General features: G+C 37.4%; 1 long non-coding RNA gene and 1 other non-coding gene across 3 annotated transcripts; one reads left to right on the plus strand and one right to left on the minus strand.

Moving 5' to 3' along the window:
* Nucleotides 1–6,715: 6,715 nt before the first annotated feature.
* LOC122196445 (uncharacterized) lies at nucleotides 6,716–30,247 on the minus strand. 2 transcript variants are annotated; one of them, XR_008227167.1, is made up of 3 exons: nucleotides 29,364–30,247; nucleotides 28,827–28,926; nucleotides 6,716–6,898 (listed from the first exon to the last, which is right to left on the minus strand). It is a non-coding gene; the product is annotated as an uncharacterized LOC122196445 (long non-coding RNA). The 2 variants fall into 2 exon arrangements; XR_006187904.2 differs by lacking the exon at nucleotides 6,716–6,898 and adding an exon at nucleotides 25,831–27,531.
* Nucleotides 24,578–24,684, plus strand: LOC111905521 (small nucleolar RNA R71). Its single transcript, XR_002854923.1, has one exon. It is a non-coding gene; the product is annotated as a small nucleolar RNA R71 (small nucleolar RNA).
* Nucleotides 30,248–72,089: the final 41,842 nt, after the last annotated feature.

The following is a 72,089-nucleotide window of genomic DNA, read 5'->3' on the forward strand; positions in this document are numbered from 1 at the left end:
GTACCGGGTCGTAAGACAGTCAGGTGCAAATAGATCTTCAAGAAGAAGACCGACATGGATGGGAAAGTACAAACACATAAGGCGCGACTAGTTGTGAAGGCTTTACTCAAACTCCGGGAGTTTACTATGATGAGACCTTCTTGCCAGTAGCAAAGATTATGTCTATTAGGGTTATGCTAGCCATTGCTGCGTTTCATGATTATGAAATATGGCAAATAGATGTCAAAACCACTTTCCTTAATGGAAAGTTGGCTGAGGATGTTTACATTAGTCAGCCAAAGCGTTTTGTCGATGTAAAGTAACCTAATAGAGTGTGTAAGCTTGAGAAATCCATTTATGGGTTGAAACAAGCATCTCGCAGACGAAATCTTTGTTTTAATGAGAAAGTCAAAGAGTTTGGCTTTTCGAGAAGCGATGATGAGTCCTGTGTATATGTCAAGGCTAGTGGGAGCATAGTTATCTTTCTGGTGTTGTATGTGGATGATATACTACTCATAGGAAATGACATCCCAACCTTGCAAGAGGTTAAGTCCTAGCTTGGGAAGTGTTTCGTTATGAAGGACCTCAAAGAAGCTGCCTATATTCTTGGGATAAGGATATTGAGAGATAGGAGTAAGAGACTAACTGGCCTTAGTCAAAGTACCTACTTGGATAAGGTGTTGAAATGATTCAACATGCAGTATTCCAAGAAAGGTTACTGATGTGTATATAATGTGTTAATATTTTTATTCAAGTTTTAAATTTATAAAAGCTATTTCCTACACTAGACTATTAAACACACTAGGCAGTGTACCTAATCGTGCAATAGTATAGCTATGGTAAGAACGAGTGTCGATCACAGGGAATGGTGTTTGAACTAACTTTATTCTACTATTAACTAATTACTAATTAAATTAGAAAAAGGGTTTGTTTTCCTTGTTTTGCAAGACTAGATACTTCAATTATCACTTAATTATGCTAACACTAAGTAAAGCAAATTAACAAGTATGAATTAACCAAGGTGAGTAAGATACTTTCCTTTAGCTTCGGATTTATTTGTTATTATGGTTGATTTATGGAAGTGCAATGGATTTAGTTTCTTTAGTTACCGATTCCTAAGATGACCAAATTAGTATTCACTAAATTAATCTTTTAGCAAACTAGTTTATTTATTCGATGATCAGGTGGACAAACTTACAAGTTCACTAGTGTTTGGTTCGAATTGATTAGACTTATAATTGATTAAACAATTAGTTTATTGATTCAATTCAATATATGATTTGTCGTCATATATTAGCTCTTATACCTTTTTACCCACTTTTCTACTTAACCCTAGGTTTTGTTCAAAACCCTAGTCCTACAAATTTGCAAACCACAAGATCATAAGATTCAAATTTAACTAAGATAGATGGTCATACTAGCCTGATCAAATTCAGCAATAAGTAGAGAAAATAGTTATCAAAAGTACTTGAGGTTCTTTAATAAGCTAAATAAACAAATAACCAAATATCCAAATCCAAACCATAAATCAACCACAAAAATTTAATTCAACCTAGGCTAAATGAAAGTCATGAATATTTAGCTCATGATTGCAGTAAACAAAAACACAAAAACGAAATTCAAAGTATTTGAAATGGGAAATTCTAGTGAAAACCGGAATGTAGAATTTAGTTTCCTTAATGCTCCTCCTTCCAAGGTTGAGAATGAAACTCTTGCTTACAAGCCTTAAAACCAGTGTTTTAGCCTTCAAAAGTGTCGAATTATCCAGAGCCAAAAGTTCCAATTTGGGGTTTATGGTGATCTATTTATACTTTTCCCAAAATCAGACCACCACGTCCTGGTAAGTCCACCACGCCGTGGTAATCGTGTTTATCCCGTGTTCTACAAGTCTTTGAAGCTGATCGAGATTCTTCAAGTTGCCATGCCGTGGGGAATTCACCACGACATGTTGGGGTATTTTTTTTTCATTTGAAAGCTTTGTTTCAAACTCCCAACTTCCAACATCCAGCTTCCAGCTTCCTTTTTGCTCCAAGCATGTCTTTTGGTCCCTACAACGCAATTCTTAGCAAATTAAGTATCTTTTGTTCTAATAAGGGCATAAATATAATTAAAACATTAAGATATGTTTTATAATTATGTGTATAGATATGCACATATCAAAATACCCCACACTTATTCTTTGCTTGCCCTCAGGCAAATTGATTTTTTAATTTCACCATCAAATACAAAACAATCTATTTCCAACCTAGCCATTATCCCAAGACATCAATGCATGTATTTTTGTCTATAATTCCATAGAACTCCCCATTCCTGAATACTCACAATCCCTATGAACCTTTACCCCTTAGCTTATACGACACTCATTTCTACAACCCTCCAAATCAATCCTCGGCAATCTTTCTTGACCTCAAGGTCTTTTTGGCTAAACAACCAAACATACATAAATTCTAGAAATTACAACTTTGATACCACAATGGAGCTCTTTGAATTCTTCATTTTTTTGTATATTTGATCTTTGATTAGTTTGAACTCACCACCTTCTCTGTTTGATTTATGGTATCTTCAACTTTTGGATTTCTTCATAATTTCTGATCTTTTGATCTTCATACTTTGATAACTCCAAAATTCTTTTACTTTTTGGTACTTTCTCTCTCTTTTTTACATGTATTCTCACTTTTTTCCGTTTTCACTCAAATCCTACATGCTTAAGCAATGAGCTTAGCTTCAACCTTTATTGGTTAAGGTATTAGTCTAACTACAATGACTACCTAAGCTTTCCTGGATGGATTTCAAGTTTAGGCTGTAAAATGTGTTATGTCATAGAAGCTACCAGATTACCTTTCATACTTCATGACTTTTCAATAGGAACTGGGAAGCCACAAATACACTATAACATGTGGTGGCTCAAGAAAACATTTGGGTTCTCTTTGGATCATGCCATACTTTATTGGGAAAAAAATTAATTAGCTAAGTTTCCTAATTTAAAAATAAAATGCTTTTTCTTATGCAATATATCCCCTACCCCACAATTATTTCATGCAATGCCCTCATTGCATGGTAAACAAAACATAAAGTTAAAAGGAGGGAGAAAAAGGAACAGACTCTCCTGGGATAGAAGATGCATCTCGAAACATGGGAAAGACTTCTAGCTTGCTTGAACATGTGGAAATGAAAGTAGAAATTAGAATAGCAACCTCCTTATGCTTTGAAAAACTCCCCCACAACCTAGGAAAGTGTCAACCATGTCGTAGCAGCCGGGATAATTCTTCATTATGGCGTGAAATTCTATGGTGTGGGAATAGCTCATCCACACCATGAGAATGAATATAAGATAGGAAACACTACTGTTGATCATGTAGAATACTGAAAGTGCTAGAGCAGACTCAGAAAATGGACTAAAAAATCGACACGTTGTGGTGGATATCACCACGTCATGGTAACCCAAACAGAACATCTTTTGATATTATAACTGCAACAACACGACATAGTGTGTAGTACCACGTCGTGGTGGCCTTGAAAATGCAAAATCTGGTGCCCTTAGGTACTTAATTTGGAACTATATGTTTCACCAATTCATGTATAAAGTTATTGGAACTCGCTGTCGTGGAGTATCATCGGGAATGCTAAAACCACCCATTCTAAGATCAACAATAATATTCGCCCACCTATACAAAAGGACATAAAAGGGTTTCTGAGGTTCCACAGTTAACATGACAGCTTCACGTTTTTCAAGAACTCCAAATGAAAGTGCGAGCCGTGTAATCAACACTCCACCATATAATGGGGACCCGCGCCTATCTTTGGCTACCCGAGCTGCAAGGAATTCAGCCAAGTGAAAAGGTAAATCAACATATATATCGGTTGAAGTAATGGCCCATGAGAAGAAGACATCAACAGGACATTTATCCCCCTCCTGACGCTCGTTGATAGTGTTAGTGATGAGACAGTGCAACATGCGGTGAATGGGCGACCGAATGTCGCTTTCTTGGGCAGTTACCTTATTGTACATCCCATTGGTAATTGCATTCCAATGCTCCTCAACTTTAAACATGTCCATATTTCTTATAGAAGCTGCAATACTCTAAATGAACCTCAGACGGAAGGTAAATTTCCGTCCTAAGTGCAAAGTCGGCAAGGCTAAGAGAGCGTATTTCACCACCAAGGCAAAATTTTATATTATCATCAGCATATATCCCAACTTTTCGTGCAAAGGAAATTGTTGCTAGAAACTCATGAACCAATTCCTTATACACGACCTCTTGAATTTCGAAAATCCAGCGCCACCCCAAGCACGTAAACTGGCCATGAACTCCTTTAAAAACGTTGTTAAGATGAGGTTCAATGGCTTCCATTAACCCTATTTGTCCCATCCAATGCCAATCCACAAACACGGGAACATCCACTTTTCGTTTCTTCACCAATTCAAGTTTAGCATTCCAACGAGTGTGAACCTCGAGTGCAACATCCCTTGGGAAAGAATACCACGGAAACATGGGGTGACCTGTGGGTTGGTTGCGTCTTAAACGATTAGCCATGCCTAGAAAAATAACCACAAAGGACACCCAAAGAACCATATATACTATTTACAACCAAAATGCAACATAATAAACTAGAAAAGACCCCACTACGACGATTCGTCGTGGTCGACGCACTGTCGGGACTCCTGGTTAAATCGGGCCATTTTTCACTCCAATTCAACTCAATACAAGTTCAGGGTTTGTTCAAGGCATATTATGGAGTAGAATGATAGCAAAATCAATGTGTAAAACAACTAAAATTGGGTCCGATTTTTGCAAAAATCGAAACCCTAGGTTCCTAAAATCGCCCCTAAATGTGTTCTAATCAGTAAATATATGCCCTTTACTAACATAATAAATGATTAAGAGAAACTAAATCACTAGAAAATAATACCTTTTGGTGAAGAAATGCAAGAATCAAAGGAAGAAAGATGGAGTTCTTCGTGGGGCGGCATGCACGATGAGAGAGAAAGAGTGGAGTAAAAGTGAAATGTTTTTGATTGAAGTTGAAAAAAACACTAATTTGACTGCAGTTATTTTGGCACCATGACGTGGTAGATTCACCACGTTGTGGTGAATCATGTATGCCCAATTTTTCGTGTTCAATCCAATTACTACCTCGTGGCGGGTTAAAAATCATTCTTATTTATTAAACTCTTAAAAATATCCACCCCACACTCGTGTTATGCCATACCCCATGTCGAATTCATAGACAAATCAGAAGAATGAGAGAATAAAACCTAAATAAAACTAATAAAAGAAAGGGAAAGAAAATGCAAACTCAAAATCACAGGTTGCCTCCTGCAAGCGCTTCTTTTTAGGGAGTCATAAGTCTAACTCCTTCCCGCTTCACGTTGTCTCAACTCATGTGAATTTGACGATTTCCCCCTCTCTTTCTTCAATTGGCATTCCTTCTTCATAATGTTTCACCCTATTCCCATTAACCTTGAAATGGATTCTGTCTCTCGATATAAGCTCAATAGCTCCATGTGAGAAAACTTGTTTGACAACAAAAGGCTCATCCCACCTAGTTTGTAATTTGCCTAGGAAAAGCTTCAACCTTGAATTGAAAAGTAGCACCTTTTGTCCTTCATGAAAATCCTTATTACCTTTTAGTCTCATGTCATGTCATTTCTTAGTCTTGTCTTTATATATCAAGGAACTAGTGTATGCTTCGTTTGTAAGCTCTTCAAGGGCATTCATTTACATTAACCAGTTGGTGCGAAGCTCAGCAAGCTCAAAATTACACATCTTCAAAGCCCAAAGTTCTTTATGCTCTATCTCAACTGGCAAGTGGCAATTCTTTCCATAAACCAACCTATACGTTGTAGTACCAATAGGTGTTTTAAACGCCATTCGAAATGCCAAAAGTGCATCATCAAGCTTATCCGACCACTCCTTTCTATTACTTCCAACCGATCTCTCTAATATCCTTTTTAATGCTCGGTTTGTAAGTTCAGTTTGCCCACTCGTTTGGGGATGATAGGATGTTGAGAATCTATGGTGGACACCGTATTTTTGCAACACCATAGCCATTTGATCACTTGCGAAGTGGGTGCACCAATCACTAATAAGAGCCTTAGGAACTCTAAACCCTGAAAATAACTTTTTAAGGAAACGTAACACCACTCGAGCATCATTAGAAGGTAATGCTTGTGCTTCCGCCCATTTAAATACGTAGTCGACTGCCGCCAAGATATATTTATTTCCTTTTGACATTTGGAATGGTCCCATAAAGTCAATCCCCCAAATATCAAATATCTCACAAACTTGAATGCTATTTTGGGGCATCTCGTTTCTTAATGAAACGTTTCCCATCCGTTGGCATGAATCGCATTCCTTAACAAACTCAGTAGCATCTTTAAAAATTGTAGGCCAATAAAAACTGATATGAAAAATATTTTTAGCCATATATTACGCTCCATTATGTCCTCCGGTGGGCCCGTTACGACAATGTTTCAAGATTTCTCGACTCTTTTTCCTGAACGCACATCTTCTTATCATTCCGTCTGCACAACTTCTAAAAAGGTATGGCTCATCCCAAAAAGTAGTACTTGATTTCTAAAAAGAATTTCGTCTTTTGTTGTCGGGTCAATTCGTTTGGAATGTATTCACTTGCTAGGTAATTAGCTATATCTGCAAACCATGGTACCTCTCCTGCTATAACCATAAGATATTCTTCAGGGAAATCATCGCCTATCTTGTTGTAACACCATAAATTTTCAAATAAAAATTTCATTTAAAATTACATAATTCTCATAACACATTTCATGAAATCTCATTTATTTAATTTACAATCGCAGCTCCATAATTGTTTGATTAAAATCCAGGATACTCAAAACATAACTCTTTTGTTGGTGTGTACAATCAAGTCGGTGCCTTCCCGTGATCCTGAGAAAAACCTGAAATACATAACACATAACACGGTAAGCATGAAGCTTAGTGAGTTCCCTAAAATACCATGCATAGCACATTAGCCACTCTAGGCTATAACCCAATAAGACCCTCCGGTCAATATGTCTCAGTGGGACCCTCCGGTCCCAGCTCAATAAGCTCATAATAATAATACTCAACATAAATCATAAAGACATAATGTGGTATATTAGGGTACACAGTTAAGCACATAAAACATCTCAGTCACACAAAGATACCACTCATGGTAAATATAGTGAGAAGACTCACCTCAACAGTAATTAATTATCCTCGTACTCGAATCTCGAACTAGCCATTGCCTAACACATAGGGTAATTATCTCAATAAATACTCGATTCTCGACTCTAAGTAAACCAAAGTTTATTCTTCCTCTTTCTAAATCTTGAAGTGGGTAAAAGACCATTTTACCCCACCATGGTCTCCACTACTCATGTTTGACCAAACTCTAAAGTCAACAGAAGTCAACTCGAGTCAACAGTCTATGTTTGACCCGACTCGCGAGCACATCTATATGACTCATCGAGTCCACTCGCTTCCTCAGAAGTCTCATGAAGGTCCAGCTTAGCTCGTCGAGTTGAATCCCAACTCGCCGAGTTATCGTATGATCAAGCTCATCGGGACAAACCCTAACCGACTCGTCGAGTCGGCTCATCGACTCGGCGAGTCCACTCAAACTAATTTCTCATTCAGATGATTCCAATGCAGAAAACCTTCCCAAACATTAGATCTATGTTCTCAGGGCTCGATTATCACATAAAGTCACGAGTTTTACGTCCATGCATGGCACTTAGGGCTTGAAATGCCAAGAACATGCTCTATTAAGGGGTTTTTGTAACGCCCGCAGATCCGGGCTAGTCAAATTAGAGGCAATAAGTGTCGAAAACGACTTTTCGACAGAAGCTTATAAATAATTTGAACCAAGTTGTAGTATATGTCACTAGGTTTCCGTACATATAAAGAGCGCCGAAATCTGAGTTATAACGAAGAAGTTATGACCCGTCGAGGTTTAGCGACGGAACCGACACGACACCGCGAAAACGTAAATAGCGAATTTATGATACAGCAACTTTTAGCCTTAGTAATCTAAATGAAATTCATAGAATATGTTAACCTGAGAACGTCCATAAAAAGAACGCCCAAATCTGACTTCGTATGAGGAAGTTATGATTTTTCGAAGTTTCGGCTTAGCGGTGTACAGCACGAAGTTCGAGTTTTAGATCGAGCGGTTTTTAGCCGACACAACCTAAACGAGAATCGAAGATCTCATTATTAGTAGCGTAACGATAAAAAGACAGACGAAAATGGACATCGGATAAAGAAGTTATGAGATTTTAACGGACCAATCCTGTCCCGGCCTGTTAAAAATATAACTTTAAAAATAAAGTCAAAATTAGCCGACGGAGTCTAAACGAAAGTTGTAGAGTACGTCTCCACCTACGCGTGGATATAAATAACGTCAAAAACGGAGTTCGTATGAACGAGTTACAAATTAGTTGTTTATATAACTATAAGGTCATTAAGTAATTATGGAGGGTAGTTTTTGTAAATTCAATTACTATAAATAAGAGGCTTGGGCTCTCATATTTCTTGCACCATTCTCTTGATTTAAGAGTCTTTCTCTCCTTATCCCTCGAGCATTTCGGTCCCTTGTGATTCGACTTCTCTTTCTGTAGTTTTAGTATAGTAAGGTGAGCGCTGAAGCGCTGCACAAATCTTTCTTAGAAAGATTCAGCGACGAAGTACTGCCCCTGCAGAGCCCGACTCTTAGCTAAAATCCCCTTGTAAGTAAGTTATGCTTACCCTATTTTAAATATCGTTTATATTTAAAATTAGTATTGTTATTATAAATTTATAATAAATATTTGAGCTATTATTATGACTTATATAAGTGTCGTTATAATATCTTTTTAACTACTCACGGTACGGGGAATCTGGTTTAAAAGGCCACATAGGGTTGTTGGATTTAAGAAGTCCTATACACCAAAATAGTCCTGCCCTCCGGTGTTTTATGTCTGGCCCCTGTCTGTACATAGTGGTTGGAAAGTATTGTTTAAACACTTATATAATAATAATAATAATAATAATAATAATAATAATAATAATAATAATAATAATAATAATAATAATAATAATAATAATAAGACTAATAATTAGTCACGGTAATATTAGACTAAAATCTAGTGGTGATAATACTAGGGTTCGTCAAAGGAAATTATTTTAAAGTAAACGAAGCGCTGTCCGAGTACCGAGTCACCACCTTCTCAAGTGAGTGCATAGTTACTTTTAGCTTACACATAGATATGAAGTATTTTATATAAATTACTTGCTATGTGTGCATATTATTTGAATACTTGCTATCTATGTTGGATGAACGTTTTATACATGTTTTCAATGATTTAAACTGTATATGTATTTTATATCTACAAAATGTGTTGGGTAAAACATGGGTAGATGTAATAGTTGGTGTGTGACAAAATAAAATAATGAGAGGCCTCGTTATAGATGTTAATGATGATCCAGTCATCTAGCGGAGTATAGATGACGACCACGGACTATTCTAGACAGTCCAGTGGAACACTAGCAGGCTCGCAACCTGTAGGTGTTTATTCGAACTGTGTGTTTATTTGAACTGTGTGCTCACCAGATGTACTCCATCCCCCACATGGTTTCCTTAAGGACATTTATTGCTGAGGAATCTCCTTAGCAGTAGTGTCCGTCCCGATGATAATCCTTAGGGTAGGTCCCTTATGATAGATGCTTAGGGACGTAATGTAAGGATAACGGGAACGAGTAATCGGGTTGTTTAATTTAATAAAGTTAATAAACTTATTTATTGTGGGTTGAAAACCCTATGTGCTCACCAGGCTCCCAAGCCTGACCCACTCAGTTTCTTGTATTACGGGTAGTGGCGCATGAGCATAGATGTGATGTCTTGGGATGAGAGATTAATGGATTTTAGGCCTGTAAATACGGAATAATGTAGTAAGGCCTATGTTGTATTGTTTATACTTATGTACTGTATCGAACATGACATCCCGAGTCTTTTTAATGAAATACATTTCTACGGAAATGCTTTTGATAAATCTTTATCATAATATTGTTTTGGGACAAATTCCGCAACTCTTTTATTAAAAGATTACTCTGATTTTGAAATAAAGTATAAACAAAACCGGTCTTTTCTGGCCGTGATTTTTGGGATGTCACAGTTGGTATCAGAGCATTAGTTTAAGAGAACTAGGAATTTGTAGGAAATTTCTACACTTAAACTTAGAATGCTAAGCGATGATTGTGAGATGAGGGTCTGCTATAATTTAGACAAGAGCACTAGTTTATTTTAGGAAAGATGCCTAAAATGTTTTATGTGCTAAATGATTTATGTTATAGCTATAAAAATGCCTTATATGCTGTTATTTGTTCGGATCTATGGTCTGTTGCCAACCGGATCTGGAAACCTTATGTGTTCAGGATTCTAAGCGTACGATTACGATATTAGAACTAGCATGTAACGTTTCAGAGTAATAAGGAGATTTATACGTCTATCGTAAAGAAAATCTTTCCTATCTTAAATTCTCGTCTTGGTACACCGAACGTCTGCTTGGGTGTACAAAACAAGAGGAAGATGACAACCTGAGCCTAAGAATGTGATGGGCCATGCATCGGTCGTTGCGCCTACACCTGAACCTATCACAACGGCAGAAGTTCAGGAAGTAATGCGAACCATGATAGACTGATAAAATAGAGGAAATGAAATGGATTACGATAGTGAATAATACCTATCGGAAGATATCATAAGAGAGGAATCCTGCCTTTAGAATACGTCTGATAAAATAGTAGTACGTCTAGAGAAGTACGGTACATCTGAATGTACACATTTGATTAGTGGGATGATAGAACGATTGGTGTAATTCCTAAAGTTTTCCTATCATCTGGAATTTCCATCACCAACTGAGTTGAAGCAGAATTAATGATTGAAGATACACATGGAAGAAGTCCTAGTAGAGTCTAGGGAAATTTTTATGATTATTTGGACACACTCGTATGTATTAAATTGTTTTGTGATTTTAGGACTTGGGGACTGCGAGACAGTACTTGGGACGAGTATGAGTAGGTGTGAAAGGTAGTAGATGCATATACTACCGGAAGCACAGGACTCACGCTTGGATAAGGGAAAGTCACAAAGTTACCAAGAAGTTAGCTAGTAACTGATTTCGTTTTATTCAAGTATGTCATTACCATCGTTTCGGTAATGACTAAAAAGATGATTGATATTCCGACCCTAGTGGTCATATCAAATTGAGTCCGACTACGATGAGTATGTTACGTGGTTCAGAGAACCAAGTTCGATGTAGCACCAACTCAAGCCAGAAGAATTAATCAAAGCAACCAATAGAGGTATCACGAAAAGTTGCTTGTAGCTAGAAATGCTACATTTTAAAAAAAATGTGATTATATCACATTAGAACATGAAGGAAGGTATAGCCTATTTTGGAATTTAACTCTAAGAGACCTGAGTCTAACGAGCATCACATGACGATAGATCATGATTTGGAGTCTAAACTGAGATAGAAAGCAGGTGCACAATCAAGTACTGCTTACAGTCAATAAGTCTAAGAGATAGACTTGAAGGAATATAGAAGTTATAATTATTACCTAGGATGAATAGATGACGTATGGAGTCATTATACGATCCCTGTTTCATTGATGATTCTGGGACGTAATCATCCTAAGGGGTAGATAATTGTAACGCCCGCAGATCCGGGCTAGTCAAATTAGAGGCAATAAGTGTCGAAAACGACTTTTCGACAGAAGCTTATAAATAATTTGAACCAAGTTGTAGTATATGTCACTAGGTTTCCGTACATATAAAGAGCGCCGAAATCTGAGTTATAACGAAGAAGTTATGACCCGTCGAGGTTTAGCGACGGAACCGGCACGACACCGCGAAGACGTACATAGCGAATTTATGATAGAGCGACTTTTAGCCTTAGTAATCTAAATGAAAGTCATAGAATATGTTAACCTGAGAACGTCCATAAAAAGAACGCCCAAATCTGACTTCGTATGAGGAAGTTATGATTTTTCGAAGTTTCGGCATAGCGGTGTACAATCCGAAGTTCGAGTTTTAGATCGAGCGGTTTTTAGCCGACACAACCTAAACGAGAATCAAAGATCTCGTTATTAGTAGCGTAACGATAAAAAGACAGACGAAAATGGACATCGGATAAAGAAGTTATGAGATTTTAACGGACCAATCCTGTCCCGGCCTGTTAAAAATACAACTTTAAAAATAAAGTCAAAATTAGCCGACGGAGTCTAAACGAAAGTTGTAGAGTACGTCTCCACCTATGCGTGGATATAAATAACGTCAAAAACGGAGTTCGTATGAACGAGTTACAAATTATAATAGCATATTTACGTATTAAAATAAAGTATAAATCATATATACATACACACACATATATATATATATATATATATATATATATATATATATATATATATATATATACATATGTATATATCATTAGAAAGGTATCGACGATGCGGTCATTATAAGACTAATGTTGAGTTCTTTCGACATTAGTTTAGTACAAATATCATTAAATCCATTTAAAATAGTATTATAAAGGGGCGTTTAGTTGTTTATATAACTATAAGGTCATTAAGTAATTATGGAGGGTAGTTTTTGTAAATTCAATTACTATAAATAAGAGGCTTGGGCTCTCATATTTCTTGCACCATTCTCTTGATTCAAGAGTCTTTCTCTCCTTATCCCCCAAGCGTTTCGGTCCCTCGTGATTCGACTTCTCTTTCTGTAGTTTTAGTATAGTAAGGTGAGCACTGAAGCGCTGCACGAATCTTTCTTAGAAAGATTCAGCGACGAAGTTCTGCCCCTGCAGAGCCCGACTCCTAGCTAAAATCCCCTTGTAAGTAAGTTATGCTTACCCTATTTTAAATATAGTTTATATTTAAAATTAGTATTGTTATTATAAATTTGTAATAAATATTTGAGCTATTATTATGACTTATATAAGTGTCGTTATAATATCTTTTTAACTACTCACGGTACGGGGAATCTGGTTTAAAAGGCCGCATAGGGTTGTTGGATTTAAGAAGTGATATACGCCAAAATGGTCTTGCCCTCCGGTGTTTTATGTCTGGCCCCTGTCTATACATAGTGGTTGGAAAGTATTGTTTAAACACTTATATAATAATAATAATAATAATAATAATAATAATAATAATAATAAGACTAATAATTAGTCACGGTAATATTAGACTAAAATCTAGTGGTGATAATACTAGGTTTCGTCAAAGGAAATTATTTTAAAGTAAACGAAGCACTGTCCGAGTACCGAGTCACCACTTTCTCAAGTGAGTGCATAGTTACTTTTAGCTTACACTTAGATATGAAGTATTTTATATAAATTACTTGCTATGTGTGCATATTATCTCAATACTTGCTATCTATGCTGGATGAACGTTTTATACATGTTTTCAATGATTTAAACTGTATATGTATTTTATATCTACAAAATGTGTTGGGTAAAACATGGGTAGATGTAATAGTTGCTGTGTGACAAAATAAAATAATGAGAGGCCTCGTTATAGATGTTAATGATGATCCAGTCATCTAGCGGAGTATAGATGACGACCACAGACTATTCTAGACAGTCCAGTGGAACACTAGCAGGCTCGCAACCTGTAGGTGTTTATTTGAACTGTGTGTTTATTTGAACTGTGTGCTCACCAGATGTACTCCATCCCCCACATGGTTTCCTTAAGGACATTTATTGCTGAGGAATCCCCTTAGCAGTAGTGTCTGTCCCGATGATAATCCTTAGGGTAGGTCCCTTATGATAGATGCTTAGGGACGTAATGTGAGGATAAAGGGAACGGGTAATCGGGTTGTTTAATTTAATAAAGTTAATAAACTTATTTATTGTGGGTTGAAAACCCTATGTGCTCGCCAGGCTCCCAAGCCTGACCCACTCAGTTTCTTGTATTACAGGTAGTGGCGCATGAGCATAGATGTGATGTCTTGGGGTGAGAGATTAATGGATTTTAGTAGAGGTGGCAAAAATTGACACGGCACGAAACCTGACACGAACCCGACACGAAATAAATGGGTTTGGGTAAGATATTTCAACCCGTTTAAATAAACGGGTTGACACGACACGACATGAAAATTAAATGGGTAAGGTTAGGGTTGAGAATTTCAACTCGAATATGACCCGTTTATTTATATGCAAGTTTTTTTGAATTATTTAAATAAACTAGAAAGATACAAAACCAAAACCATAAGTAAAAGAAAACCTTCGAATTGAATTGTTTTGTAATGTTGAAATGATTTAGCCGTCTAGATCAAGACTTCATTTTAGTTTTTCCATTCTCTTCCAAACTACCCAGTCTCTTTCATCACTCTCACATCCTAGTGACCTTGTCATCCGCATCCCAAACTTTCAATCTTTTAATTTTGTCATCTAAACTTGCTATGACTTCATCTATTATGCCTCCAAACTATTAGTTTTACCTTTTCGCCTACCCAACTCCTACTCTTTCAACATGCTCAATCTTTTAACCTTACATGACACGATATATTTCAAGGTATAGCCGTAACCCGAAACCCGACACGAACTCGACACGAAAATAAACGGGTTGACACGACACGACACGTTAATTAAATGGGTCGGGTTAGGGTCAAGCACTTTCAACTCGTTTAGTGTTTCGACACGACACTAACCCGACACGACACGACACGATTGCCACCTCTAGATTTTAGGCCTGTAAATACGGAATAATGTAGTAAGGCCTATGTTGTATTGTTTATACTTATGTACTGTATCGAACATGACATCCCGAGTCTTTTTAATGAAATACATTTCTACGGAAATGCTTTTGATAAATCTTTATCATAATATTGTTTTGGGACAAATTCCGCAACTCTTTTATTAAAAGATTACTCTGATTTTGAAATAAAGTATAAACAAAACCGGTCTTTTCTGGCCGTGATTTTTGGGATGTCACAGTTTTCACTTAAATGATCTATTGTGGCTGAATCAAGCAGAGACCTTTGGACTCTAGGGACCTTACATAGTCCACATCTAATGTCCAATCTCAATATGGACTCAATACTCTCAAAGTCCCAATATTATATGGAAAAACCCCTAAACTCCAATGATATGAGGTCTACCCAACAAAATGAGAAAGGTAAGACCTTTTTACCTTTCACAGAAGCTCTTGGAAGAAACAGAAGCGGATCTAACAGCCTCCTATTAGTCCTTGATTGAGTCCCTCTCTTCTCCTCCAAAGATGCACCAAAACACGTAAGATTCGCTCAACACTCTATCTCTTAGCTCAAAGACCGATTAGGGTTTCTCTCAGTGAAGGGAGGTAGCAAATGAGGCTATAAGTGTCCTTAAATAGGCCTCAAACCCGGGGATTTAGGGTTTCATTACTCAACGTCTACTCAGCGAGTTTACTCTCTGATTTGTCGAGTAGGTTACTAATTCCACGTGGCCAAATACGATTCTACTCGACGAGTTGGACTCACAACTTGTCAAGTCACTCCATGGATCTCAAAATAAACACATAATTACTTGGGAATCTGGATGTTACAGTTCTCCCCAACTTGAATTAGATTTTGCCCTCAAAATCGCTCCGCAACAATACAAAGATCGAACCCAAAGATCTGAGAAGCACCATCAAAAGAATCTCATATCTCGCAACAATTTCCTTCCAAGGACACATGAACACAACAGGAACTCCCAACTCCTGAAAATGAAAGACCCCCTGTCGTACCCCTTCTGACTCTTTAGAATTTGAAAACTCTAGCGGCCTGTCTCACTGTCCGACCGCCATCACAAGATATCATCATGCTCATCGCTCCTCGAATAACAGACCCCGATAACACATTGCCACTCTGATTCTCTTGTTGTGACTGATAGAAACAAGTCAATGCCCAAATACTGGCTACCGATCACTCATACTAGACATATTAAACAATCCAGATCATACTCTAAGGAATGAAAGGATCATATCACACCAATGACCCATCCATTGTACTGCAATCAAAACCCATCTGAATAATGAACTCTCAACACCTTGTCCTCAGACACAAGAAAAAGATCATGCTTTCTCAGAAGTATCCTCTGGCATCTAACAATCATAAAGCTCATCTCCTTTCTCAAATATCCCTTTCAACACCGGTCACCAGGTCATCTCCTGACCAGAAAGTTGAAGCTCCAAAGGTTACCCATTGCATACCCCAAAACGTCTCACTGACTTCCTTCTCACACTAACTATCTCGGCCCAGTGTGACACAAAAGTTATGAAGTTCGCTTTACTCCAAGCGAATACTACCACCTCAACTAAAATCGTCTCACACTCGACCCCTGTCGTCTACTACTCATTATATCCATACGTCTCGCGGTTCTTTTCATACAAAGGAACTGACCCACACAGGTCTAAGGCATCAGATGACACACAATACCTCTCAAAATGGAACCCACCTCTAAGTTTGGAATCTCATTTCGCCTTCTCCAAACACTACTAGAGCCAACTCAAACTCGAGAGTCTGGCCCGACGTAGAATTGGAACCACTCATTTCCAATCTAATACCCGACCCATACCCACGATTTGCGAATTTATGCCCACACCATCTCTCCAATTCCTTCCGCTTACGATAATCCCTCCTTAACCCGGGATACAACAATCCTCGACCAAAACAGAGACCCCAATCTCGCCCATGGTCTGGCAACCAGGTTCCAGAAGACTCAAGTGATAAGGCTACCCAAGCCTAGGAACTCCTCTGCGTCCTATTCTGACTAGCGAATACTACAGCTCCCTGTAGATTCACAACGCTTCTTTCTTTCTCACTGGATGGTGAAAGTTACGGTTCCCCCGCAGTTCCACAATACTCTCTCATTGACCAATGAAAACTACGACTCCCCGTAGTTTCACAATGCTCTCCCTCTGGCCGGTGAAAGCTAAGGCTCCCCGCAGTTTCACAATCCTCGCTCATTGTTTGGTAAATACTATAGCTCCCCGCAGTATCACCACACCCTCTCGCTGACTGGTGAATTCTACGGCTTCCTGCAGTATCGCTACACTCTCTCGCACTAACCCATGGATGCTACAGCTCCCCGAAGTCTTACAACACTTTCTCTTACCACCCCACGATCTCATCCTCAAGTCAACACCAAACTACGTTCACTAACTCATGCTTCACGTCCCAGCATATATAGGTACACACACCCATCCAAAATAAGCATCACTACTCCCGACGGCAACTGCCATGACAAAAATCCTTTCTCGCTACAATTCACATTTTTAGATAATCTCGATCGATGTCAAATAGCCGAAGGGCTCCCACATGGATACTTGATACACCACTTTCCATCTCAAACTCAAGACTAAAAATACTCTGAAATTTAGGACATCATACTCGGATACCTTGTTACACCATCACAGAACCTCACGATGTCTTGCCTTATCCACTGATCTCATACTTAGATATCGCAATGTACCCTCTCAGAATCTCACAACCGATCTTCTTCTTGCACAACTTGTAACTTTGAAACATACCCATCTCACAAGTTGAAACACAGAGGAATCATCAATAACGGAAAACACGTTGACGAAAATCCAAAGCTCCACCCTCTACTGATCACCAGCCATACAAACTACTCACACCGACTCTGAGATTGGTTGACAAATCAACTGTTATCCTTTCTTGAGTATAAATCACAATCTATACTTATACCCGCAAACCTCAGCTATTGCACCCTGAACTCGGCGACCCAACTGCCTCGAACTCAACAATTGTAATCCCGAAAAATCCCTAGCCATAACAAATTTATGGCCAACGACCACATGCTGTGGGTTCTCTCCTCCTTCCTTGAGCACATACCCATACATCACCATGCCTTGCACCTCGCCTCACCCACCAATAACCTAGGTCTCAAGTGTCCACTACGAATCTCCATAACCAGTTCTCTAACCGCACTTTGAACGGACCGCTGATCCTCTCAATAGAATACTTAGTTCTCCCCCACTCAAGGTTCGAACCATCACCAATTGGCATACCAACAATCTACTCCATAGACTATTTCACTAGGTATATCAGACTTGAATCTTGGAACGTGTCATATAATCACTTCAATGATCGTCCCGATGGAATCAAACAACTCCAAATATTCCATAACTTAGACAAGAATCCTAGAATCCTCCCAACGTGACTGCCTCTAGTCATCTCAAAGCCTCAGACCGACACATCGTCGGGTACCCGAATTGTTCCAAATTAGCCCGGACCCTTGGTCCGGGAATAATTAACGATCGCCTCTGATCCCTCGACCAAAATTTCACCACTAGAATCATTATAAAAGCAAGAGAGCTCACACGATGTAGAAAACAAGGGCTACTGACCCGATATACTCCTCTTGATCACCTGGAACTGCTGCTAAAAGTATGCCTCCCTCAATAAGGCACCTCCTCGTTCTCTTCCTTCTTAGACTCAAAAATGACTCTCTCATGGTATAAGAAATACCTCGCAGCAACATACTGCCCAAAATACCCTGGTGAAAATGTTGCAACCCTACGCTACCCCACGGGGTTACCTCCAAACTCTGAAACCGAAAGCTCGCTATTTCTTTGCTTTTCCCAGGAAACGGAGACAGCGCAACTCTTGCCACAGAAGATGACACCGCATCTTTCAGTCAATTGCTCAACTTAGACCGCAATTCTCCAATAACATCATCTCCACTCATCCCTGAGTCTTGCGACTCTAACTGGCATCTCACCAAAAATCTATCGGAAACTAACTCGATTTCCCTCTCAAGGTATGCTCCAATGAAACTCGTTTGATATGGCCCTTTGGACCCACACTCTATCACGTCTGATCTCAATATAATCAATTAAAACGGGACAACTGGTAAGACCAGAAGCACTAACTGCCACGAATCATGGTACTCGAACCATGTTGTCACCTCTCGATCTGCTACATATCATGGTACCCGAACCATGTTATCTTATCTCATTCTACTACTTAGAACCTTTGGAATTCACCCTGTTTTGAGTATGGGTCCTCTTCTTTCAGTAGTATGGGCCCATACTACCTACCATATCTACTCATACTTTCCACACGGATCGTCCCAGATTTCCTAAGTACCTGCTCAACCTTCTCGATCACCAATCCCATTAAACTGGTCACCCCTAGCGAATACTCTCCTTTATCAGCGTACTCATCTGACTAAGTTCGTTCCCTAAGCTCTTCCTAGGTTCTTACACTTCTCTGCCATCAACTGCTGAAGAACTACTTATGACGCCAACCATCTACCTCCTGAATATCATCATATTTACTTAGTAGCTGTCTCCCATCATCAAGAGTTCCACAAAGCATGAAGCAAGCAGCTGTCGGGCATCGAATAATCTCTACCAACACGTGAAACCACTCTAGGTTACAACTCCACTTGCTCAACTCACAATCAAAAAGTATCACCGAACTCAAGCAACTCCACCCCTTGCGGGTATCTAAATACTCTCTCGGTTGTCCCCTCCAATGCTCGTCTAGGTATCTCTCCTAGATTACTCCTCTACTCAAAGCTCTCTCTCTCTGAAAGTTTCCTGTTGGATACTCTTACTCCGCACATACTCAAGCACATCACATATAACAACATTCCTAGGCTAAGGCATCACAAATCAGGCAACTATAGTCCTAAAATATGAAACACCTATCCTATCTTCTAGCAGGTATCAGTAATAACTCATAACATAAATAAGTAAGGGTATTTTGGGAAATCACCATTCGGGCTCTAGCTGATTGTACACACTGCTCCTTCTCAGTTTTCTCTTAGAAGCTCTTTGCTCGTTTTACAAAAATTATTTCTTTTGAAATTTTTTCTCAAATCCCTAGTTTGAGTCCAGACATACCCGAAGGTGCATCTAAATCCCTCAAACCAAGGCTCTTATACCAACTTGTAACACTGTAAATTTTCAAATAAAAATTTCATTTAAAATTACATAATTCTCATAACACATTTCACAAAATCTCATTTATTAAATTTACAATCGCAACTCCATAATTGTTTGATTAAAATCCAGGTTCCTCAAAACATAACTCGTTTGCTGGTGTGTACAATCAAGCTGGTGCCTTCCCGTGATCCTAAGAAAAACCCGAAGCACATAACATATAACACGGTAAGCATGGAGCTTAGTGAGTTCCCCAAAATACCATACATAGCACATTAGCCACTCTAGGCTATAACTCAATAAGACCCTCCGGTCAATATGTATCAGTAGGACCCTCCGGTCCCAGCTCAATAAGCTCATAATAATAATACTCATCATAAATCACAAAGTCATAATGCAGAATATTAGGGTACACAGGTAAGCACATAAAACATCTCAGTCACACAAAGATACCACTCATGGTAAGTATAGTGAGAAGACTCACCTCGACAGCAAGCAATTATCCTCGTACACGAATCTCGAACTAGCCACTGCCTAACACATAGGGTAATTATCTCAATAAATACTTGATTCTCGACTCTAAGTAAACCAAAAGCTATTCTTCCACTTTCTAAATCTTGAAGTGGGTAAAAGACCATTTTACCCCACCATAGTCTCCATTACTCATGTTTGACCAAACCCTAAAGTCAATAGAAGTCAACTCGAGTCAACAGTCCATGTTTGACCCGACTCGCCAAGCGCACCTATGTGACTCATCGAGTCCACTCGTTTCCTCAGAAGTCTTGTGAAGGTCTATCTTAGCTCGTCGAGTTGACTCCCAACTCGCCGAGTTATCGCATGATCAAGCTTATAGGGACAAACCCTAACCGACTCGTCGAGTCTGCTCATCGACTCGGTGAGTCCATTCAGACTCATTTCTCATTTAGACGATTTCAAGGCAGAAAACCTTCCAAAACTTTAGATCTATGCTCTCAGGGCTCGTTTATCACATAAAGTCACGAGCTTTACGTCCATGCATGGAACTTAGGGCTTGAAATGCCAAGAACATGCTCTATTAAGGGTTTTTCACTCAAAAGCTCTATTGTGGCTGAATCAAGTAGAGACCTTTGGACTCTAGGGACCTCACATAGTCCAGATCTGATGTCCAATCTCAATATGGACTCAATACTCTCAAAGTCCCAATATTATATGGAAAAAGCCCTAAACTCCAATGATATGAGGTCTACCCAAACACTTAATATTAGCTCTCTTCTCCTCCAAAGATGCACCAAAACATTCAATATTAGCTCAACACTCTATCTGTTATCTCAAAGGCTGATTAGGGTTTCTCTCAGTGAAGGTAGGCAGCAAATGAGGCTATGAGTGTCCTTAAATAGGCCCCCAAACCCGGGGATTTAGGGTTTCATTACTCAACGTCTACTCAGCGAGTTGACTCTTAGACTCGTCGAGTATGTTACTAATCCCACATGGCCAAACACGATTCTACTTGACGAGTTGGTCTCTCAACTCGTCGAGTCGCTCCATGGATCTCAAAATAAACACATATTTAATATACCTGGGAATCCAGATGTTACACTTGTTTTCTTCCATTTCCTCTAAATGCGGGTTCTCTAATCTTAATAAATGATCGGTAGCCACATTCTCCATTCCCTTCTTATCCCTTATTTCAATATCAAATGCTTGTAGAAGCAAGACCCAACGTATCAATCTTGGTTTAAAATATTGTTTAGCAAATAGATACTTAAGGGCAGAATGGTCAGTAAAAACTATTGTCTTCGACAAAACCAAATATGGACGGAATTTATTGAACGCATACACCACCGCTAGTAGCTCCTTCTCGGTAGTAGTGTAGTTTTCTTGAGTTGGGTTCAAAGTTTTGCTTGCATAATAGATAGGTTGAAAATGTTTATCAACCCTTTGACCTAAAACAGCTCCCACCGCATAGTCACTAGCATCACACATTAGCTCAAAAGGAAGGCTCCAATTTGGAGCTATCATAATAGGGGTACTAGTTAACTTTTCCTTCAACAATTGAAACACTTCATGATGCTCTTTAGAAAAGTCAAATGGGGCATCCTTCAAAAGAAGTTGAGTTAATGGCCTTGTGATCTCTGAAAAGTCTTTAAAGAAGCGGCGGTAAAATCCTACATGGCCTAGAAAGCTCCTTACCCCCTTTACGTTTGTTGGAGGTGGCAATTTTTCTATAGTATCAACTTTTTCTCTATCCACCTCTATTCCCTTCCTTGAGACTTTATGTCCTAACACAATTCCTTTTTTTACCATGAATTAGCACTTCTCCTAATTAAGGACAAGTTTAGTCTTCTAACATCTAGCTAGCATTAAATCCAAATTGGACAAACAATCTTCAAAAGATGACCTAAAAACCGAGAAGTCATCCATAAAGACCTCCATAAATTTCTCGATCATGTCGTGAATGATAGCCATTATGCACCTTTGGAAAGTAGCTGGTGCATTGCATAACCCAAAAGGCATGCGTCTATATGCGAATATTCCACTTGGGCATGTAAAAGTGGTATTCTCTTGGTCTTTTGGGTCAATTGGAATTTCAAAGTACCTCTAGAAACCATCAAGGAAACAATAGTAGAGATGACCGGATGGCCTTTCGAGCATTTGATCGATAAATGGTAGTGGAAAGTGATCCTTGCATGTAGCATCATTAAGTTTTCGATAGTCGATACAAACGCGCCGCCCGGTTACTGTTCTTCCTGGGATTATCATTTTCTTCATTAGTGACTACTGTCATTCCTCCTTTCTTAGGTACAAAGTGTACCGGACTCACCCATGGGCTATTGGAGATTGAATAAATGATACCAGCATCTAAAAGTTTAATAACCTCCTTTTTAACCACTTCTTGCATATTTGGGTTAAGTCTTCTTTGGCGTTGTACAATGGGCTTTTCTCCTTCTTCTAAGTTGATCTTATGAGAACAGTAGGCTGGACTAATCCCCTTGATGTCAGTGATCTTCTATGCTATAGCACCTTGTCTTTTCTTTATTACCTTTATGAGGCATTTTTTTTCATGTGTTTCAAGATCGAAAGCTATGATTACTGGTTTTTGTTGTCCTTCTTCCAAGAATGCATACCCCAGGTGTTCAGGGAGGGCTTTCAGCTCGATTTTCTGCCTTTCTTCAGTTACCACGACGTAGGCATCTTGCCACATTGTGGTGTCGCAACTTTTAATTCCTGTTCGTGAAAAAAACTTTGCCATGACGTGTTCCCATCACCACGTCATGTTGCCTCTTCTGCCTCTTTTATGGCTTCATCATAATCACTTTCTTCTAATAGCTTCTCCAACTCTTGTATATCCAATTCGGGATCAAAATTCTCTTCCTTAAGCACCATAAATCCCTCGGTCTCTTTTTCTTTCCACCCTTCTAGCTCTTTTCAAGTAATTTATCTAGCACATCAACATAAAATGTCGTATCATCACTTATCCTTGAATGTTGAATTGTCCGATTGACTTCAAATGTAACCGCTTCTTATCCTACTCTTAGAATGAGTTTGGACTCTCTTATATCAACTAAAGCTCGGGCAGTACTCAAGAATGGACTTCGAAGGGTGATAAGGACTTGCTCGTCTTCCTCCATATCCAACATAATGAAATCCGCGGGAAAAACGAACTTGTCAACTTTAACTAATAGGTCTTCAAAAATACCCCTTGGAAAGGTCATAGTTTTATTAGATAGATGGATAACCATGCGGACCGGTCTTGGTTTGGGAAGATAAGGATTTTTTAAGAATGATTATGGCATCAAGTTGACACTTGCTCCAGAGTCGGTAGAGCAAGATTGGTTGCTAGATTCCCGATTTGGCATGGTAAAGTTATGCTTCCTGGATCCCCCATCCTCTTCAGTAGCATGTTTAGCATTGTAGCAGAGCAAGTTTCATTCAGTACTACTTTTGATGATCCTCTCATCTTCGGTAGCATGTTTAGCATTGCAGCAGAGCAAGTCAAATGAGTAATAATTTTTCCAATCCTAGTGGTGATGGCTTGGATGTGATCTCCTCTCGGGTTTTGTTTGGTATTTCCCAGAAGTCCTCTCGGTGATCTTTCATTGAACTGCATAGCTAGTTGCCCAAGTTGTTTTTCTATATTGAGGATCAAAGCTTGTTGATTTCTAAACAATGCTTGCTGGTTTTTCATCATCTCATATTTTTCCTTGATCATAGCTTGTTGCTCTTTCATCATTATTTGGTGTTCCTTAAGTGTTGCTTCAGTTCCCTCATGCCTCTTTTCAGAAACGGCTGGAAATCGTGTGAACATTGATTCAAAGTCGGATTTCTTTTTAGCCTGTGGTTCCTCTTTTTGGTAAAAGCCTTTTCCTTTTTGTTCACAATCTCTAGTCAAATGTGGCCTGTTACAGTTTTCACACCCAACCCGAATAGCATGGATTGTTTGATCCATATTAGTCATCCTCTTATCCATGTTGTGCAACATTGCCATAACCGCCAACATATCTTCCGAAGCTACATTAACTGATCCCCTCGTTACATCATTCATCGGATTATGGTATTCTCTAGAGTGCTTAGAGAAATTTTCAATTGGTTCCTTAACTTCTGTCGGATTTTTATTTGTTAAGGGGCCTTGAGAGTCAAGGAGTTGTCTAGTAGTGACGTTCACTTCATCATAAAAGATCGACACTTCTTGTTATACATTTAGGTCATTTTGTGGGAAATTCCTAATTAAACCTTTGTAGCGTTCCCATGCTTCATACAGCGACTCCCCCATTTGATGTTCAAAATTGGAGATGGCCTTTTTGAGCTTAGCCACCTTGGATGGTGGCCAAAACTGTTCCAAAAACAATTCACGCATCCTTGCCCATTTTGTTACCGCACCTGGTGGAAGTGCCTTTAGCCAATCCTTTGCAGCTCCCTTGGAAGTGACAGGGAGCATCCTCAACAACACTATTTCTCTTGGTACATTTGGAATGTTAAAGTAGTTGGCAATGTCGTTGACTTCATCTAGATACTTATAGGCGTCTTAATGATCCTTTCCGATGAAAGGAGTCTCCTTTAATGCTGTAAGGATGTGCCCCTTAAGTTAAAATATGGCAGTGGCGGGTATGGTAGGTTGCACAAGCCCCGTACCGGTGTTGTCTCGAGTTCTCTTTTTGTACGCCTCCATTGATAGGTCGGCAATGTTCGCCATGGTGTTATCAAGATCCTTGTTTAGCTCGCTTTCTCGAATTCTCTTTTTGTATGTCTCCATTTATAGTTCGGCAATGTTCGCCATGGTGTAATCGGGTTCCTTGTTTAGCTCGCTTTCTGTTTCAAATTCTGTTTCGCTTTCTTCCCCTTCTATTTCGTACTCCGTATCTTCCTTCGTTGGATTTCTTGTTGTGTCTTCTTCCTTTCTTGATTTTCTTGTTTCCCCTACTTTTCCATTCTGATGCTCACATCAAAAATTCCAATGGTCATGGGTATTATGCCGATGTGAAAGACATGGTTATTTAGGATGAGAAGGAAATTGGTAAGTATATCTAAGGTGCATTCTTCTTGGCCGATTATAATTCCTAGCGTGTAAGTTTTATTAAGTGTGTAGAATTTACGTTTTATCATGTTTCTAAACCTACGATCATTAAAGTTTCTATCAGTATTAAGGTTTACTACTACTAAAAACATAAATATTATTGGTAGTAAACACACCGGTAATCTCAGTTGGGTCATGGTGAGCATCTCCTGTCCCAGTCATAAGTGCTCTTCCTTTGCAACTCTGATTCTTCAGTTTCGGGTAGTCCTTCTTAAAATGCCTTGATTGGTTGCATCCATAGCGATTTCGATTTCCTCCTACTGTAGTGGTTGAGGTTTTTCTATAGTACCTCGAGATGTGACCTTTCTTATTACAATTTTTGTAGATTACATCCCTACAATTCCCATCATGATGGAAGTTGCATTTAGTGCATTGGGGAAGTGTTCCATTGTGGGAGTGTTTGGGCTTGTGGCGTTGATGGTCATAGGTTCTGATTTGGGCCTCAGGAGTTTGAAGTTTCCTTTGGACTTCTCTGGGTATTTCCTCTTCTTACTCTTTGCATGGTTCTATCTCGTTTGTTGGGTTGTGGTACTCGGACGAAGATCATGTTCAGTCAAATGATACGCCAATTGCTTAGCACCATCAAAGGTAGTGGTCCTGGACACATCAAGTAGACCTAGAATCGTGGGACTTAGTCCCCTGATGTAACTTTCAATCCTTTTGTATTCCGTGTTTACTATTCCTGGACAGAGGTTAGCGAGCTCATTGAAACGGGATGTATAGGCAGTCACACCTGACTCTTGCGACAAAATTTGTTTCCTTTAGATGGAAGTACAACTTTGAGAATGAGGTGGAATCCTTTTTGTAGGAGCATCCATGTAGGGCGTTCCATCTATAATTATTAGTAGATGCAGTACACTGGTGGCATTTGAATGGTGGACTCTTCATCTGTTAGTCCTTCTCATTTCATATTTTCTTCAGCTGGTTGGTTACCTTCGGTCGTTCCCTTCTCTTATTTAGATACCTCCCCTTTAGTGGATTCTATAGATGGTTTGTCTTCGGATGGATCCTTGTCATATTTGGAAGGTAGGGGAGATAGAAGTTTGGAGAATACTGAATGATCGACTGGGAACTATAGGTTTCTCTGCCACAAAGGTAGTAGAACTATTGGTCCTTTGTTCTTCTCGAATTTAGGTAAATCGGGAAAATCTGGATGTTATCCCAGACCTTTAAGTATTTTATGATTTTTTTTTAGATATATGTGTTGTCTGGGAGTTGATACATGGATGTTAGGTATTAAATATATGTATCGAGTCTTGAGAACATCCTTCAATCTCTAAAGCTCTCAACCATTGTAGTCTGTCAAACTCGTCGCTCAAGGTTGGTTGTTCACCAGCCTGACCATAAATAACATAGACGCGCGTTCCAGGTTTATTTATGGTATGGCCTATGCACGATACTAACCTTAGTTGAGGCTTTTGACCTAAAGGATTGAGTTGGTCGCTTTAGTTGAAGGCATGTCAGAATTTTTATTAAGTGTTCTCATCGCGGGTCAGAGTAAATATATAACTCTTATATATATTATTGTTGGTGAGGTTTGTAGTATTATTAAATTTTTGGTTTGTACTCCAAGACTACTAAGCACATATGAGAGTCAGATAGGAAACACCGGGGGCTAGGACCATTGTGGCAACTAATCCGTTTTGAAGTGCAGTAACCCTAGCAGCCTTTCAAACCAGCTGCCTCTCCCATGAGTAGTAAAGAAGTAGTATATTTATTAATAATACTTTTATTAGGAGCCGGTAGCTATAGTTGTATTTCCTCTTTCGAGGATAAGAGTTCTCTATAGCCAATTTAGCTCTGATACCAATCTGTCACACCCCCGGCCGAGGCGGCGGAATACGTCGGGCTGTGCGACTTAGTTCATGGATCCCAAGTAAATTGAATATACATCACAAGCTACAACAATAACAACATAGCAGTTACATTCAAATTTAAAGTTCAAATTTAAGTTTCATACATATATTAATAGGTTCATAAATTCACCTTAACAAGTAGGTCGACATAACAAAAACTAAATAAGACTAGATTGCCCGAAAATCCATGAACAAATCTTCCGTTAAACGCTGGTTTACTGATCTCCTGAGAATACATGTGATTTCAGGGTCAACACAAAGGTTGGTGAGAGTTAAGTGTTTTCTGCTAATCGCAGTAATGATACTTCATAAGTCTAGAAAGTATTTCTTTTGTGGTTAAAACCATGTTTGATAAAGAGTTAAATCGCCAATATATCTATACTTGAAATATTTGTTAAAGAGATAAATCATAAGTATATCCATACTTTAAATGCTTGATAAATAGATAAACCATAGATAAATCCATACTTAAAATGCTTGATAAAGAGTTAAACCATAAGTAAACCCATACTTAAAATGCTTGATAAAGAGTTAAACCATAAGTAAACCCATACTTAAAATGCTTGATAAAGAGTTAAACCATAAGTAAACCCATACTTAAAATGCTTGATAAAGAGTTAAACCATAAGTAAACCCATACTTAAAATGCTTGTTAAAGAGTTAAACCATAAGTAAATCCATACTTAAAATGCTTGATAAAGAGTTATACCATAAGTAAGTCCATACTTAAAATGCTTGATACACAGAGAAACAGAATCCGTGGTTTCTAGTTAAAGAGTCTGGTTAATGCCTATAGTGAGTCCTATAACCGAGCTATGTGACCAGTTATAATCCCTGCACAACGATTCATTAGACGTCGTAGTTATACCAAAGATAAATATTCACCCGCTTCGATTGATCAGTCGAGGTTGTAGCTAGCAACCGCAGGTGGGGGTGTCAACCCGTATAGATCTATACATATGTATCTCGCTCCGAAGATTAATGGTTATTGTTAAATGGGAATACTAAGTGATTAAACTTAGGTAATGAATACTGTCTCACTATAGAAGCCATTAACTAGGTTATACGGTAAAGTTTCACTATAAAAGCTGAATAAGTTCGATAAATCCGTAAAAATGTATGTCACTCGCTTAAATAGATAAAATGTTTCCTCACATGGATGAATAATTTCCAAGATATGATTGTTATAATTTGTACATATATAACTAATAAATATGTTTGTACATGCTTGATGTAAGTAAAATAAGTTATGCACATGACTAAATATTTTTAAACGCATGTATATTGTAAAGAAATCGGTTTATAATACATTATTTTGACAATAATAAGTATTAAAACTAGATATATTTTTTTTATATGCGTATTCCATAACCGATATATATATTTAGCATGTTTATAAACATATTTCATAACCGGAAAATATATTTATATATATTTCACACGTATTCCCCCCCCCCCCCCCCCCCTCCAAAAAAAAAAAAATAATAATAATAAAACACAAAAAGGGGCCGTAACACTCACCCTTGAAGCGTGAACGAGGCTCGAGGGTGAAACTTTTTGTGAAAGCCGTTTCGTGACGTCCCGTGCCCTCAAAACGAATCATCGGGTTTATTTATATTACCTAATAAACCAAAAGGGTAGTTTTGGTATTAATTATTAGGCATGGAGTGGTCTTTATTAAAATAAATAAAGTATAGGGGGTTGATTTTGCCAAAATCAAACTTGATGGACTGATCTTGCAGACAGCTCGCAAACCAAGGGCCTAATATGCACATTTTAACCTAATTTAAGGTTCCGAGACTTGGTTTGCTGGGTTTCTCGGGTGGAGGGACAATTCTTGGACATTTTAGTGCAAGTTTGGCTTCATATGAAAATCGAATCTCCAAGAGGGGCCAATGTCATACAATTCTAACAGTGGAGGGTTTAATTTAAACAAATTTAAGTCATGTTACAGAACGCGAAAGAAAATACGAGACCCACTTCAGGTTCGCATCGACATGTCGTTACCGGAGGAATCATATACAAAGGTTACAAATGGTGGTGGTGATTCGGACTTACAGTGGCCGGTGATTGCTAGGGTGACTGGGCAGCAGCAGCTCGGTGATGGCGGTGGCGTCCGGGACTCCACAACAAGGACGACGGAGGGCGGCAATGGCTGCCTTGCTGCGTTTGCTTTCCTGTTCAGATGGATTTGACGAGAGGGAAAGAACGCAAGGCGGTTTCAGGTGGTAGATGTCGGTATGGAGGCGTTCCAGTAGTCACAGCGGTGGTTGGAGGTGAAATGGGTTTTGCCAACGGTGGGTGGTGACGGACCTGCAATGGCAGCTTTGCTGCCTTCGTTTCCTTTCTTTTCAGGTGAACTGGACGAGAGAAAGGGCAGGGAGGTGCAAAGTTATGGTCCGAAGGTGTTTGGGAAGGGTGTTTTCTGGTGATGGGTCATGACGTCGGGAGGTGGAGGAGCTGCCACAGCCGACAGTGGTGGCTCTCTTCGCCGGAGAAGTGAGAAAGTAACAAATGAAGGTGGTTTTGGGTTGTGTCTGATAGCTTCGATCGGTGGCAAGATAGGGAGAACCGTTATGGTTCCCGTTGGTTACATAGCGGCAACACCACCTTTGGTGGTGGTGTTTCTCGGTAGTGCGGGAAGATATCAAGCAATGGAAATCAACGAGTGGTTGGGGTGTATGACGGTTTGCTCGACTGAGAAACAGGAGGAGAATGGTGAGTGTGGGTGGTCATGTAACAACAATGGAAGGATGTCTGGGACGCTTTGCTTTTAACAGAAAAAGAAGAAGATGAAGGAGAGGGTCACGTGATAGAGACTACACATGAATGTGTATAAAACTACAAAACTATATCCCAGCATAAAAAGTGGGGTTGGACTTAATATCCTCAAACACAAGTAAAGGCTTTTACTTTTGATTGTTATTTATTTATTTACTTATTAATTTGTCTTGATTTACGTGGCGTCGGGTTTATGATTCGTAAAAATATTTCAAAAGTATCTACATAATGGCACGGTCGCGGTGATTTTAAATACTCAAACAGAATTTAATTCCGATATACGGATCTCCGTGAAACGGCGTTCAAGTTTTGCGTCAACCGGGTTATGATTCGTTGGTTTTCACGAATCTAATTTCGGTTCAGGATAAAAATACTTGATTTGTAAAAATAAATATTAGGCCGGAGTCTGAGTTTAGAAATGTGCTCAAAACTTGTTTACGAGATGTGTAGCTATTTTAAAGTGAGTTATGTAGTGTCTGGTATCGAGTAAAATCAAGGATCTACCTATTTAAAAACTTAAAACGTACATAACTTTCTCATATGATCTCCGTTTCAGACGTTCTTTATATCCACAGAATCCCGAGAACATGTTCTATCTAGTTTTATCATCTGTAGTCCTTGTGCAGGTTAAATGCAAAATTTTGATTTTTAGGGCATTATGTCTTGCCGGTTTTTGAACGTTTTTTTTTTTTTTTTTTTTTTTTTTTTTTTTTTTTTTTTTTTTAATGATGATGGTCGACTTTTCGAGCGTTTTGAGGTATCCTGCAGGCATTTATCAGTAACATTACCTCGTTTGTACTTAATGCCATCAATGTATTATGTCTTAAATTCACTACAGCGTGGTTCGCGGAGAACTGATTGTTTACAAATTTAGACCTAAATTCTGGGATGTCACAGATGGTTTTATCTTTGTTTTTGCGAAAAGAGGATTCTGGGTCTTCCAATGGTGGGATTAAACAGGAATTTGATCCGCAGGTCATAAACAATCTGCAAATAAACAAAAGAAACGCGTAAAAGAACAAAAACGAAAATTAAAATCCTACTGTTACGATGCCACGACATGGTGAGTCAAAAAGAGGAAAAATATAAATTAAATTAAAAACAAATAAATAGCAAATAATCCTATAATAAAGATAGCAGATAAAAGTAACTAAAACGGAACCGTTCCCCGGCAACGACGCCAAAAACTTGATGTGTATTTCATGTGTTAATATTTTTATTCAAGTTTTAAATATATAAAAGCTATTTGCTACACTAGACTATTAAACACACAAGGCAATGTACCAAATCATCCAATAATATAGTTATGGTAAGAACGAGTGTCAATCACAGGGAACGGTGTTTTAACTAACTTTATTCTACTATTAACTAATTACTAATTAAATTAGAAAAGGATTTTGTTTTCCTAGTTTTTCAATACTAGATACTTCAATTATCAAACTAATAATTATCACTTAATTAAGCTAACACTAACTAAAGCAAATTAACATGTATGAATTAGCAAGATGAGTAAGAGACTTTCGTTTAGCTTCGGATTTATTTGTTATTATTATTGATTTATCGAAGTGCAATGGATTTATTGTCTTTAGTTACCGATTCCTAAGATGACCAAATTAGTAATCACTAAATTAATCCTTTTGCAAACTAGTTTATTTATTCGGTGATTATGTGGACAAACTTACAAGTTCACTAGTGTTTTGTTGGAGTTGATTAGACTTATAATTGATTGAACATTTAGTTTATTGATTCAATTCAATATATGACTTGTTATCATATATTAGCTCCTATACCTTTTTACCCACTTTTCTACTTAACCCTAGGTTTGTTCAAAACCCTAGTCCTACAATTTTGTAAAACACAAGATCATAAGATTCAAATTTAACTAAGATTGATGGTCATACTAGCCTAATCAAATTCAGCAATAAGTAGAGAAAATAGTTATCAAAAGTACTTGAGGTTCTTTAATAAACTAAATCAACAAATAACCAAATATCCAAATCCAAACCATAAATCAACCTCAAAACTTAATTCATCCTAGACTAAACGAAAGTCATGAGTATTCAACTCATGATTTTAGAAACGAAAACACAAAAATGAAATTCAAAGTATTTGACATGGCAAATTCTAGTGAAAAATCGGAATGTAGAACTTAGTTGCCTTAATGCTTCTCCTTCCAAGGCTGTGAATGAAATTCTTGCTTCCAAGCCTAAGAACCAGTGTTTTAGCCTTCAAAAGTGTCGAATTCTCCAGAGCCAAAATTTCCAATTCGGGGTTTATGGTGATCTATTTATACTCTTCCCGAAATCAGGCCACCACATCGTGGTAATCGTGTTTATCCCGTGTTCTACAAGTCTTCGAAGCTGATCGGGATTCTTCAGGTTTCCATGTCGTGGGGAATTCACCACGACATGTTGGGGGTATATTTTCTTCATTTTAAAGCTTTCGTTCAAACTCCCAACTTCCAGCATCCAACTTCCAGCTTCCAGCTTCCTTTTTGCTCCAAGCATGTCGTTTGGTCCCTACAACGTAATTCATAGAAAATTAAGTATCTTTTGTTCTAATAAGTGCATAAAAATAATTAAAATATTAAGATATGTTGTATAATTATATTTATAGATATGCACATATCAGTTACTTACCGATCTAAAGCAATGCCAAACTGAGTAAAACTCAGAGTCCGATTACAGAGGCTGAGATAGCTGAGATGAATCGAATACCATATGCTTCTGCTGTTGGCTCGATCATGTATGATATGACTTATACTCGCCCTGATGTGGCCTTTGCTTTGAGCATGGTGAACAGATATCAAGGGACTTCTGGCAGGGCTCACTCGACTGCGCTAAAGAGCATTCTTAAGTACCTGAAGAGGACTAAGGACTGGGTCCTTATCCTCGGTGGGAGTGATGACTTGAGAGTGGTGGGGTATAGTGACGCCAACTTTTAGATTGACATGGATATCTTCCACTCTCAGTCGGGCTGGGTCTTTACCCTGAATGGAGGAGTAATAACTTGGAAAAGTTCCAAGCAGGAGACTATAGCTGATTCAACTTGCGAATCAGAGTACATAACAGCCAGTGAGGCGGCGAAGGAGGCAATATGGCTGAAGAAATTCATCAGAGACCTTGGAGTTGTACCAGCTATAAAGGAGCCTATGGAGATTTTCTCTGACAACCAGAGTGCAGTTGTCTTAGCTAAGGAACCAAGGGATCATGGTAGATCCAGGCACATCGACAGAAAATACAACTTCATTAGACATCAAATAGATGAAGGACTCCTCGTGGCAAGGAGGGTATCATCGGATGAGAACCCAGCAAATCCCCTCACAAAGGGACTGAGTAGGGTTAAGCATTTACAGCATGTGAGGCACATTGGGCCAAAGGAGGATATTAGTTTTAATGATTAGATAGCTCTCAAAACTTGTAATAGTTGAAATGTAATTGACATTTGATGCTTAAATAAAAGGTGCTTTTTATTTACTAGTATGGTACTGTCTTGTGTCAATCATTTACTATTGTTTCATTTTGCATGTTTTGACTTCCAGAATAATTACAATTATTCCAACTATCCACAGTCGATCATACGTTGGAATTAGGTATTGAAGCAAGACTGTCATGAACTTGGCTTGTAGAGTTGGCTGAATTGTATTAGACATAGCAAAGTTTGCTGCAACATTCATGAGTGCTCATAAGGTCTGGGTATTGGATTAAACGCATGCTCACTTGTATCACTTCATAGAATTTATCTCGGGTGATCGTGAGAAGATAATATCATATAAGTCTTCAAACCAAGAGATATGAGTTGTTGACTATGAGTTGGTTGTGCATTGATAGTACGAAACCACTTTAGTAACATGATGCTATAAAATGTGTTGTTGTGTACAATTTGATGAATAGTTAGTACATGCATATGAGTCGAAATTTATTTGTTCCTTTTAGTACTTGGAGGATTAAAAGCGATATCTTGGGGCCCTCGATGATTCTTTTTGACTTATGTGTCAGGCCCGGTCAGAACTAAATTGATATGTTCGATTAAGTTCTATGTCAAACAAATCGGAAATCGGGAAACAAACTATTGGACAATAAGTATGATGTTGTTCCATGTATTTGTTCGGCTGATATCTTGAGAACAGAGGATTATATGTTCACTTATCTAAAATGGAGCGACTCAATTCGACAGAGGCTTTTAAGAGCTACGATTGCTAGTCGGTGTTTTAAGTCATACTTGCAGGTATAGTTATTGGACTTATCCAAGTGGGAGACTGTTGGATTTAATGTCTAAGCCCATAACTATAATTGGTATGTACTTGACCTGAGAGTAGGATGGTCCATTTGGGTTGCATGGCACCGGAACAATTTGAAGGATGGACTTTTGAGAAGAGGATGTTTATGATTTATTAATATATTACAAGTTCTAATATATTAATATGAAATCGTATTATTTAATTAGTATTGATCAATAATTAGTTTGGAATTAATTTTATGATCAAAAGAGACTAATTAAATAATGGGGATTGATTTGGTAAATCATTCATTCTTATAAAGTGGGCTTATGATCCATAGGTCTTTATGTTGGGCTAAACCCATGTAGTGACCCATGGATACTCCATGGAGGTTAAAACCCATGGAGCATGAGGAATATGGAAAGTCATGCACATTAGGGTTTGCATGGTGTAACCCTAATTGTGTCGCACTATATAAGAATCCTCATAGCTCATGAAATCGGCACCTAGACTTCTTGTAAGAGTGCTAGCCAATTTTGAGTGCATACTATCTCCTCTCAACTTCTTCCATTTGTTGGTGGTGTTGTGTGAAGCATTTGAGGCATCACACTTCGGGTGCTAGGCTCTTAAAGCTTCAAGGTTTTCAACTACACTAAAAGGTATGTCATCTAACTAGAATTTTGTTGTATAGTTACTCTATTGTATGCTAGTTAGGATGATACCTTAGAAAATTGAAAGTTTGCATGTATAATAGAGAAAACATAGATCAAAGGTATCTAGGGTTACATGTACACCATAAGAGTGTTAGAATGCTCAAAAACCCTTCACCCTCAATATCGGAGATCCATCACATGGCAGAAATCGGGTCCTGTGACCTAGCAGCAGCCACAACTGCGGTGGCTGCGGCAGCAACAACCTCTATGGTCTTAATAGACCCGAACATCTCTGGTATGGCCTCGCTGATAGCTACGGCCACCTCCTCAGCAATGATCTTGCGGATCTCCTCGTCACTGGTACCACTGCCCCCGGGGTTGTTGCGGGAAATCACCATAGTGTCTCTGAAACACAAACAAAAAAATCATCAGATACTAGCTCAAGAACACATGCCATTATCCTCCTTACATGATCCTTCGTATCCTAAGGTTCTTACTTAGGTGGCATACAGATCCGGTGCTTTCAGTAGTACGGGCCCAATACTACCTTCCACACTAACCTGTAGTCGCCCCAAGTCCTCCTCCTAGGAACCTAATTCACATGTACTCTATGCCTCACGAATATCAAACTACTCTCTCAGAAGATTTCTCAATGCACATCTAGGTATCTCTCCTAGATTACTCCTCGACACAAATATCTCTCTAAAAGATTCCTACTAGCTACTCCTACTCAGTACATACACAGAGCAAATAACATATAATATCAATCAATAGCATCCCCTAGTCTAAGGCATCATGAATCAGGCAACTCTAACTCTAAATTCCTGAAATACCTAGCCTATCCTTTAGCATGCAACTATAATATCTCATAAGTATCTCATAATATAAACAAGTAATGGAATTTTGGGAAATCATCGTTCAGCCTTTGGCTGATTGTACGCATTGATCCATCTCGTTTACTCTTAAAAGCTCTTACTCGTTTTAGAAAAATCATTTCTTTTTAGAAAAAATATCTCAAATCCTCAGTTTGAGTCCAGACATAACCGAGGGTACATCCGAATCCCTCAAACCAAGGCTCTGATACCAACTTGTAACACTCTAAAAAATTTTAACAAAATTTTCATTTTTAAAACCACATAAAACATAATCTCACATTTCTCAAAACCCAAATGTATAAGTTCTTCAAAACACACGACAACAAAATGTTTGACAATATCCTAGAATCCTCAAAACATAATCTCAGACTGGTGTTTACAATCAAGTTGGTGCCTTCCCACGATCCTGAGAGGTACCTAAAACACATTACACACAACACTCTAAGCACAAAGTTTAGTGATTCCCCCAAAATACCACACATAAATAATTAGCCTCTCAAGGCTATACTCTATAAGGACCCTCCGATCATGTGTCTTAGTGAAGACCCATCGGTCTCACAGCTCGGGTTGGACCCTCTAGTCCGATATATTAGTGAAGACCTTCCGGTCTCACAACTCGACTTAGATCCTCTGGTCTTAACTCAATAAGACATAGAATAATATACAATATAAATCACAAAGACAAAACACATAATATCACATAACTCAATATAAGCACATAAGACCCTCCGGTCAACAACTCAGATAAGACCCTCTGGTCACACAGTATTACCACTCAAGTAAGTATAGTGAGAAGACTCACCTCGTACGTAAGCAAGTAGGTCACGTACTCAACAATCGATCTAGACTCCGCCTACATTTCATAATCATCTCTAATTAACACTTTATAACAACAACTCTAAAAATGTTAAGCTAACCCCTTTTCTAATTCTCAGAAAGGGTGAAAGACCATTTTACCCCTCCATGGTCTTCGTAATCCATAACTTGACCAAACCCTAAAAGTCAACGGAAGTCAGCACTCGAGTCAACAGTCCATGTTGACCCAACTCGTCGAGTGCACCTATGCGACTCGTCGATTTCCTTCGTTTCTCTAAAATATCAGGAAAATCCAACTCAACTCGTGTAGTTTTCTCACCAACTCACCGAGTTTGTAACGCGACCGGACTATGGGGGAAAACCCTAACCAACTCGTCAAGTTGGCTCACCAACTCATCGAGTCCTTTAAGTCCATTCTCTCATTCAAATGTTTTTAAGCAAAGTTAAGGCCCCATACTCTAGATTTAGCCTTCTAAGGATGAAATACCATGTAAAACTGCAAGCTTTACATTCGTGCATGACATTTAGGGCTAAGTTTGCCAATCCAAGCTCAATAAAGGGTTTAATGCATGAAAGTTGGCCACTAGCTTGATAAAGCATGAATCTTTGGGCCCAAGGGACCTCATACTATCCAGATCTGAAGTATCATCTTCAAGGCATGCTCAAACTGTTAAATTAGTGTCTAAGTCCATAACTATTTGGGTATGTACTTGACCCGATGGTGCATGGTCCTTTTGGGTTGCCTTCACCAAAGCAACTTGATAGGATGAATTATGAAGAGAAAGGATTAAAAATGATTTATTAATATCTTATGAGAATAATATATTAAAGGAGAAATCATATTGTTTAATTAATATTAGTCAAGAATTAATAAGAATTAAGTTTGTGGCTAAAAGAGATTAATTAAACTTAAGGGACTGGAATTGTAATTATAAGATAATTGCAATTGGGCCATGGATTACCTTATATTATATGGTTGGACGAATTCTATGGGGAAACCCATTAGAAATCATCCAAGGCTTGATAAGGAAGGGGTTCATGGGTTGCTTAGGGCTTAAGCATCCAAATTAGGGTTTCCTTGTTAGATAACCCTAATAGCCTCACTATTTAAAGGACCCTTATGGCTCAAAAACGTGGTGAACTAATTGATTAGGGTTTCACACATTTTGGGCAGCCTCCTTCTCTTCTCTTCTTCATCCTCTTTCTCTTGGTGTTTGTGAGCCATTAGAGGAGTGACATTTGTGACTCTAAGCTTTCTAAAGTCATTACAAGGAGGAATTGTGATTGTTATTGCTACATAACAATCAAGTTAATATCTTAAACCCATTCTTATGTTGATTTGATTACTTGTATGCTAGAACTAGGGTTTAAAGTCTTGGATGAATAACATGTACAATATAGAAACCTAGATCCAAGCATTAGGGTTTGCATGAGCACATATGATGTTCTTATGGCTAAAACCCATCAGTGGTATCAGAGCCTTGATTGGTTTCTACTGTATTGATGCCTTATGTGTTTATTTAAGCTACAAAATTGATTTTTTGCTCACCTGCCTGATGAAATCGGCGAGTACCACAGTGTACTCGACGAGTAGGCCTCAACTCGGCGAGTCCAGTGTGGTACTCGGCGAGTTCGAGCGTCAGAAGGAGCTATTTTTGGGATTTCTTGCTGTTTTACTCATGAATACTTGCCTAATCTATTTTAGATCATTAAAATCCGATTTTATACATATTTATGAGTATATCCTTGATTAAACAAAATATAATTACCAATTGATTAGATAATAACTTCCTTATATGATAAAGTTTGATTATTTGTATTAATTGGGTAACTTATTTTGCAAGAAATTGAAATTAGGTCAAATATAGATAATGATGAAATTAATTGTCTAATTTATATTATTTGTTATTTGATCCTTGTGTTATGAAAAATTTCAATTTTCCCCTTTAGGTTTTATAGTTTAAATTTGAACTCAATAGTTTTTGTTTTGAAATTTAAATAGTTGAAACCCTAATGTTTTGAAAAGGTTTCAAAACTTGCCCTCGAGTTTTGGAATTTAAATTTTGATTAAAAGTTTAATTTTGATGTATATTTAAATTCTAAACCCTAATGTTTTGAAATGTTTCAAAACTTGCCCTCAAGTTTTGGAATTTAAAAGTTGATTAAAAGTTTAATTTAGGAATGTTAAATTCTAAAACCCTAGTGATGTTTTTGAAAAGTTCATATCACACCCTTATGGTTGTATTAATTAATTAAGGTGTATAATTAAAAGAGGTTTAATAAATCCATAAAGTTTTGGTTTACAATTTAATTGAATTAAAAGTATAATTGTTAAATTTGACCACATAATATTTTAAAAGTGTAAAATACACCCTATACTATATATATAACATTAAAAGTCTAACATTATATATATATATATATATATATATATATATATATATATATATATATATATATATATATATATATATATATATATATATATATATATGAGTAAAATTCAGTCTTACCGTTAGTAGGCCTCATTCACGAAGCTGGTCTATAAGGGGTGTTTAAGGAAATTGCCTATAAAATGGAGATTGAATGGGTATCCACTCTTACCCACCGCACTCTTGACTAGTGGAGGGTCGTTAGCCGAACGGGTAGGATAGGACAAAACCTTCCATTATAAGTATAATCAAGTACAAAAGTAACTAAATGTTTTACAAATTCCCAATCTTAGTTACTTTAGGAAAAAGTGAATTGATGCAATTCCATGAAATTACACTTTGTACCCTTGCGAAGACGTTAGTGGAGCGTGTGTGGTTTACCGGCACACTAAATGGTTCTAAGCAAAGGTAGCAAAGGGTGACTCAATGTTTGTCATAGTTCGGTGGAGCGTGTGTGGTTTACCGGCACATCGAATAGGTGACTGTAACATGTGAGGGCACCATGTAAGTTTGCATGGTTATTCACACTCGCTTTGTGATCCTCGGTATCCCAGTCACAAACTAGAGGGGCATATCGAGATTTAAACATGCCATTGAAAAGTTCAATGAATCTCAAAGGATCTAGGAGTTTTCAAAGCATTTAAAACTTAATTATCTTTCGTTTTTCATGGTGGAAAATTAGTGAATTGTCATTCACTTACCTTCAAATGTTCTGCAATTTGGGTTACGACATCCCTCTCCCGAGTTGTGGAATATTATGCTAGGTCCTAGCCTTAGTATCTCATTTAGGTGATTTACTAAGGACTCAATCAATCAAGTAACTTGAATTTGTTTTCTCCCGTTTTGTAGATGTCAAAGTACGACAACTATGGTCTTCCCAAATCCTGTGGAAAAAGCATTCCACATGAAGATGATATTCCACAATTCGATCGAGGAACAAGAGATCATGCTTCACTTCCTCCTCCTCCTCCCGTTGTTCTCCCTAACCCAGAAGATCGAAGAATTGAAAGGTTCAATGTCACTAAAGCCCTATTGGAAATGAAACATGAAGATGGTAAACCCGTGTGTGCTCACGTTCTAGGAATGAAATCACACATCGATAGGTTGATAATGTTGGGTGCGTCATTCCCTGATAAGTTGGCTGTGAACTGGGTTCTGCAGTCACTCCCTGAATCATATAATGAGTTCAAAAGAAAGTATTATATGATGGATCATGACGATAACCTCATTGACATGCGTTTGCTTCCAAGAGAAAGCGCGTTGGATACAAGTCTGCCCTAAGAGCCTGAAGAGTCCAGAAGATGGGAGAGTCAAAGAGTATGGTTGTGCTTCAGGTAAAATCCACTATCTAACTCCATTAAGTTCCTATTCGTTGATTCTTTATACATGATGTGATAAGATTACATTTGAATGTTTTGCAGGATCAGTGAAAAGAGAGGAAGCTTGATGAAAGAGCAAGATGAATCTAATCACAAAGAAATGGATCTCGATCGCATGGATTTGAAGATTGTTTTTTGAGCTTAGGAAGTTATGATAGAGTTGTTAGGAGTTTTTCTTTTTGGCTACATAGTTTTTCATTTGATTTTGCATTGTAAGGAAAAATGTTTTCCGCTGCTTTTATGAATAAAATAAATTTTGGTTTGACTCATTTATTTATTTAATTTCCTTGCAATGAAATCATTATGAAAAATTGATGTTCGTATATTTATACATCGAGTGGATGTGATTCTTAATTATGATAATTGTGGAAATGTCGAGAATTTACCAAATAGGGAGAGTTTTTCATCGCCCAAGGTTCAATTGGACAGAAACTTGGAATCATGCAACTTGGTTGCACGATGAATGAGAAATTTCATATTTGGAAATTAGACTAATTCGTTGAAAAAGTGTCAAGTGAAGGACTAGGAGATCGAGTACACCAAGTTGTGTGTTTATTAAGTCCACCACAAGAGTAACAAAGATATTCATCATGATTTACTAATGGTTTAGTAAATATGATTATACTTATAAGATTAAGTGTAATTCTGAATTGATTGAAAAGGTTTAAATCAATAGCAGAACGAATAAAAGAATCAAGTAGGCAGAAAGATAAAAGTTTCTCTATTCTAAGAAGAAGGGAGAGTACCTTTTATGCTTTATGATATGTCTTAATGATTAAGAACCATATCTCAACTGATCCTCTAAGTAAGTCTTAGTACAATTGTATGTCTGAGAAGAGGAATCAAGAATTGAAGAAATGGTTAAAATCGAGAAGTCAATCATACTTCATTCCAAAACAAGTCTTAGAGTTAAGATTGTGACATTAAGTGACAAGTCTTAAGAAGTTTTATAACATTCATCAAATGTATAATGTGGAAAAAGGTTTTCTTATTCTCACACATTTGAAATTAGTAATTTGTGATGTCTTGGATAAGACAAAGACCAACTAGGATCAATTTTATGAAGTGTTTTGTCTTGATAAAAGCTGCACTAACTCTTGAATATTTGGTTGTCAAGAAATGTTTATTGACAAGAGAATCTTATATGTCAAGGAGTCAGTGGGAGTCTTAATGGTCTTGAAAGGTTTCAAGAAAAAATCAAGAATAAACCTTATCGATCATCACTAGCACACGAGTAGAGGTTTACAACCTATTGTGTAGACACTATCTTGTTTCTGTGCCGTTCCAATTGAGTTAATTATGCATGTGAGCCTATGAGTTCTCATTTGAACGCATAAAATGCAAGCACCTTGATCAATGAAAAGTACATTGATAGGAAAGGGTGAGCTGCTTAACTACTTGGAAGACATGGTGGGCAGCCGTGTTACCACAAGGCAAGAAATCAAGATTAAGAGTTCGGTCCATATGAGTTTGAATTTGTCATAAACTTTGGTTTTAACAAATTCACATGGATAGGAACACATACACCATTAAAATCTAAGTGTCATAAGATTCCCTCCTTCATGAAAATGACTGTGAGGAAATGCTTTCACTAAGAGAGATTTTAAGAAGATAGTGATTGTGAAAATTGGAATCTTGAATTCGATTATGGTTACGATATCCCTTTCCATGATTCGAATTGTAAGATTTGGCAGTTAGTCTGAATTGTTTAGACACACATATGAGCTATCTAAGGCATAGGTGTATAAGTTTAAGAAGCCTTGATAAAAGATTATCAAAGCATTGGGTATTAGAAATATGAACTTAAAGAAATTCAATAGGCATTGTTTTTCTGAAAGTTAAGCTGTTTCTGAATACATGTCAAAGCTAGTGGGAGCATAAGTGTTATGTTTATAATAATAATCATCGTGATAGTGGGAGCATAAATGTTATAATTATATGATTATTAAGGCAAGTATTGCAAGTTAGCAATATTAATTATAGAAAAACAAGAGTCATACTTTGCAAAGTTGTAAGGGTTGAATAGTTGTTTTGCTATAATTAAGGGAGAGAGTATTATCCTTCATTTCGAATCTAAAGGCTTAGGTTGTGGAATGTTAATAAATTAGTCAATGATACATAGTGCATTCTTAAATTTCGATTATGATTACGGCATTCCTCTTCATAGTTCGAATTGTGAGAAAGTAGCACATAAAATATTATGGCAGAAGATTGATAAAGTATCAAATCTTCATGTAAGACATTATGCATCGTGTCCCATACGCTTCGGGTAATAGGATCGATTGCAAATGCTATAATGTTTGACCATTCTAAAATTTTCCAAATGTCTAGCGCATTTAGAGGGAAAAGGACAAGAATCGGTTTTGACTAAGATAATTAAACAACTATCAAAGGACAATCCAAAGTTCGCCGAGGATTGGTCGCTTGTGAGTAGTTGGAAGTATAGTATTGGATGGACCATATCGACATTATTATGAATAGAAAAGATTCTTTTTAAAAATGAGTTGTCATATGGCAAATATGGAAATGTTTCCATATTGGGAGTTGGATATTGAGAATCAATGTCTAGATTAGAAATTTTATGCAAAAGGATGTTCAAAGGAATGTACTTTGAGTGAGAGACATCACATCTATGGAATTGTCTTGTAACAATCACCGATAGAGGACTTTGTAATTTCATTGGCAATAGTCATTGTGACTTTAGTGCATTGATATTACGAAAGGATCATTGCATAAAATGTTAGAATCTAACATATTTCATAAGTGGCAAGAATTTGATATTCTTTCACTTGTGAAAAGGATTAGGAGTTGTGAAATGAGTATGATTGGAATTGTGTTCATTTGATCTATTTCACAAAGTAAGAATCGTAGGTAAAACATTGTGTGCATGCTAAGAGCATGGGACAAGTGTTGTAATAATTCAAGTAAGAAGTTGATTACCCGAAACAACAAATAATGAGTAATCGATATGGTGATAAATAAAAGGTGTTTTATTTATACTCAAGGTTTAAGGCCTTATGGGATTAGTATTATTCTTGTGTTTCACTTTGCATGTTTTGACTTCCTGAATAATTTAAATTGGTTTAGAACAGTTAATTATTCGAACGGGCCACAGTCGTTCATATGTTGGAAGTAGGTATGAATGAGACTGTTGTGAATTGGTGTGTGGATTGTCTAAAGAGCATTAGACATAAGCAAGTGTTTGCTGCAACGTTCATGAGTGCTTATGAATATGATTTGAGCATTGGATTAAACCCACGCTCACTTGGATCACTTCATGGATTTTATCACGAGTGATTGGTGAGACGATAATATCTTATATTCTTAAAACCGAGATGTGTGAGTTGTATCTTGCGAGTCGGTTGCACATTGATAATATGTAAACGCACCAATAACTTGGTGTTATAAAACATGTTGTTGTGTGTAAGTAGGTGAGTTAGTGCAAGCGAGCATTGAGTCAAAGTTTATCCGTTCCTTTTATCAAAAGTAGGATAAAAGCGATTTCTGTGGGCCCCTCGATGATTTAGTGATGGCACATAAGCGCTTGGCCAAGCCAGGACAAAATTGATGTGTTCAATTGTTGTCTGTTGTCAGTCATCATAAATCTGAATTCGGGAAACCGCACATAGATAGAGAGAATGATTTAGATCCATGTCTCAGTCTATACAATATCTAGAATGGAGGAATATATGATCCCTTATCTAAAGGACACGCGTATCTGATAAGATCAGAGTTGACAGCGGCTTTAGAAAGCTACGATTGCAGATCAGGATCTGAAGTAATACGCGGAATAGTTATTAGACTTATCCAAGTGGGAGACTGTTGGATTAGTGTCTAAGTCCATAACTATTTTGGTATGTACTTGACCATGGTGCATGGTCCTTTTGGGTTGCCTTCACCAAAGCAACTTGATATGATGAATTATGGAGAGAAAGGATTAAAAATGATTTATTAATATATTATGAGAATAATATATTAAAGGAGAAATCATATTGTTTAATTAATATTAGTCAAGAATTAATAAGAATTAAGTTTGTGGCTAAAAGAGATTAATTAAACTTAAGGGACTGGAATTGTAATTATAAGATAATTGCAATTGGGCCATGGATTACCTTATATTATAAGGTTGGACAAATTCTATGGGGAAACCCATTAGAAATCGTCCAAGGCTTGATAAGGAAGGGGTCCATGGGTTGCTTAGGGCTTAAGCATCCAAATTAGGGTTTCCTTGTTAGATAACCCTAATAGCCTCACTATTTAAAGGACCCTTATGGCTCAAAAACGTGGTGAACTAATTGATTAGGGTTTCCACACGTTTTGGGCAGTCTCCTGCTCTTCTCTTCTTCATCCTCTTGCTCTTGGTGTTTGTGAGCCATTAGAGGAGTGACATTTGTGACTCTAAGCTTTCTAAAGTCATTACAAGGAGGAATTGTGATTGTTATTGCTACATAACAATCAAGTTAATATCTTAAACCCATTCTTATGTTGATTAGATTACTTGTATGCTAGAACTAGGGTTTAAAGTCTTGGATGAATAGCATGTACAATAGAGAAACCTAGATCCAAGCATTAGGGTTTGCATGAGCACATAGGATGTTCTTATGGCTAAAACCCATCACAAACAACCAAGGGACTCAAAGAGAAGATGGAAATGGATATAAACTCCCCAGTGAAGAGATCTAACAAACAAATGTTCAAGGTGATAGCTTTTTACCTCCAAATGGAAGCTAACACTTAATGAATACTGGATCCAAGGGCTCCTTCTCATTCCAAGATTTTTGCTCCTCAAACTTCTTCAAAGAATGCACCAATACACACACGTTTAGCCTCTCTCTCTCTCTCTCTCTCACACACACACACACAGATGATACCATCTCATTTAGGGTTCCCTCAGGGTGCTAAAGTGATCATGGAGGCGGAATTAAGGGTTTAAGGTTCTTTAAATAGGGTGCAAACCCTAAAAATTAGGGGTTTCAGACTCAGCTTCTACTAGTCGAGTTGGGGTCCTCCAACTCGTCGAGTAGACTCTAAAAATCACGCAACTATCTCCATCTCTACTCGACGAGTTGGTGCCTCCAACTCGTCGAGTTGCCCTAAAAAATGAATAAAATTTAGTTAAATATTATACATGAAATTCGGGATGTTACAGAACTATTCAACAATTGCACTTTAACCCTTTCACTTTTAATTAATACAATTAATCTCAAACTTAATTCTTATTAATTTCTGATTAATTATTAATTACATATTAGTGTTTCTAATTAATATATTATCTTCATTATATATTAACAAACTCATTTATTGTTATTTATTAATCATACAATAAATCAATAAATCAATCTCCCTCTCTCTATCTCTCTCTCTCTAATGGTCATCCTATTCAATTACTAGATTTGAGGGCAACCCAAAAGGACTTTGCTAATAATTCAAGATTATACCAATTTAGTTATTGGCTTGAACACCTAATCCAACATTTAAATGGTTCTACTGGTTTGTATCTCAACTTTATATTTGAAAACTTCAGCAAAGGTTTTATAATTATATTTTAACATGCAAAATATAATTACAACGACTATAGTTGTTTAAATAAAGTTGATTAAGTATCTTGTACTAAATCTAGACATTTATTAGAAATGACGTCATACATCACAGTGTGTAGTTCTTTAACAATTATTTTCTCTACAATTCAGTGAAATTATCATTAGGAATGTTTTATATATAAATAAGATTCACATATGTCAAATAAACGACTTATTTGCCTTCAAAAATTGATTTTTTAAAGTCAGGATATGTGTATAACATTTATATACTATAGATAACAATGTCATAGATAACTTTGATTCAAATCAAGTTTGAGTCAAAAGTGTTTGCATATAGAACTTATTAATTAGAAAACAATGATATTTACTTTATAATTCTATTAAGAGATCTAGTTCTCAAAAACAAAATTTTAATCACTATAGAATATGAAGGTGATCGTTATGAAAACGAATACATAAATATTCAATTATCTAATCAATTAACTAGGACATATATATATATATATATATATATATATATATATATATATATATATATATATATATATATATATAGAGAGAGAGAGAGAGAGAGACAAGCTAAATTTAAAACATACATTGTTTCAAAACAAATATTGTTTTACAATATAAGTACTTTATGTTCTAAGCATAATTTATAACTAAACTCCGAGAGTGAAGTTCCAAATTGCTTACGCTAAGATGCTTACTCTTCTTGAATATATGTAAACATTTAGAAATACTAGTTTGACATTAAGTACCAAGCACTTAAGTGTTAAATGAAAAGTATAAGTTCTATCTAGTAGATACCTTAATTACTGATTTAGCCAGTCCTTCTCAGATAAGAGGGGTAGTTCCTCTTCCATTTTCCTGTTTCTCCATAGAAGAAACAATATCCATCTCTATGGGCCTTCTTGGATTTATTGGGCTTAATGGTGTCCTTTCCATGAACTAAGGGCCTCTTAGAGCACACAGGGTGGCTCTCTTCAGCCATGCATTCTTCTTGTGTTTGATCTGGCTCAAACCAAATAACTATATATCTTAGGGATATCTGATTCACTTGACAAAACATATGAAATGGTTCCAATTATTCCAGTTCCTTCCAAAGTTTAAGAATAATTGCACCCATTATGTTTTCTGAAACATCACAACAATGCTTCCACCAAGCATTATGTTCAGTTCTACTAGTAATTTCAGGTTGTTTAGGAATAGGGCTTTTAATAATATCCAATTTCCGATCTCTTTCGAGATTCTCTAGCCCTTCGTATAAATTTTATCTATCAAATGTTATTGTTTCATGTAGATCAACAAGTGAACGATGATGCATAGTAACGATATTAGATTTTGTTTTCAACTAAAAATTTTTAACAAAATTCATTTAGTATTTTTAATAATTAAAACTTCAATAATTAATATCCTTAAGTTTCCAAAAATAATAATTATTAAAGTCTAGGATCCAAGTTGCAAAACAAATAAATTATTAGGTATCATTTATCTTATTCATTGAATGCAACCAGGTAGATATCGAGTATCAATTATATTCTAATATATAATTCTTAATGTTTTGGGATTACTAACAACAAAGTTTAGCAAAAATGTTTGAAAACATATGTTCCTCATATCTCTATTTCTTAGTTAACGTTTATCATAATAGATTTCCAATCAAATCATCCAGTTTGAAGCACTTGTGTAATCAACTTATAACTAGGTTCTATAAATCATGAATACACCTCGACCATCAAATGATAACACTAATGGTTAGGTATCAATTATCCCGCTAGCTTATACTAGTGATATGCGAGTGTTATTCAAATATGGTTACATAGATTTGAATTTAAATAAGGGGTTTTGATGTTTTTATAATTATAGTTTAAAAAACATATTATATGATGGTTATTGCATGCATCCAATAAGCCATAGTATAAATTTATTTAAAATCATAAAATAAGGTTTGGAGTTTGATAAATCTCTAAAATCTCAATTTTAAACTTATATAATTTTAATCTTGAAATTTACAGTTTCTTAGTTTTTAACAATAAAAGTTATTTTATTTTTTAAAACATTTTTACCATCTTAGGCTAAAATATAAATTTCAAAACTAAACTCTATGTGATTTTTTCTATGTTCAAAATATTATTTTGCATATGAAATATAATTTAATAATTATAACATAATATCAACATAAATATAAATAGCACAAACATGCAAAACATATGTGCATTAACCAACCATAAACTAGTGACATTTTGTGAGACATCACAAAAATGTCAAGTTCATTCCTAAGGGATATTAACAGACCAAAACTTCTTGGAATGTCTTCATGCTCCCACTTGCTTCAACACCTTGTAGTTAGTTTATAAAAATAATTTTATATAATTTATAAAACTTTAATAAAATCAAGTCTATAAACTTTTGATCTTCAAAACAGCCACCATCTTCATTCTTGTTACATTTTTATAAAAATAAACTATTTCTAAAACTAATTTATTACTTAAAAAAAATAAACAAAATGAAAACTATCTATTTAATTCTTGCATGCTATATGAATAAATAAATATTACAACCATTTTAACAAATCAATATAAAACACATCACAAGAGGTCTATGGCTAGTTTATGCATATATATATATATATATATATATATATATATATACACACACACACACTCAAAATTATATAAAACAACACTTTATTTTTCTAAGACAAATTATGGTGACAAAAAATATGTGTAAACTTTTGTCACTGAAATATAAAAATAATAGAGTTGTTATAGAAAATATGTATGGAATTTCTTACAAAAAGAAAACCATGCATGTTTTCCAACAACAAAGATAATACCAAATAACATAATAATCTAACTAAGTTTGCAAAAATTGCCCTAATACCAATTGTTGGGGTTTATTCAAAACCGGTTTCCTAAAAATGCTAATAAAGACAACGGAAGCTTAAAATATGAATAAACTTAGATTATACCAACGGAAGGTTTTTTTATTACATGGTATACATCAAGCTACCAAAGAAAAAACAATATGAGGCCTGGTACTTGTCGTCGTATACATCAAGCTACCAATAACCTTAGAGTATCATAATTATGAAACAGGAATGCTAATGTTAGGCATTAATTTCATACTTGAGTTCATATGTTCTTTACCACGAATAACAAAACCTTCTGATGGTTTCATGTAAACTTCTTCATCAAGTTCACCATTTAGAAATGTTGTTTTAACATCCCCTTGATGGATAATCAGATTGTGAATACTCACCAAGACAATCGAGAATCAAATAGTAGAAATACAAGAGACCAAAGCATACATATCAAAATAGTCAACACTTGGTTTTTGCATAAAACCTTGAATGACCAACCGAGCTTTTTACTTGTCAATAGTCCTATTAACGTTCATTTTACTTTTGAGAATCCATTTGCAACCAAGTGGCTTAGAACCTAGAGGCAAATCAGACAACACCCAAGTGTTGTTCTCAAGAATTGATGATATTTCATCATCAAACACTTCCTTCCAAAAGATGTAATGCATGTAGATTCTAGCTAAACATTAAAATATAAAAAGTGATACTTATTCGTCATTAGCATAGTAAGTAGAGGATTATCTAGGATAAATAATCTTAACTAAATATGTATTAGTTGTGATGGTGATTCAGTAGATATAAAGAACGCTTGAAACTAACTTCATATGAAGTTACGGTTCGTTGAAGTTTCCAGTTTAGCCACATACAGGAAAGTACGTTGTAAAATACAAATTGGAGATAGGTGGCTTATTAGCCTAAGTAATCTAAACGACACTAATAAAATCGTAAAAATGAGAGCGCGTATAGAGAATGCCTAAATCTGACTTTATATGAGGAAGTTATGTTTTTTCAAAGTTTCAGCGCAGCAGTATGGACATAGAAATCAAAACTCAAATCGGTTGAGTGTTAGTCGAAACCATCTAAACGAGAGTTGAAATTTTATGAATAGGAGTATGTAGATATAAAGACATTCGAGAACAGATGTTATATGAAAGAGTTATGATTTTTCTACTAACTTTAGTAGTCTAATCTTGTTAAATATATAACTTTAAGATAAAGTGAGAATTAGCCAATAGGGCCTAAATGAAAGTTGTAGTACTCATAGATAGTTGTGCATGGATATAAAGAATGTTGAAAAAGGACTTCGTATGAGAAAGATACGATTTTTAGAATATCATAAAAACAATTTGCACGCACAGGAAGGGCGCTGTAACAACCACAGATTCGGGCTAGTCAATTTAGAGATAATAAGAACTAAAAATGATTTTTAATAAAATATTATTTCAGATGAATAATCTTAACCAGACTCATAGTATATGTGACAAAGATTTGGTACATATAAAGAACGCTAAATCCAACTGCATATGAAGTTATGCTTCTTCGAAGTATTGCGATTAAACCAACAAAACTTTGCGTATCGTTAAAAGTAAATATTTGATGGATTACTTTTTAGCCTAAGAGATCTAAACAAAGGTCATAGTAGTCATTAAACCATGAGTGTACATATAGGTGTTGTTTGTTTTTTTTTTTAAAACCACTTCAGACCACTTATTGTTGCGCCGCGCAGCACTTGGCCCTTCGCAACTGTTTGTTTTTCAGAAGACTTCTAACTTAAAAACTGCTGCGTGTGTGCTGCGTGGCACAACACTAAACCAACTGCTTCAAACCTCTTCACGCTTTAGTTTAACTTACTACAACAGTCTGCACACGTTAAAAAAACAAACATACTTTTTATTAAATGTTGCAGCCGTTTGTTCCACCTCTTCTGCTACAAAGGATTGCATAGGTGATCCTCAGACTTTAGACATTTTCTCTTCGAAAAAACAAACAACACCAGAGAGAACGTCCCAATCTAACTTCGTAAGAGGAAGTTAGGACTTTTAGAAGTTTGAGCGCAACAATATACGACTCAAAAACCAGAGTAGAGATCGGTAGGTTTTTAGGAAAAACAATCTAAATGAGAGTTGAAGATCTCATCCATATTATTCCATCGATATAAAGACAGTCGAGAATGAATATCATATGAGAGAGTTATGAATTTTTAACGAACGTTAACAATATAAGCCTATTAAAAATATAACTTTAAAACTAAAGTCAAAATTAGCCGACGGAGTCTAAATGAAAGTTGTAGATCCTATGATAGCTATGCATGGATATAAATAACATCGAAAATCGATTTTATATGAAGAAGATACAATTTTTTGAAGCTTTTCCGAGAAGCACCACGCGCATGTGGGTTGCATGATGCACACCTTCTAGAAGGTTGGGCATAGACCACCATGTAACATCCGCATTACAGATTGGTTAAGCTTACTTGTATCATGGACCGCAGATGGAGTTTTGAGGAAAATATGTGCCTCGACAATGCCAAGGAAGGTCACAACGTGGAAATCATTAATGGGTGCATGATTTTTGGACCGCCACGATGTGGCAGTTGATCAGGCCCAAGCCCATGACCCGTTTAGGGTTCTCTTCGTATTTAAATCGCTCTAATCCATTTTTAAGGTTCCTTATCATCCTCCACCACCCTCTTTTATCCAGAAGAAAACTTAACTCCTTCTCCTCCATTGTTGAAGCTTCTTGAGTGCTTTTTAGAGGTCTTGAAGGAAGAAACAAGAAGAAGTAAGTCAAGGATCAGCAAGAGAGTCCCTATCTCCTTTCCTAGCCCAATTCTAGACCCTTATGAGTGTTCAAGGTTCCACCTTTTTTACTATAGAGTGTTGGATCTTGTATTTTGTCAGATTTTCTTCTTGATATTGTTAGATGGGATGGTGAGATTTCATATAGGTTGTAACTTTATGAATCTTTGGATCATTTGGAGTAGTCTATGATTTGGATCTGAAGTTTGGTGGGTTGTTTGAGCCATGCATACGATTTTGGCCATAAACCCCATTTTGACCTAAGTTGAGTCTAAAACATGCATCCTAAGTAATATGAAAGGTCATGTCCATTAACGTTTACATGGATGTAACCCTAATCCTTTCCATACTACATAAGAATCCCCTTAGCTCGTGAAATGGCACACTAGTGATCTTTGGAAGAGCATAGCCGATTTTTGAGTGCAAGTTATTCTCTTTTAGGTCCTCCATTGTTGGTTATGTTTTGTGAAGCATTTGAGGCATCACATTTGGGGTGCTAGGTTCTTAAAGGTTCAAGGATACAAGTTACAAGAAAAGGTATGTCATCTAACTAGTTTTTTTGTTATACAAGTACCCATGTTTTGTATACTAGTTAGGATAATGCTTTGGAAAATCAAATTGCATTTATAATTAGAGAAAACATAGATCCAAAGAATTTAGGGTTGTATGTGAACTTTAAGGTTGTTAGAGTGCTCAAAACCCATCAGTGGTATTAGAGCCTAGGATTGTTTTCTGTTATACTTGATGTTTATTGGTTTTCAAGGTTGAAAATCGTTTGTCTTCATTTTAACTGATGAACTCGCCGAGTCCACTGGGTGACTCGACGAGTCCACTCAGAAATGGACCAACTCGATGATTCCAGTTCATGTAATCGCCGAGTTTGTGCTCCAGTGTGTAGAATATCGAGTTTTGGCCAGAAATTGGATTAGGATCATTACCCCCAAACTGTTTTTTGAACCATGAAATCTATTTTTTATAAGGTAATGATCATGCTTTTCCAATTAAAAGATAATTGTCAGAGTTTCAAGATTTTTATTAGTTTAAATGATTAGCGAATTTCTTGAAAATTATTGATGTGAATTATCTTTGCTTATGAGTTTAACTAGACTATAGATATTATTTGACACTTTTTGTTAGTTTACTTGTTGATCTAAATGTTTTTAATGGACTCCCTAACTTGTCCTCAAGTTATGGAAAACCAAAATTCTTTTCTTTAAAATGTCATTAAACTCATAAGTCATGGAAATGAAAGGTTTCGAATAGTTTCAAAACTTTCCCTCAAGTTTTGGAATTTATAAAGTCTCACTAATGAAACTTTAATTCCAAACCCTAGAGTTTTAATAGTTGAAATTCAACCTTATACTTTATGATATTATAAGTTTAATAATATATATGTATAAGAACAAGTAAATATTATTGTTAGTAGGCCTCATTCATGAAGCCGGTCTATAAGGGGGTATAAGGTTACTGTCTATAAAATGGTGGTTTAATGGGTGTCCACTCTCACCCACCGCTTCCTTGACTGGTGGGGGGTCATTATCCGAACGGGTAGGATAGGACACTAATTCTCATTAAAAGTATACTGAAAATTATAAAGTAACTAAATGTTTTACTAAATTCCCAATCTTAGTTACTTTAGGAAAATATGAAATTGATGCTAATCCTTGAAATTTCACTTTCCACTTGCCAAGTCGTTAATGGAGTGTGTGTGGTTAACCGTCACATTAACTTAGACTAGTAAGGATGGAAAATGGTAGCTTGATGTTTGTCATAGATCATTGGAGCGTGTGTAGTTAACCGGCACATTGATTAGGTGATAAATGACATCAAGTGTACCATGTAAATTTGCATGGTTATTCACACCTTGTTTGTGATCCTCGGTATCACAGTCACAAACTTGAAGAGCATAATCGAGATCTAAACATGTCATTGAATATTTCAATGACACTCAAAAGAATCTAGGAATTTCAATCCAATTAAAACTTAATAATCAATTTCGTTTTTCATGGTGGAAATTGATAAATCGTCATTTACCTACCTTCAAATATTTTGCAAGGTGGATTACAGCATCCCTCTTCCAATTTGTAAAATATTGTGTTGGGTCCTAGCCTTAATATTTTATTTGGGTGTTATATTAAGGACTCTTATCTAATATAAACTTTGTCTTTCTTTTCAGCTGTCTTCCAACACTGTTTTTGGCTCAAACCCTACTAGCTCCTTCTCTCTCATGAACTTGTGTGGGAGAGTCATCTTTAATGGCACTAACTTTAATGACTAGATTAGGAACATCAAGATGGTCACTTGCTATGAGGACAAGGAATATGTCGTAGACAAAGAGCTTAAGAAAATCAAAGTGCTACTCCTGAGGAGATCGTTGAGTTTAGTGTTGGATAAGGTGTCTAAGTCCATAACTATTTCGGGCTTGTACTTGACCCGACCCGGCATGGTCCATTTGGGTTGCATGGCACCATGCAATTGGATAGACTAAATGAGAGAAATAACACTTGGAGATTATTAATATATTATAAGTTCTAATATATTAATAATATTATTTGATTAGTTGATCAAAGAATTAATTTGGAATTAATTAAGTGATCAAAGGATAACTAATTAAATATATGGGTTGATTATGTAAATCATCCATATCTTGTATAGTGGGCTAAGAGGCTCCATGGATTATCAAGTTGGGTTCTACCCATAGGATGCTCCATGGATGCTCCATGGGAGTTACAAACCCATGGGTCATGGAAATGAAGAGTCATGACACATTAGGGTTTACATGGTGTAACCCTAGATGTGTCAACACTATATAAGAAGCATATTCTCCACCAAAATCGGCTACACTAAGAAACAAGAGGGCTTGGCCGATTTTGAGAAGTGTGTGTTATCTCAAGAGTCTTTCCAAGAGCATTTGGTGTTGTGTGAAGCATTTGAGGCATCACACTTGGGGTGCTAGGCTCACAAGGTTTCAAGGAACATAAGCAACAACAAGGTAAGTTATTCTATCTTTCATTCAAGTTAAAATTGTTCCCCATGTATGCTAGATAGGAATATAACCTTGGAAATTCAACTTTGCATGATAATTAGACAAACATAGATCCAAGGTTATTAGGGTTGCATGTACACTTAGGAAGTGTTAGAATGCTCAAAACCCATCAGTGGTATCAGAGCCTAGGCTTGTTTGTTTGTTATTTGTGCTTAAAAGTTGAAGAAAGTCGAAAAGTCTGCTGTCTGACTGATGGACTCGGCGAGTCCATGGGGAGGACTCGTCGAGTTCATGTGTATCTTCAACCTACTCGGCGAGTAGGTTTATGCACTCGGCGAGTAGGGTCGACAGAGTGCAGAATTTCGACTTGAGTTGCTGGAAATGGATTAGAATCATTACCCTAAAATGTTTTGGTACTTGAAAACTTGTTTTAGAAGGTGTAATGTCTTTTCTAACTCATTTACAACAACTAGTTATCAAAATTACAAAGATTAAATGTGATTTTGATTCTTGAAAGTGTTCATATTCATATTCTTGTTCTTATGATGTTTAGATGATCATAGGAATTATTTGTAACCTATGTGGTAGATTAATTCATGATCATAATGTGTTTTAATGGAGTCCATAACTTGTCCTCAAGTTATGGAAAACCAAAAGTCTCTTGGATTAAAAACCATTAAAAGAACACAAGAGTTAGAAAAATGAAAAGTCCTCATTTTATTACTCTATTAAACTCATAAGTTACAAGAAATGAAAAGTTTTGAAAGTTTACAAAACTTGCCCTCAAGTTTTGGAACAAGTAAAGTTAAGTTAAAACTTTAGTTCCAACCCCTAGAATTTTAAAAGTTAAAATTCAACCCTTATACTTATATTATTATGATTTAATAACTATATATATGTATAAGAACAAAGTCGTCTTACCGCTAGTACGCCTCATTCATGAAGCCGGTCTATAAGGTGGGTATAAGGTTGTTGCCTATAAAATGGTGACTTAATGGGTGTCCACTCTCACCCACCGCTTGCTTGATCGGTGGAGGGTCGTTAGCCGAACGGGTAAGACAAGGACTTATTAATTCTCATTCAAAGTATGATGAATATTATAAAGTAACTAAATGTTTTATTAAATTCCCAATCTTAGTTACTTTAGGAAAAATGTGAATAAGGTGCTATTCCATGAAATTACACTTTACACTTTGATTAAGTCGTTGGTGGAGCGTGTGTGGTTAACCGGCACACTAACTTGGACTTAACAAGGTAGGTAAAGGGTGACTTAGGGTTTATTATAGTATCGATGGAGCGTGTGTGGTTAACCGGCACATCGATTGAGTGATAAACTTTAAGGGTACCAAGTGATTTGCATGGTTACTTCACACCTCGTTTTGTGATCCTCGGTATCCCAGTCACAAAACTTGGAGGGCACACTCGAGATTGAAACATGCCTTTGAAAAGTTCATTGAATCTCAAAGAATCTAGGAATTTCTAAGAACCATTCAAAAACCTAATACTAAAATATTGCGGTTTTCGTGGTGGAAATTGGTGAATCGTCATTCACCTACCTTTCAAATATGATATAGCTTAGATTACGACATACCTCTTCTAAGTTATATTATATTGTGATTGGATCCTAGCCTTAATATTACATTTGGGTGTTTTATTAAGGACTCTCTTATATCTAAACTAATCTTGTTCTCTTTCCTTCAGATGTCTTTCAACAATGCCTCTGGCTCTAATCCTAATGGCTCCTTTACCCTTATGAACTTGTGTGGGAAAGTCACCTTTGATGGATCCAACTTCAATGAGTGGATCAGAAACATCAGGATGATTACCCGCTATGAGGACAAAGAATATGTCCTTGACAAGGAGCTTAAGGAGATTGATGAGTCCACTGCAACTCCTCAGGAGATCGCTGAATTTCGGGCACATGAAAGGGATGCTACGAAAGTGGCTTGCATCATGATGGCCACGATGACAGCGGAACTCCAAAAGTCTTATGAGGATTTCTACCCTTATGAAATGCACCAAGATTTGATGGAAAGATACCATCAAAGTGCAAGACAAGAGAGGTATGAAATCATCTGCTCCATGATAACAACCATGATGAAGGACGGGGAATCCGTCACGAGCCACATGCAGAAAATGCAAAGGTATGTGGATCGTTTGCTGAAGCTTAATGTGAACTTCCCGGAGGATCTTGCAATAGATATTATTTTGCATTCCTTACCATCGTGCTATGATCAATTCCGCATGACATATCACATGAACAAGGAAGAAATCACCCTCAGCAAACTTCAGGGACTTCTCAAGACCGCAGAATCAGGTCTTAAGGGGAAGTCGGTTGCTATCACTCCTACTCAAAACTCTACTCCGGTTTTGGCAATCGGGAAAATTCGAGGGAGGAAGAGAAAGAGCTCGTCTAAGGGTACCAAGGTTCGGACCCTTGATGGCTCTTCTTCAAGTGGAACCAAGAAAGGTTTCATTACTCCTTCTTCTGACCCAAAAGAGGCTGAATGCTTCTATTGCCATGAAAAAGCTCATTGGAAGCGGAACTGCCCAAAATACCAGCAAGATGTGAAGGATGGGAAAGTTAAACCCAACCATGCAGGTATTTACACTATCATTTCAAATAACTCACCCCGTTCTAATTCTGGGGTCCTTGATACCGGGTGTGGTATTCATATTTGTTGTGACTTGCAGGGACTAAGAAGAAGTGAGGATGTGGAGAAAGGAAGGATAAACTTGATCATGGGGAATAGGAAAGCTATACCTGTTACCAAGATTGGAGTTTATACTTTATCGCTAAGTAGTGGGTTTAGTTTAGATTTGAATAAATGTTGTTACTCGCCAGGAATGGCAAGAAATATTATTTCCTTTCATGCTTTGTACAAACAAGGGTTTACCTTTTCATTTAATAATGAAGTTGGTTCTATTGATGCTTTCTTTAATAATGTTCTTTATTTTAAAGCATTACCTTGTGATGGTGTGTATGAAGCTGTATCTGTTATAGATAACTTAGGAAATAATGTTTTGTGTATTGATTCTACTAATAATAACTTGGATAAAGCATCTTTATGGCATTGTCGTCTTGGACATATAAGCAAGAAACGCATAGGCCAACTCCAAAAGGATGGAGTCTTGGAGTCGTTTGACCTAAAGTCAGATGATAGTTGCGAATCATGCTTACTTGGAAAAATGACAAAGTCACCCTTCACAGGTTCGTGTGAGAGGGGTGAAGGTTTGTTGGACCTTATACACACGGATGTGTGTGGACCATTCAAACATGCCACAAGGGATGCTAATCGTTATTATTTGACTTTTACTGATGATTATAGTAGATATGGATATGTCTACTTGATCAAGCATAAGTCAGAGACTTTCGAGAGGTTTAAGGAATTTAAACAGGAAGTCGAGAATCAATTGGGCAGGAACATTAAGATGCTTCGATCCGATCGTGGTGGTGAGTATCTTAGTTCAGAGTTCCTCGACTATCTAAGGGAATGTGGGATAGTCTCACAATTGACACCTCCCAGGACACCACAGTTGAATGGTGTGGCTGAGAGGCGTAATCGAACCTTGTTAGATATGGTTCGTTCCATGATGAGTCGAGCTACGCTACCAATCTCATTCTGGGGGTATGCCTTAGAGACTGCCGCCCATATTCTTAATCTTGTCCCTACAAAGAAAGTTGCCAAAACTCCTCACAAGATGTGGACTGGTAAAGTACCTAAACTAGACCACATCAAGATTTGGGGTTGCGAGGCTTTCGTGAGACGCGAGACTCATGATAAGCTCGAACCTCGAAGCGAGAGGTGTATTTTCATCGGTTACCCACAGCGATCCTTTGGTTACCTCTTCTACAGACCTAGTGACAATGTGGTCTTTGTAGCAAGAAGAGGAGTGTTTCGAGAAAGAGAATTTATAAGCCAAGGAGACAGTGGGAGGCAAATTGATCTTGAAGAAATTCAAGAATCAAGCGGTGAAGGAACTTCAAACTCTAGCCCTCAACTTGAGGAGGAAACTCCTGTTGAGCCAATTGACAAATCTGTACCTCTGAGACGTTCCACGAGAGTTAGGAGTGCACCTGAGCATTACTATGGATTCCATATTACTGCAAAAGGTGAGACACTTATTAGTGATGGGACACTAGTAAGTCAAGATGACCCTAACAGCTACGAGGAAGCCATGGCAGGTCCCGAGTCTGCTAAATGGAAAGAGGCTATGGATAGCGAGATACAATCCATGTATGACAATCAAGTTTGGAACTTGGTTGAAAATGTACCAGGTCGTAAGACAGTAGGGTGCAAATGGGTCTTCAAGAAGAAGACCGACATGGATGGTAAAGTACACACTTATAAGGCTAGACTGGTTGCAAAGGGCTTCTCTCAAATTCCTGGAGTGGATTATGATGAGACCTTTTCTCCAGTAGCCAAGATTAAGTCTATTCGGGTTCTGTTAGCCATAGCTGCATTTCATGATTATGAAATATGGCAGATGGATGTCAAAACCGCTTTCCTTAATGGAAAGTTGGCTGAAGATGTTTACATGAGTCAGCCAGAGGGTTTTGTCAGCAACGAGTACCCTAATAGAGTGTGTAAGCTTGAGAAATCCATTTATGGATTGAAGCAAGCACCTCGCAGATGGAATCTTTGCTTTGATGAAAAGGTCAAGGAATTTGGCTTTTCTAGGAGTGAAGATGAATCTTGTGTGTATGTCAAGGCTAGTGGGAGTATAGTTAGCTTTTTGGTATTGTATGTGGATGACATACTACTCATAGGAAACGACATTCCAACCCTGCAGGAAGTAAAGTCCTGGCTTGGGAAGTGTTTCGCTATGAAGGACCTTGGTGAAGCTGCCTATATTCTAGGGATAAGAATCTTGAGAGATCGGAGTAAAAGACTAATTGGACTTAGTCAGAGTACCTACTTGGATAAGGTGCTGAAGAGATTCAGCATGCAGGATTCCAAGAAAGGAGAGTTACCCATCCAGAGTAACACCAGATTGAGTAAGACACAAAGCCCTAGCACTGAGGCTGAGATAGCAGAAATGAGTCGAACACCTTACGCTTCGGCTGTAGGATCGATCATGTATGCTATGACGTGTACTCGACCCGATGTAGCTTTTGCCTTGAGCATGGTTAGCAGGTATCAGGCGAACCCTGGCAAGGCACACTGGACTGCGGTAAAGAATATCCTCAAGTACCTACGGAGGACTAAGGACTGGGTTCTTACCCTCGGTGGGAGTGATGACTTGAGAGTTGTAGGGTATAGTGATGCTAGCTTCCAGACTGATAGGGATAATTTCCGCTCTCAGTCGGGCTGGGTCTTTACCCTAAACGGAGGAGCAATTTCTTGGAAGAGTTCCAAGCAAGAGACAGTGGCAGATTCTACTTGTGAATCAGAGTATATTGCAGCTAGCGAGGCAGCAAAGGAGGCGATATGGCTGAAGAACTTCATTGGAGACCTTGGAGTTGTACCAGCTATTAGAGAGCCAATGGAAATTTTCTGTGATAGTGAAAGTGCTGTTGCCTTAGCCAAGGAACCAAGGGATCATGGGAGATCCAGACACATCGACAGAAAATACCATTTCATTAGACATCGGATCGAAGAAGGACACCTCGTGGCAAAGAGGGTATCATCAGATGAGAATCCGGCAGATCCCCTCACAAAGGGACTGACTCGGGTTAAGCATCTTCAGCATGCTCGGAGCATAGGGCTGAAGGATGATATTAGATTTAGTAGTTAGATAATCTCGAAATTTGTAAAGTGTAATTGACATTTGATGATGAATAAAAGTGTTTATTTATGAGTAAAGTGTTGCTATCTCTTGTCGATCGTTTACTATATTTCTTTTGCATGTTTTGACTTCCAGAATAATTTTGTTTGGTATAACATATTATTCAAACCTCCACAGTCGGTCATATGTTGGAAGTAGATATGAATCAAGACTGTCATGTTTGGTTGTAGAGGTCTTGGACAAGGCTACAACAATCATGAGTGCTCATAAGTTCTGAGCATTGGACTCAACCCACGCTCACTGGAATCACTTCATGGAATTCTATCTCGAGTGATCGTGAGACGGTAATATCATATAAGTCTTCAAACCTAGAGATATGATTTGTTACTTACAAGTTGGTTATGCATTGACTGTACGAAACCGCATTGGTAACTCGATGTTATAAAACGTACTTTTGTGTGTAATTCAATGAGTGGTAGAACAAACATATGAGTCGAAGTTTATCTGTTCCTTCTTGGATTAGAAGCTGATATCTGGGCCCCTCGATGATTTTGTTTTGACCCATGTACCGGGCCCGGTCAGAACTAAGTTGATGTGTTCAATTAAGTTCTATGTCAAACAAATCGGAAATCGGGAAATAAATGCTGGACAATAAGCAAGACAATGTTCCATGTATTTGTCCGGCTGATATCTAGAACATAGGATTATAAGATCACTTATCTTAAATGGCGTACCATCATCTTCTCAGTTCCGAGAAATCTTGAAAGAGCTACGATTGCCGGTCGGTTCTTGAAGTACTAGAGATATAGTTATTAGACTTATCCAAGTGGGAGACTGTTGGATAAGGTGTCTAAGTCCATAACTATTTCGGGCTTGTACTTGACCCGACCCGGCATGGTCCATTTGGGTTGCATGGCACCATGCAATTGGATAGACTAAATGAGAGAAATAACACTTGGAGATTATTAATATATTATAAGTTCTAATATATTAATAATATTATTTGATTAGTTGATCAAAGAATTAATTTGGAATTAATTAAGTGATCAAAGGATAACTAATTAAATATATGGGTTGATTATGTAAATCATCCATATCTTGTATAGTGGGCTAAGAGGCTCCATGGATTATCAAGTTGGGTTCTACCCATAGGATGCTCCATGGATGCTCCATGGGAGTTACAAACCCATGGGTCATGGAAATGAAGAGTCATGACACATTAGGGTTTACATGGTGTAACCCTAGATGTGTCAACACTATATAAGAAGCATATTCTCCACCAAAATCGGCTACACTAAGAAACAAGAGGGCTTGGCCGATTTTGAGAAGTGTGTGTTATCTCAAGAGTCTTTCCAAGAGCATTTGGTGTTGTGTGAAGCATTTGAGGCATCACACTTGGGGTGCTAGGCTCACAAGGTTTCAAGGAACATAAGCAACAACAAGGTAAGTTATTCTATCTTTCATTCAAGTTAAAATTGTTCCCCATGTATGCTAGATAGGAATATAACCTTGGAAATTCAACTTTGCATGATAATTAGACAAACATAGATCCAAGGTTATTAGGGTTGCATGTACACTTAGGAAGTGTTAGAATGCTCAAAACCCATCATTTAGGACTCATGAGAAGGATGCCACCAAGGTGTCTTGTATCATGTTGGCTACTATGACAACTGAACTCCAAAAGTCCTATGAGGACTTCTACCCTTTTGAGATGCAACAAGACCTGATGGAAAGATACCATCAGAGTGCTCGTGAAGAGAGGTATGAAATCATCTCTTCCATAATAACAACTAAGATGAAGGATGGAGAGTCCATCACGGCCCACTTGCATGTTATGATCAGTTCCGCATGACCTATCATATGAACAAGGAGGAGGTCACACTTAGCAAACTTCAAGGGCTTTTGAGGATTGTTGAAAGTAGTCTCAAAGGAAAATCAGTTGTTACTACTCTTACTACTACCCCTATTCTGCAAATTGGACAAGGGAAGGGGAAGAAGAGGAAGACTCCCTCTAAGAGCCACAATGGAAAGTCTTTTGATGGATCCTCTTCAAGTGGGACCAAGGCTGGTTCTGATGCTCCCTCTACCATTCCTAAGGAAGAAAAGTGCTTCTATTGTCATGACAAAGGGAACTTGAAGCGAAGCTGCCCCAAGTACTAGAAGGATGTTAAGGATAGGAAGTTTAAACCCACCCATGCAGGTATTTACATTATTCTATCTACAAAATCATCACATGCTAACTCTTGGGTCCTTGATACAGGTTGTGGATTTCACATTTTTTTCTAATATACAGGGCCTAAAAAGAAGTAAGGATGTGGAGCACGTGAATATAAACTTGATCATGGGGAATAGGAAAGTCTCACCTGTCACTAAGATTAGAGTTTACTCTTTATTGCTTAGTAGTGGGTTAGAAATAGATTTGAATAATTATCGTTACTCGTCTGATATGGTGAGAAATATTATTTAATTTCATGGTTTGTACAAACAAGGTTTTAGTTTTTCATTTGATAATGAAATTGGTGCTATTAATGCTTTCTATAATTGTGTATTTTATTTTAATTGCCTTGTAATGGTGTATATGAGACTGTGATGATTGTAGACAACATAGGAAATAATGTGTTACATATTGATTCTTCCAATAGTTTGGATAAGGCATCCTTATGGCATTGTCGTCTTGGACATGTCAACAAGAAGTGCATAGGTCAACTCCAAAAGGCTGGAGTCTTAGAGTCATTCAACTTAAAGTCGGATGACACTTACGAATCTTGTTTGCTTGGAAAGATAGCTAAATAACCCTTCATTGGTACTTGTAAAAGGGGTGAGGGTTTGTTGGATCTTATACACATAGATGTATATGTATCCCTTCAAAACCACCACAAGGGATGCTAACCGCTTCTATGTGACTTTTACTAATGATTACAGTAGATATGGCTATGGTTACTGTCACACCCCGAAACCCAGGGCGGAAATGTTCCGGGGCGGAGGTGACTTCATGTTGAATATCATAACCAATGTACATAGTAAGCGAAGTAAAACACAAAACATTACATTACATAGTTTTCACACATTTGTTAAAAAGTAGAGTGATACAAGTTTCATACATACATAAGTTAACCAAAAGAAAGACGTGACTCCATACGCTCCGTCTTCTGCAAAAGAACACGGGAATACCTGTCTAAGGAGAACCTGAGAATACAAGCATTTTAAAAATTAACATAAAGCTGGTGAGTTCATAAGCGGTTTGTTTTATGAAAATGAACAAGGTTTCTTTAGTTTCTGAAAAAGTGGTTATCCAAGAAAATCCCATATTTTCTTAACAGTGGGTTACCAAATCCAAAATGTAATGTAAAAGATGTACATTGAAAACATGATTGCTCTTGTGAATTGTAAAGTTTAGTTATCTGAAATGTTACACGTTTCTGGTTATGTACTAATGCTATCCCAGGAAAATCCTATATTTTCCTAAAAGTTGGTTACAAATCCGAAATGTAATGTAAACGATGTATACTGAAAACCTGGTTATCCTTGCGAAGTGTATGTTAGTTTTAACACGTATATAAAACTATTAACATAGTAAACTAATTTCAAAGATTATTAATTTACTATATTCATTATTACTAACAAGTAAATTTCTGTTATCCAAATTGCGAGTTCCATAACCATACGATAGACTAGATATGGCAATAAGTAGTCCAAATCATTTTATGACTTTCGTCACCCTTGAACCTTTCGGTTCGGCTGTAGCTAGCAGCCAGGTGCGGGGTAGTCAGCCCCATATAGATCTATACACTCAAGTCACGCTCCCTATCTAAGAGATTCTGGTTACGGGGACGGTCCTCTACTCGCGTATAACAAATCTACAAGTACTAATGCGGAAAAGTCCTGTATAATTTCTACTTACAAAAACGATCCTCCACTCGCGTAACTATGTGGAGTGTTACCGAGGACAAAACAAATGTACTAATCTAAAGCTTTTAAGAACAAAGATATGGAACAAATCAATTGTGAAATATATAATATAACATTATATAATAAGCTATGAAATTGGTTTGTAACTGATTCTGCAAGTCAAACAGTTAGTTAATACGGGTTCAATTGTTAAAAAGCAAGTGAAATATGAAACATTTCTAATGAAATAATAATTTTTAAGTACAAGATATTCTTTTACTTTTGCTTGTATTCCCCCCCCCCACCCTAAAAACATTGAAAAATCATTGAAAAAGGGTAGGGGTATGAACTCACCGGACGAGGAAATGTGTCGACTAGGATGCTAAACGTCGAAACGGGGCTTGAATACGAGCGAGGTTCCTATGTAATATTAAATTATACACAAATATATCTAATTAGATTTAAATCACTAATTAGATAGGATTAAACACATCATGACGCGAAAACACTTCAAATCAAGTGTTTGGAGTGACCCGGGTGACATCTAACGAAGTGTATGGCTTAGGAATGGAGTTTACTCTTCTAGAGTAAAATCCTTAGGGAGTTTTCGGCCCTAAACACCATATTCACATGATTTCACGACCGTGAACTCATGGATGGAATGTTTATGGTGCAAAATGACCTTGAAACACTTGGGGATTAATTCTAGGTTTGAGTCTAATGCATTGGAAGGGATTTAACTCTCAAAAGGACCATTTATTGGAGTTTACGGCAGTAAACTAGGAGTTTACGGCCGTAAACTCCCCCACACATATTCCTTATGTAATTTGGTGATGCTAGGACAATCACATGTGATTCAAACAATTTTTACAAGCCTTGGAATGAATTTTGGGCACCAAAAGACTTATGTTTAGGAGTTTACGGCCCTGGAACCTATCCTTGGGGGGTTATGGCTGTAAACTCTCAAATGAAGGGTTTTTATCATGTTTAAGGTCCCCATATCAATTTTGGTTTGTTCTAGGATTTATTCCAAGGCTTATGGTGTGTTTAAGTGGCATCTTAACACATTAAAATGAGTTTACTCCCCATGCATATGAGTTTACGGCCCAAGCATGTTCTTGGGCAGTAAACTCATGTTTACTCCTCAAAAATGATGTTGAAGGTGTTCTAAGTCCAATTTGGTAATTCCCTAAGTCATATCTAAGCTCCAAATGAGGTTTGGAAGGGTTTTATGGCTCAAAAACCCCTTTTATATGAGTTCACGGCCTAGGACTGTTCTAGGGCCGTAAACTCATGATAATGGTCCTAATCCATGATTTAAACTCGAATTTGAAGGCTAGTAGTGTTATACTAGAAGCTAGGATAGTTACCTTGGTGTTTTGAAGCTTGAAATGAGTGATTTTGGATTAACAAGTTTGAGTTGAGGAGAGAGGTTAGAGAGAGAGTGAAAAGGCTTCAAATGAGGCTTAAACAACTTTAAATATTGTTTGGAGTTGAGACACGGTGGAATTCTACCCGATACCGACGTGAACCGAGGCTTTGGGTCGCACCCGATTAAGTTGTGGTAACTCGATATGGTCAAAACTAAAATTTTTCTAATTAATAGTTTGAGGTGTTTACTTGTGTTTCTAATGTGTTTGGGTATTTACAAGGTCAAAATAAAAGCCTTAAATTAATTGACCTAATCAAAAACGAACTTGGAACAATTTGCTACCGGCGAGTTTTATTGACGAAACGGTTACGGCGAGGGAACAAATTTCGGGTTGTTACATTATCCCCTCGTTAAAGGGAATTTTGTCCTGAAATTCAAAGATTAAGGTACAAATTATGGAGAAAGGTGCTGATATATCTATTACATCTAATCTTCCATGATCCCAAGTGATTTCAGGTCTCCGCATGTCATTCCAACGAACCTTCACTAACGGGACGCGGCTCGGTTTCAAACGTTTGATTACTTGGTCTATGATCTTAGTTTGTTCGTCCAGAAAGCTTAGGTATATCGTGGTTCTTGGTCACATCAGGATAGATTTCTATGGTTTTATCAGACAGGTATTCATTAAGAATAGAGACGCAAGGTATAGTGTGAACGTTGCTAAGTTCTCAAGGTACTCAGAGTTTGAAGGTTATGGAATCAATCCTAACGGGAATCTCGAAGGGTCTAATGTATTACGAGTTAAGTTCTCCGTGCTTTCCAAAGTGTATCATGTCTTTCCAGGGTGAGACCATTAACAGGACATGATCTCCAGTCAGGAATTCCAGAGGTTTCCGTTGTATATCGGCGTAACTCTTCTACTGATCTAGTGAAGCTTTCAATCGTTCCCGGATCTGGGTGATCTTCTCGATGGTTTCGCGGATGCTTTCAGAACCAGTGAGGGTACTACCGGGGAATCAACTCTTGGCTAACTGTGTGTCTCCTATCTCGGCCCAACACAAGGGAATCTGTACTTTTGACTGTAGAGGGTTCCAAGTGGTGCAGTCTGGATACTGGTACGATAACTGTTGTTATACGAGGGCTCGATCAAAGGTAAAATGGGTATTTCAAGTTGCTCGGCAGTTTAAGACACATATTCCCAGTATGTTTTCCATGATCTGGTTAACTCTCTCACTTTGTCCTATTGTCTGGGGATGATAGGTTGTACTCATGTCCAGCTTGGTTTTGTGAGTTTTCTAGAGGGACTTGCCAAAACCTTGAGGTAATCTTGTTATCTCAACCAAAGATAAGGGACGTAGGTATACTATGCAGTCGGACTACTTCTTGGAGGTGGGTGTGCGTGAGTATTTTCATCTTGAATGATTCTCTGATCGGAAGGAAGTGAGCGGATTTTTATCGAAGGATTGACAATTATCCCAAATGGTATCGCACAAGTTCGGGAAAACTGGGTAACGTGATGATGAAATCCATGTTGGTTATCTACCATTCCCATTTGGATATCTGGGCTGCTGGAGCAGTCCCGAGGCTTTCTGACTAGGCTTCTCAGGTCTGAGCGAGTAAACGGGGGCAGGTGATCATTGTCAATGTCTTAGTCTTGATGTCTAGATACATAGTCTAAACTCGGATTGGGCATACTGCAAAGGACAACGAAGTCATCTGTCTTTTCTGGCAGGGACAAGATAGTTGTGATGCATAATTCTTACTTCAATGCTTGGAATGATGTATCTTGCTTTTCACTCAAATGAAAAGGGTACACCTTTCTGTGTCGGAGTGGTTAAGGGTTTGATGATTTCAGAAACATTTTATGGATGGGTTTGCAATAATAGTCGGCGAAACCCAAGAATTGACAGGTTTTCTATGGGTGTCTTCGGTGCCGACCAATTCTCTATTGTTTCGATCTTAGGAGGATCCATGCGTATGTCTTCATCGCCTACTACATGATCGGAGGAAAATGGTTTGACCAGAGGGTATCAATACGAACTCTTAGTGATCATATCGAGTCCTGAATGTTGTCTTTGAAACATTACTCTCATGAACTCGTAGCTGATGGTGTCTTGACCTAAGGTATATCTTCGAGAAGTAGCTGGCTCCCTGAAATTATCGAAGAAGTCATCTAATTAAGGAAAGAGGATATGGGTTTTGACAGTCAACTCATTAAGCCAACTGGATAACTCCTGCATTTCTGCTGGAGCAAAACGATACGGAGGTTTGGCTACGGGGGTAGGTCTAGGGATTAAGTTGATACGAGACTCAACTTGGCGTTCGGGAGGAATTCTTAGGATCTCTTCGGAAAGATATCAGGAATATTACAGTCTTCGGAGACGCTCTCGGGGTCTTTAACTTCTTGATTCTCGCTGATTACATGAACTAGGAATACCTGACACTCCTTCTGCAGAAACTTTCAAGCTTTGATGTAGGGAATGATGTGAAGTTTGGAGCTAAGCTTGACACCAAATATCATGAGGGTCTGATCAGAGGGGAGATTGAGACGACTAGCTTTTCCATAACGAGGTATATCAACACAATCGGGGTTCAATCGATACATGCCAAAGATAACATCAAAGCTCTTTATTGAAACTGACACCAGGTCAAAGAGGAAAGAATGATTACTCAAAGTAAGGACACAACTTAGAGATAAGTCGTTGGTGTACTCATTCTCATCGATAACTATCTTGACGGTAAATGTTTCGGTTATTAGACGAGGACTATGTTTAACATGATATTTGAAAGAATGACTAATAAAACTTTCTTGACACTAAATTCGAAAAGGATGGGAGCATAAGAATTGTCGAAAAGAAATGTACCCGCGACGTTGGTGGGATCAGCGGCTGCCTCTTCTTGCTTCATAGCTAAAATCATCTCGGCGATGTTGACGTTGTTGGCGGTTACGGCTTTTGGGCAGTTCCGCTTGAAATGCCCGATCTCTCCACAACTATAACAGGCATGTACGATACTCGATCCGGAAGCTTGATTGACTATTTGAATTGGCGTTTCGCAGTTTCGAGCGAGGTGGCCCTTCATGCCACATCTGATGCAAACCTTCTCATGGCATGGGCCGGGAATACGATGGTGATAACTACACCTGTTGCACCAAGGGAGATTACCAACATACCTAGTGGTAGGTGCTTGAGCTGTAGATGCAGCAAGAGGAGTAGTGGTAGCTTGAACTATAGGAACAGTAGTAGGATTAGTAGCAACTTGGACTGCCACAGTTTTGAGCTTCTTGGTGGGTCCTTGTGAACTCTGACCTTTTCGCTTTTTCCAGAAAACCTTCTTTCTCTGATTACTCTCGTTCTGGTGCCCTTGATCATCTTCATGGTTTTGGGGGTAGGGGTTATATCTTGGTCCACTGAACTCGTCAGGGTACAATACCTTCATGGTAGCCGCCACTGCGGCCGAAACAGCCAACTGAAACATCCTAGGGTCAAATTGAGAAGGAGGTGGTGACGTAGAGTCGTTGTTCCTGGAACTGGGTCCTTTCTTTGAAGACATTTCGATCTAAATTGATTAGGAAAAGAGGATGGTAAGTCCTCTGAATTAAATCAAGAGATATGAAACAAGGGATATCTCTTTATGACAGACATATAATTCTATTAAGCGATAAAGCAGGAATGGATTATCAAAGCAGATAATCTATTGCTAAAGGAATGATCGAGGGGCAACGCTTGAATGAGAATTTTCTACAACAAAGTTGGATCTAGAAATACTCCCATAGTATTTCATGATTCGCTGTGACGACGTCTCGTTGTTTGGGGTTTTTGGGTAAGTTTTAGGTATGCCGCATACCACAGTCACTCCCAAGCACATGTTGGTCATGTCTCGAATGAATATAGTTGATCAGGCTATATTGATCCTAGGCACGACTACATAACTGCCCAAGTTTAACTGCAGCGTACAACACCCATTTACTTATGTTTTGTTCTACTTATAGTTACGATTCTCGACGGTTAGGTATACTTGTATACTTTTGAAAATACTTATATTTCGAGGTATACTTTTAGTTCAGAGCACTTAGGCCCCTTAATGTTTATAGTCTTATACCATGTAAAGTTTGGTATACTTAGTTCACTATAAACAAGGGCTCTGATACCAATCTGTCACACCCCGAAACCTAGGGAGGAAACGTTTTGGGGCGGAGGTGACTTTACGTTGAATATCATAACCAATGTACATAGTAAGCGAAGTAAAACACAAAACATTACATTACATAGTTTTCATTACATTTGTTCAAAAGTAGAGTGATACAAGTTTCATAGATACATAAGTTAAAAAAAAGAAAGACGTGACTCCATACGCTCCGTCTTCTGCAAAAGAAGACGCGAATACCTATCTAAGGAGAATTTGAGAATACAAGCATTTTAAAAATCAGCATAAAGCTGGTGAGTTCATAAGCGGTTTGTTTTATGAAAATGAACAAGGTTTCTTTAGTTTCTTAAAAAGTGGTTATCCAAGAAAATCCCATATTTTCTTAACAGTGGGTTACTAAATCCAAAATGTAATGTAAAAGATGTACACTGAAAACATGATTGCTCTTGTGAACTGTAAAGTTTAGTTATCTGAAATGTTACACGTTTCTGGTTATGTACTAATGTTATCCCAGGAAAATCCTATATTTTCCTAAAAGTCGGTTACAAATCCGAAATGTAATGTAAACGATGTATACTGAAAACCTGGTTATCCTTGCGAAGTGTATGTTAGTTTTAACACGTATATAAAACTATTAACATAGTAAACTAATTTCAAAGATTATTAATTTACTATATTCATTATTACTAACAAGTAAATTTCTGTTATCCAAATTACGAGTTCCATAACCATACGATAGACTAGATATGGCAATAAGTAGTCCAAATCATTTTATGACTTTCGTCACCCTTGAACCTTTCGGTTCAGTTGTAGCTAGCAGCCAGGTGCAGGGTAGTCAGCCCCATATATATCTATACACTCAATTCACGCTCCCTATCTAAGAGATTCTGGTTACGGGGACGGTCCTCCACTCGCGTATCTCTGTGGAGTGTTCACTGAGGACGTGTCTCCAATTTATAGGAATAACAAATCTACAAGTAATAATGCGGAAAAGTCCTGTATAATTTCTACTTACAAAAACGACCCTCTACTCGCGTAACTATGTGGAGTGTTACCGAGGACAAAACAAATGTACTAATCTAAAGCTTTTAACAACAAAGATATGGAACAAATCAATTGTGAAATATATAATATAACATTATATAATAAGCTATGAAATTGGTTTGTAACTGATTCTGCAAGTCAAACAGTTGGTTAATACGGGTTCAATTGTTAAAAGCAAGTGAAATATGAAACATTTCTAATGAAATAATAATTTTTAAGTACAAGATATTCTTGTACTTTTGCTTGTATTCCCCCCTAAAAACATTGAAAAATCATTGAAAAAGGGTAGGGGTATGAACTCACCGGACGAGGAAATGTGTCGGCTAGGATGCTAAACGTCGAAATGGGGCTTGAATACGAGCGAGGTTCCTATGTAATATTAAATTATACACAAATATATCTAATTAGATTTAAATCACTAATTAGATAGGATTAAACACATCATGACGCGAAAACACTTCAAATCAAGTGTTTGGAGTGACCCGGGTGACATCTAATGAAGTGCATGGCTTAGGAATGGAGTTTACTCTTCAAGAGTAAAATCCTTAGGGAGTTTTCGGCCGTAAACACCATACTCACATGAGTTCACGTCCATGAACTCATGGATGGAAGGTTTCTGGTGCAAAATGACCTTGAAACACTTGGGGATTAATTCTAAGTTTGAGTCTAATGCATTGGAAGGGATTTAACTCTCAAAAGCACCATTTATTGGAGTTTACGGCCGTAAACTCCCCCACACATATTCCTTATGTAATTTGGTGATGCTAGGACAATCACATGTGATTCAAACAATTTTTACAAGCCTTGGGATGAATTTTGGGCACCAAAAGACTTATGTTTAGGAGTTTACGGCCCTGGAACCTATCCTTGTGGGGTTATGGCCGTAAACTCTCAAATGAAGGGTCTTTTTATCATGTTTAAGGTCCCCAAATCAATTTTGGTTGGTTCTAGGATTTATTCCAAGGCTTATGGTGTGTTTAAGTGGCATCTTAACACATTAAAATGAGTTTACTCCCCATGCATATGAGTTTACGGCCAAGCATGTTCTTGGGCAGTAAACTCATGTTTACTCCTCAAAAATGATGTTCAAGGTGTTCTAAGCCCAATTTGCTAATTCCTTAAGTCATATCTAAGCTCCAAATGAGGTTTGGAAGGGTTTTATGGCTCAAAAACCCCTTTTATATGAGTTCACGGCCTAGGACTGTTCTAGGGCTGTAAACTCATGATAATGGTCCTAATCCATGATTTAAACTCGAATTTGA

This window comes from Lactuca sativa, chromosome 9 (genome assembly GCF_002870075.4).
Source record: "Lactuca sativa cultivar Salinas chromosome 9, Lsat_Salinas_v11, whole genome shotgun sequence".
NCBI lineage: Eukaryota > Viridiplantae > Streptophyta > Magnoliopsida > Asterales > Asteraceae > Lactuca > Lactuca sativa.